At 35.3% G+C, this 72,089-nt stretch overlaps 1 pseudogene across 1 annotated transcript; it reads left to right on the forward strand.

Moving 5' to 3' along the window:
- Nucleotides 1–12,234: 12,234 nt before the first annotated feature.
- On the forward strand, nucleotides 12,235–49,655 carry Cpxcr1 (CPX chromosome region, candidate 1; annotated as a pseudogene; the record flags this gene model as incomplete). Its single annotated transcript, NR_176808.1, is given in 3 exon segments — nucleotides 12,235–12,412; nucleotides 45,175–45,279; nucleotides 48,336–49,655. The product of NR_176808.1 is annotated as a CPX chromosome region, candidate 1 (transcript).
- Nucleotides 49,656–72,089: the final 22,434 nt, after the last annotated feature.

A 72,089-nucleotide genomic window follows, 5' to 3' on the forward strand; every position in this document is an offset into this window, starting at 1 on the left:
GTGGTCTGCCACTGCTGCTGCTACTGCAGCTTGCAGCAGCTGGGGGGGGGGTCGGGGGAGGCGATGCATGGGGGGGGTTTGGGGGCATGGGGATTGGGGGGGGCGCTTAGTCACGGGGAATCAGAAGCCATATAGGAGCCACTAGTGTTGTTATTAAAATCTGGTTGTCATTAAGTATCAGCCCATGCCCATCCTGATAAAGCACACCAAACCAACACGGTTCCACGTGGAGAGATTTAATGGGAGAAGGAGACAAGTGGAAGGGAGCGAGAGAAAGAAGAGAAAAGAGTGAAGAGAAGAGAAGAGAAGAGAAGAGAAGAGAAGAGAAGAGAGAGAGAGAGAGAGAGAGAGAGAGAGAGAGAGAGAGAGAACTAGGGCAGAAGCTGCCTTTCATTTGGAATGTGACTTAACTACTCTCAGGTGGAGTTGGGAATTGAGTCATAAGGTCTTCAGGGAGTGTATTGCCATTGCCATGGCAACAGTGACCAAATGGTGTCACTGCTGAAGGCAATTCCTGATACCTACACAGACCATATGAAATCCAAAAAGAAAGAAGACCACACCAAAGTAAGGATGCTATAGTCCTACTCAGAAGGGACTACTGAGAAGAAAATAATCTCAGGAAGTAGAGGGAGAAAGGGATCTGAGAATGAGAAAGAAGGGGGAGAGAAAAGGGGGGCTGGTTCAGATACAGGAGGAGACTGAGAAGTACAGAGTGTTATGAATTTGAAAGGAGGTATACAGTAGTGGGGTAGGGGGAACTGAGTGTAGCCACTAGAAAGTCCCAGATGCCAGGTAGCCAAGAGGTTCCCAGGACCCAAAAGGAAGGACATTAGCTGAAATACTCAAAAAGGAGGAGATAGAATCTGTTGAGACCATATTCAGTGAACAGGCATGGCCCCCTGTTGAGGGATGGGGCTACCCACCCACCTCAAAAATATTAATCCAGAATTCCTACTGTCAAAAGGAAATTCGGGGACAAAGACTGGAGCAGAAACTGAAAAAAAGGGCATCCAGAGATTGTCCCACCTAGGGATCCATCCCATCTACAGACACCAAAGCCAGACACAATTGGTGATGCCAAAAAATGCTTGGTGACAGGAACCTGGTATAGCTGTCCCTTAAGAGTCTCTGTCAGCACCTGTCCCATATAGATGTGGATGCTCACATCAAACAACAGCCAGAGCATGGAGATGAAAATGGAGTAGTTAGGGCAAGGACTGAAGGAGCTTAAGTGGTTTGCAACCCCATAGAAAGAACAACAATATCAACCAACCAGATCCCCCAGAGCTTCCAGGAACTAAACCACCAACGGAAGAGTTCACATGGAGAGACCCATGGCTCCAGCTGCATATGTACCAGAGGATGGGTTTATTTAGCATCAATAGAATGGAAGCCCCTTGATCCTGTGGAAGCTCAATGACCCAGCAGAGGGGAATGCTAGGGGAGTGACGCAGGAGTGGGTGGGCAGGTGAGGGGGCAACCTCATCGAGGCAAGGGAAAGGGGAGGGCATAGAACACTTGTGGAGGGAAAACTTAGAAGGGGAATAACATTTGAACTGTAAATAAATAAAATAACCCATAAAACAAAAAATATCAAATATCTCACTAAATTCCTCACAGTCTATTAGCTGTGATGTACTTTGTTATAGAAAATTAATTACATTTTATTATTCCAATATGGATGAATCAGAGACAATCAACAATCACATTGAAATCAAAGCAACACTGAAAAAAATTTTTGGTGTTTGAGACATGGGACACACTCTAGTTTCTCTGAGCTCACAAACCCTTGTTAGATTCATCTCTCTTACTTTGAAATCCACAATTTATGGAGTTTGTCTCCTAGGTTCAATCTGGCTCCACCCCTCAGCTTGTACCTTCTTTGGCAATCATACTGTGGTACTGGCATCTCCAAAATGCTGGAATCTGCACTGAAATTAGACTAGTCTTTTACCAATAGCCTGGGATCTCTTCCCAGACTCTGATACTGCCACTTGGTGCCAAGCCACAGTTTTCTCTATTACTGCATCAATCCTGTGGCTTATTCTACAACTAAGGCTATACCTTTACAAATAACTGCTCCAAGACTTTTCAGGGACTCCAGCCCATCTTCACAGTGACAAGCTTTGGCATGCTCTCAATGACCCCTCATGCTAAAAAAAAAAAAAAAAAAACAAAACCGTGCCATCTCAATGATTCTTACATGCTACAAATTTCAACTGTCAACCTGAAATTCAGTCTTTGCCCACTCTGTATGCCATTTTCTGTGTCCACACCCTGAGAAAATACCCTCAAACTTATGATCCTTACTTAGTATGGATTCTTCTTATTCACTATCTCCACCTAAACAGTATCACATCAACTGTCTCAGGAAGCCAAGTTTTTTACTTCAGTGCTACTGGTCTCCTATTAATCATGCCTGGTTCTTCAATTCTAGCTTACCAGAACCACATATTCTTAATTCACTGAAACAGCCAACCTAGAGTATTATTTCCCTGTAAAAATTCACAAATTAGCCCTACATAGTTTTCATTGTTCTCAGCATTATCTTCAAAGTTTCCACAGTAACTCATTAAGCTCAGAACTCTCAACAACTTTTCCAATACAAAGTTTCAACTCCTTCCACAATCCTCCTCCAAATCTTCAACTGTATCCCTAGATCTTGGCACCAAATTCTGAGTTAAGGTTTCAAATGCTGTGATAAAATACCATGACAAAAAGTAGTTTGTAGAGTAAATGCTTTATTGTAAAGTGCAAGACTTAGATCATATTTCATCACTGAGAATAGCAAGAGCAGGAAAATGTAGGGTGAAAGTGAAGCAGAATCCATGGTGATATCTTGCTTACTGGCTTCCTTACTCATGGCCTGATATGCCTGATTTTCTACCTAGGACCACTTACTTGCCCAGGGGAAATACCATCCACAGTGAGATCAGGCTTCTCATATCAATCATTAATCAAGAAAATGCCCCCACAGACTTGTTCACAGTCCGATCTGAAAACAAAAGCTATTCTCCACATCAATAAGTGAAACTTCTCCTTAAAATGAGTTGATACCAATTTAGGCTTATGGATGTCAAAAATATTGAGAATAAGTAACAGCTAAGTGTTCAAACTTAAACAAGCAATAAATGCCACTTGCTCTATGGCTTAGGGAACATTGCTAGAGAGAGAGTGTAAGGAAGTATATATGAACCTGGAAACATGGTGAAGAGCTGTGAAATGCCATCCTCTAGATCAGAAAACGTTGCAAGCTATGGTTACCTGCATTGTCCCCACACAAGATCAGCTCTGGCAATGATTAGTGAGGGAAAGACAAGAGCTCTTGGGTGCTATTTTTATCATTGAACTATTGACTATTGATATACTCCGAAGAATCAATTTCTTTAGTTGTGCTCTAAATCTGATCTTACCAGGTCCAAACAGAACTTCTGGTCATACAGATGGCCCCAGTTAATGAAAGTGGATCACAAAATAGAATATATATATATATATATATATATATATATATATATGTAAAAGGTTTATCTGAAGACTGGAATGCATAATGACGGTAGGTAAATAGTTTGGTTTTGAGGGTGAGTGGTCAGTATACATAGTGTATGCATGATAAATTATCTAAGGAAAAAATAAGAAATTAGTAAACTAAATGTACAATTAGTGGTTGTGGAGAAATCATTAAATTCACAGTAGAAACAAATAAAATGCAGCCAAAGAGAACAACACAAAAGATTGGTGTAATAATAAACAAGACTATCATAAAGATACTGATAACTTTACCTATACAAAGAAGTGGAACGTGAGAGCTCAAATAAATTTACAACCCAGAAGTACTATGAAAGTTTATTAGTAATATCATTTTTTTAAAAAATTGTGACAACAAATTTAGTAATATGAAACAATGAAAAAATATCTTCTATAAATACACCAAAACAGAGACAAATAAGTCAATGACAACTAAAACTAAAAGATTTCCCTGAAGAAAAATCTCTGGGCCAGATGGCTCAACTAGTTAAAACCACTAGACATATACAAGACAAATAATTATTGTAAGTGATAGAAAAATTAGGGGAGGAAGAAATTAATAATGTAAGATCATTTTCTGAGACCAACATTCAACTGATACTAAATGCAGAGATGGAAACAACAATAACAACCTCAGAAATTAAGCCAATATTCTTCTTCTGTTTTAGTGTTTGCTGGCTGTGAAGAGAAACCATGACCATATCAAGTCTTAAGGAAAGCATTTAATTGAATCTTGCTTACAATTTGAAAGATTCACTTCATTGTCATGAACATACCTATAATAATTAAAACAGCATCATGTTGACATAAAAATAGAGGATCAAACCAATGCAACAGAATAGAAATTTAAAAAGTAGCATATGCATATGGCCAACTGAATTTCAACAAGAATGGTGAGACCAAAAATTGGAGAAAGGGAAGGTAGCTTTTATTAAAAGGAAAAAGAAAGAAAAGAAAAGAAAAACTAAGTAAAGAAAAGCTGGAAATTAAATGACAAAATGCAGAATGAAGTCTGATTCCTATATCTGATAAACTATAAAGATGGATTTATGATAAACTTCAGTGCAACAACTAAAACTATCAAGTTGCTATTAATAAAATATAGGAAAATATTTTAAGACATTTAAATGGGGACTCCAAAATAAGTGAACAAAAAGCTAAGTGATATTGTATATAATTTACAAGTATCTGCATAGGAAAGGAAGTTTTTAACTAACTACAAAGGGATTTATTAAAAATTATAAAATATTGTAATACATTCAAAGTTGATAAGTAGAATGGATAATAAATTCCATTAACACATTAGCAAAAGATGAATTAATCAAAATTAGCACTAGAACTCTAAAATTTCTCAAGAGGACATATGAAAAGAAAATATATTCTCTGATCAATAGGGACATCTGTGAAATTTCTACATATTTGGTTAACTCATTTCTGATTTCTGATTTATAGAATTCATAAATTTTAAAACTCTCTGAACAGAATTTAGAGAGTATTGCTGGCTTTAATTGTACATAGATGGTAACTCTATTGAATCTGTTTCTAAGATACTACTTCGATAACCTGAGGAATACTTGCTATGGTTGCACCTGTTAGCATTTTGTCTAAGATCTAACCACAATTACCAGGCAACAGCCAGGTGTGCCTGACTCACTATAAGGGGACTACTTGCCCCCTCCTCTCCCTTCCTCTTGCTTCCCTGCTCCTGCTCTGTCCTCTCATACCTTCATTCTCTCCCCTCATTCACTCCTCCCCCCGCCTCCGCCACATGCACATGGCCAGACTCTGCTTCTCTTCTACTTTTCTCTGCTCTTTCTCTCTTTTCCTTTCTCTGTTTCTACTACCCTCTCATTCAAAGACAAAAAAAAAGTTGATTGGTTTTAAAACCAGCTAAAAAAAGAAAAGAAAAGAGAAGAAAGAAAGAAAGAAAGGAAGGAAAATAGTTCTGGCCCCACCCCCTGCTAGGGACTCTGCCTGCTGAGATCCTTGCTTTCTTCTGCTCTGGACCATCCACCCTTTCATAAGCATGTACATGCCTGTGTTTGGGTTCTCTTTCTTACACAATCTCTGCTCCTGCACCCTGTCTGCCATGGTGCAGCCTTGCCTGCCTGACTGCTTCAGCTCTGTCACAGCTGCAGGGAAAGCAGTTTTCACCCTGCCCCTTTGTGCTTTCCAGGCCCTGTCTGGGACATGATGCTGTGATCCTCCCTCTGGCTTCCATGCTTCAGCCCTGTGCCAGAGCTGCTGATATTGTTGCCACTGCTCCACATCAGAGAAACAGCAAGACTGCTGTCTGCACTCTTATTTCTACTGTCTAGTGCCTTAGCTTCTTGGCTCTTCATTTAATTCCACCATACTGCAGAGCATCCTCTCACCCTGTGAATGGATTTGCTGGGATATGTGTGTGGCACACTACTCGAGGTGCTTCAGTTTCCCAGCCTACAGTGGACTCTGCCAGGTGGGTATTGCTTGCCCATAGCAGGAAGCACTGTCTTGGAACTTCTGGCTGCCAGAAAGAAGCCCTGCCCCACCTGTCTGCTTCCTAGCTGAGCTGTAGGAGCTGAGCTGTACCTACTATAGAACCACCCCTACCCCTTGACACCATCACCACTGCTGCTGCTTCCATTTAGTGGTGCTGTAGCTCTGTGCTCCCTGGGGAACACACACCATTTTTTTGGCTCCTCTCAATCTGTGCTCTTCAGGCTGGGCGTGCATCCCATGCCTTCCAACTTCCCCTAGTACATCAACCACACATGCACTTGCATCTCTGTCTCTTGCTCCATAGGCTGGCACGTTTCCACAACCTGCCTGCCCACTCAGTTCTTGTCACAGGTCTGAACATGCCCAGACATACACATTCTGACACCATGGTCACAAGCTATCACTGTCAGTTCTCTTATTTCTTTACATCCTGGTCCGTGCCCACTCTAAACCAAGCTTTTCTTTACTAATAAAAAATGTGTTTTTATACTGTACAATCAGTCAAAGTTACTTAATATTTTCTTTCCTACCCTGTCTTGAAAATGATTTTTGCTACTCCATTAAATTATAGTGTGCTATATTTACCATACACATTCCCAAGCAAGTGATTTAACAAACTCATTGTCTAACTCAGATATGACCAACTGATATAGTTCTCAATCTAGTCAGAATTCTGCTAATTATTAATATACTTAAGTTTATTACAGAGTCTTCCAAAACCTAACAGCTTACCCCCCAAGATCTCAGAAGATATAGACACAGCTACAATAGACTGCCTGTATTGTGGTATAAAAACCACTGAAAAGCACCATCATTGACCTAAACAGGTTTGGTTTACACTGTGTAAATGCTAGAGAGTCAAATGCCTCATACTGCCTAAGTTAAGGTAAGCCGTTTCTCATGTCACTTGTTATCTGATACACAGGGGATGGGGGGAAGGCTCTTTGTAAATGCCATCTGTCTACTGGGCTTGAAAACTAGACCGACTCTGCCCAAGTTGCTGTGAAGACAACATGGAACTGTTAGCTAGTGGACAATAGATGAATTCTGTCATTTTTAAATATATGACCATACATTATAATTTATTCTTCCCCAGATTTATGACTACACTGACAGCTAAGATTCAGATGTAAACTTTCACAGATGTAATATTTGCTTCCTTACCTAAACTCAGTTCTTATTAAATAAATATTTCATATTTCCTCTTCTTGCTATGGCATTGTACTAACATTATTCAAGTTCTTATAAATTTGCCTAACACTAATGAAACCTTTCTACTATACAATCAAACTGTATAATCAAAACTTCTAATTTTGAGTTTTCTTTGTCTTTTAACTAATTTAAAAGGGTTCCTTATTATGTATACTCTGGCTCCTGGACAAAAGGAAAAAGTGCTTATTCCTTCTGCTCCACAAAAGGCTCATCTCAAAGACTGTTTATGTTGTTAATTTGTGTTGTTATCTGTTTTGTAAACTTACAAGCTATAGGAAACCCACTTAGATCTACCTCTCATGGACCAAATAGATGCCACCCAAATCAGTACACCTGCTAATCAATAGCCTAAAGTTCCCACTTACTACCTATTCCAGAAGACTGGATTCCTCTGGATTCCAAATGTACATCTAAGAAAGAATTTCTTTCCCCCAAACTATATATATAATGTATATATGATATATGATATATGATATATGATATATGATATATGATGTATGATATATGATGTATGATATATGATGTATGATATATGATGTATGATATATGATGTATGATATATGATGTATGATATATGATGTATGATATATGATATATAATATATAATGTATAATAATAATATAATATATAATATAATATATAATATATAATATATAATATAATATATAATATATAATATAATATATAATATAATATAATATAATATATAATATATAATATAATATAATATAATATAATATAATATAATATATAATATATAATATATAATATATAATATATAATATATAATATATAATATTATATAATATAATATATAATATATAATATATAATATATAATATATAATATATAATATATAATATATAATATATAATATATAATTAATATATAATATAATACATAATATATAATATATAATATTTAATATTTAAAATATAATATATAATATAATATAATATAATATATAATAATATATAATATATAATATATAATATAATATATAATAATATATAATATATAATATATAATATATATAATTCCAATCTCCTTTACAGAAGGAGATGGTCCTACTGGATTTGCTCCTTCTGATCTAGCCACAGACAGTTCCAAAGATCCTGGACAGCAAGGAAACAGCCAACTCTAATAAGCCTGGAACAACAATCCAAAACCCATTCTTCTAGGTTTCCTAGAGATATGTTCCCCCAAAGTCATCAGGAAGTAGCTAAAGATCATGACGACCCTATTTCTACTTTACCATCTCCTCTTTCTAATTTTTTTCTTTTTTAATTAATCCAAAATGAAGGGATGTTAGCATTTTGTTTAAGCTCTCCCCACAGTTACCTGGCAACAGCTGGGTGTTCCTGGCTCAATATAAAAGGGACTGTTTGCTCCCTCTTTTCTCTTGCTCTTGCTTTCCTGCTCCTGTTCTGTCCTCTTGTCCCTTCTCCCTCTTCTCCCATTATCTTCCCACCTCTGTCTCCATATGCTTATGGCCAGGCCCTACTTCTCTACTCCTTTTCTCTCTCTTTGCCTTTCTCTGTCTCTATTACCCTCTCAACTCTCCTCACTATGCCCTAAATAACTCTATTCTGTACTCTAAAGTCATGTGGCTGGTTCCTCATGGGAAAGGGATGCCTCAGCATGGGTCCATGGAGGCACCCAATTTCCCCATACCTGATTACACCTCCACAAAACATATTTCTCCTCTTTATCTTTTTATAAACACAAAAGTACCCTTCAGAAAGAAACTTGCTGTTACAACATAAGAGATAAGAAAGAATTAAGAAATGTAGATTGGAAATAGCAAAGTGTGATGTGATATTTAACTTGAAAGTTGTTATTTAGAATGTAGGAAAAACCAAAACATGATTGCCGATGCTTCTTAAAGGAGGCCTCAACAGAATCACCATCTCCCTTTTACCCTGCTTTCAAATTTTACTTCTCTCTAGCTTTCTCCCAGCCATTTTAGTTTGTATTGGTTTATGGCTTTCACTCCGATTCATCATTGCAACATGAAAAGCAATTACTTTCAGTGAAAAGAATGACCTCAAAAATGATGCTGGGCTTTATGTGCTTTTCATTTCCAAGCATATCTAAGTCTAAAAATGCTATTCTCAAGCTTTTTCAGGCTCCATTTAGAATCCAGAGCAGTAATATTTTTAACAACTAAATTTGACTAACAAACCATCAATCCACATAATACTATGCTGTTACCTTTCTCTTAATTAACTATCAATGCATAGAAATCAATTTTGTTGCTCCTGCAAAGCCAATATATCGACTTTTACATTTGTAACATCATTTTGTTGATGATAGAATAATCTAAATTTTTATCTAAACATATTTTTTTCTTACTGTCTCTTTAAAATTTAGTTGTGTTTAAATCATATCATATTTGTTTGACATTAAATGCACATAGACCTTACTTACTATCCATTGTAATCTTCCTTAAAATTGAGGGGGAATTGAAGCTAAAGTAACCCAAACTTTAAAAGTTGAACAATATCTTTTATGTTTGCCTTATTTACCTTTAACTGTCAACTTGACCCATTCTAGAGCCATCTGAGAGGAAACCCTACAACATTGAAAAACTGTCTAGAATAGATAGGTTTGAGGGAGAATGTATTGGTTATTAATTCATGTAGGAGGGCCAAGTACATTGAGAAATATCATCCCTAGGCAGAGGGTCTTGGGCTATACAAGAAATCTAGATATGAGCAAGCTTAGTGAGCAAACCAGAGAGTGAGCCAATAAGCATTATTCCTCCATAGTTTCTATAGCCAAGTTCTTGCATTGAGTTATATTGTCTAACTTCCCTCAAAAGTGAGCTGTGGCCTGGAAGTATAAGCAAATAAATCCTACTCCAAGTTACTTTTGACCCAAACATTTTATCAGAGAAAAATAATGAAACTAGAATAATATGCAATATTAAATACTTGAAGAAATAAAAATTTTAAATATGTGTAGTTTCCCTTTACTCCAAAATCTACTAGCAGGCTTAGACTTTGTACTTGTCATCCACACACTTGGCATATAACCTGAATGCTTGTTGCTTACTAGGTGAAAATAAACCACTGTCAAGAAATTTTAATGGTAAACCATCAGTAAACTATATCACCTTTTCACATAAGAACTCATTGAGACTGAGGCAGTAGGCATAGGGGCTGCATGTGTCCCTGCAAGGTCTGATGTTTTTCCTTAAACTTGTCTCCTTACGTTTGTTTTGTCCAATTCTTATGTGTTAATTTTTTATTTTTATCATATTATATTTTATTTTATTTTGTTTTGTTGTTATCCCTTAAAAGTTTATCCCTCATTTTTTATCCAATGAGAGTCAGAAAAGGAGTGAACCTGGATAGGAGGAAAGCTAGGGAAGAAATCTGAAGAGTGGAGGAAGGGGAAACCATACTCATGATATATGACAGGAGGAAAAAATTCTATATTCAACAAAAAGAAAAAAATATACTGATTTTCTGTGTTTTTTATTGTAATGATAGTCTAGGTTTTTAATTTGGAATTTTGAAAAGTAATTGCACATTTATCATACAATAGCCAAATATTGATAACCACTAGAAAGTTGGAAATATTTATTCTTGTTAACGGAATTCTGGAGTTCTCCAAAGATGACTAAGTGCTAAAGTGACAAACAAAGATGGTGACAGGGAAAATACCATATCCCCAACATCATTGTGCCATATTCAGGTAATGTGTTAGTTGTGGAAGTGAATGAGGAGAAAGGTAGGATACAAGAAACTCGCTGTATGAAAAGAGATGAAAATATAATGTATATGTGTGTTCATATGTTTCTCTCTCTCTCTCTCTCTCTCTCTCTCTCTCTCTCTCTCTCTCTCTCTCTCTCTCTCTGTGTGTGTGTGTGTGTGTGTGTGTAGTGCACATGGATGCCAGAACTTAGTAGTAAATACGTAACTCAATCACTTTGTGCTTTACTTTTCTGGATATGATGGAGATTCAAGGCAGAACCAGCTTTGCTCTGCCTTCAGCATGGTTCCCAATATCCTCTGAATATTGCCAGTCTGTAGCTTTGTGTCCTGTTATTGTTGTAGATAGCTCTACTGCCATTGTTTCTAGATATTGCAGATATATATATATATAAATATAATTTTAGTTAAAATAGAACTATATCTCTTTCCAACTACTCTTTCCTGTCTTCAGTCCCTTCAATGAGTACCCCCTGTGAAATTGATAACCTCTTTTACTTTGATTATTATTGTTAGGTGTATATGTATACACACATATAAAAGCATTCTGGGTTTTTTTCTGTTGTCTTTGTATATATGGTTTCAGGGATAATCATTTTGTAATAGATAAACAATAAGTAAGCCCTTGTTTTAAAATTTTCATGGAAATAAACCAGGGGGAAAAGTATCAACAGATTGTTAGGTATAGCAATAATATCTTCTCTCATTCTCCTAGTTTTATGGTATCAAGGGATACCATCCATAGAATCACTAGCAGATGGGAACTTAAGGCATGGTAAAAAATTGCAAGAATAATCAAAGAATATAATAAGCTCTATATTAGTTTTTTATTAGATGGTAGGATATTTAAAGGAAATCTGTTAGGTATGAGAATGAAATGTTTCCAGCTATAATATCAGATGAAAGGCCAACAAAATAGAACAAGTAGAATTTGTAAATGAACATGATAATATAAAATAATTGTTTGTTGCTTTTGTGTAGAATTTCTAGATCCATTAAATACTTGAATCATAGACACAGTTAAATATTTGATTTCATATATATATGGCTCATGTTACCATGGTGAAAACATATTGTGATCATATTTGTTCTCTACCCTGAATGTTTTATTAATAAGGAATTCAAATGTTACTGGTCATTTTTATGTACTAAGTTTGTTTCACATTTTCCCAGTCTTCCAGAAAATTAAGATTTTTGTAGATTAAAAATGATAAGGTAACAGGATCTCTAAGCTTAAATTATTAACATACATCTAAAGAAGATTTCAGGTTACCATTTTAAGTGATGACACACTTCAGAGGCTTCTATTTTGTTGCTAGGTTTCGCACATGCAGTATCATTGTGATGCAAGCAATAGAATTTTTAAAAGGTACAAGTGTCAAAGTAAATGGAGGAATATCAGGAGAGCAGATCATGTGTCCTGAAGTCATCTTATAGAACAGGATTCTTACTAATGAGAATGGAGAGGAAGGGTGAGTTGATAGAGAAAAGTTGAAAAATATGAGTGTTTCTTAATATTGATATCATTATTTTTCAGTGTGTGAGAAATTATTTTGTAATCAGTTACAGAAGATTGTTCTTCCTTTTTTCCACAGAAGTGTTAGTCTAAGACTCATTGCTCTGGATCAGGAGCTAAATATGTTCACATTTGATACTATGACCTAAATATGTTCACATTTTATACTATGACCATAAGTCACATAGAGGTAATACTTGAATTTCTTATTAAACTTTTAAAATAATATCAAGGTAAACTAAAGTTAAATTTTGTACTATAAGATTTAAATTCCTCTAGGTGAAGGGACTGCAGTATGATGAAGGCAAGTTCCTTACTTATACATGTATTTGTTTATAAGAAGTGGGCTAGTTGATGCTGTTTCACCTAAAGGATCTAGGGGATATATACGAGAGATTTTATGAGGAGGACGAGAAGTAACTTTCATATAACCAATGTAGGACTGAGTTGGGGTATTTAATTTTTGTTCACTTGTATTAGATTTTTTATATAGAATATATATATGTATATGTGTATATGTGTATATGTGTATATGTGTATATATATATATATATATATATATATATATATATATATATATATTGTCCTAGAGCATATCAGCCTTGTGGATTACAAGACACTAAATAATTAATTAGAAATTTTTAAAAAGACAAACTGCTCTCAATCTGAATAATCCAAATTGATTTATGAAAGTTAAAAAAAAGTCTCTTTTGTATCTAAACTAAATATATTTTTGGTACTTTTCAAAAAGGATAAAAATTACACAATTTAATAGGATAATATTTCAATATATGTATACATTGTATAATTGTGCAATTTTCAAATTAGTATGGTATACCCTCACATATTCATTATTTATTACTCATTCATCATGAAAACTCTCAATGTCATTTCTTTGAGCTAGATATGTGAGAGAAATGTGAATGTTATTGTTTCCGAAATATGATAGAGCACAACCAAACTTTTACTTACTTGACTATAATTCAGTATTCATTGACCAACTCTTCATTATCTTGCACATTCTTCCTCATTTTTACTAGCTTCTGAAAACCACCATTCTATTCAATTTTTGATGCAATCAATAACTTTAGATTCCATATATACATGAGATTATGACATGCTTATCTTTCTGTCTCTATCTTATTTTAGTAAACATGATTAACCTCTCTCTCATTCATGTCATGAATAACAGGATTTCTTTTGTAGCCTAATAAAGTGTTCACATGTTTTTACAGTTTCTTCATGCATTCAGAAAGTTTCCATCATTCAGATTTTCTCAAATGTTGCAGTTGATAGGATAGTATTCACATTTCTTTAGCATTGTAATTTTATTTTCATTTTTCTAGCTAGAGTAGTTTATATCCTTATTTTTTTGAAGAATCTTTGTATTTCATTTCATATCAGTAATGTACATTTCCAACCACATTATTAAGGATTCTTATTTTCTACCATATCATCTAGCATTTCAGATTTAGTGATTTTGAATATACCTATTTTTGAGAATGGTGATGAACTCTTATCTTGTAGTATTTGCCTGAGTTTCTTTAAAGATTATCAATTTTGAGCAGTTTTTCATATACTTTGCTGGTATTCTTTCTTGCCAAAAAATATCTACTTAGTACTCAGTAATTTTTTTAGCTGTTTGGTTTTTAAATTTGGCCTCAACGTTGTTTCCCACAAATTATAGATATTATCCCTTGTTACATGCATAAATTGCAAATATTTCCCCCTGTGTTATTAGTGGCTTCTTCATTTTAGTTATTCTTTAGTGATAAATCTTTAGTTTGTTGTAATCCCCTTTTCTACTGCTTGCTTTTATTTTCTGTGTATAAGTATTATTGTCTAAAAAAGTCCTTATAAATATAAATATTTTTCTGTTTTCTTTTTTTTTATTTCAATTCCTTTTGGACTCTAGTCTTTGGTTTATGTGGTGAATTTATTTTAAGTTCATTTTAAAATTATCTTAACATGTTTTATTTATTTTGTGTATTAGAGTGTTACATGTATTATGGCTTGCAGATAGAAGTCAGGTCAAATTGTCACAGTTAATTCTTTTCTTCCACCATGAATGATCTCTGGGAATGAAACTCAAATAATCAGGTTTGGTATCAAGTATCTTTGCCCATTAAACAATCTTGGTATCTCTGATTTTATTTTTCTAGCACAGGAGGAAGGGTGCCTAGTTAATTACTCTACATGTGAGCATTAAATTTTCCAAATACTGTTTATTGAAAATAATATCTCTCTAACACACATTCTTAGTATTTTTTCATACATCATTGTTTTTATTTATGTACATTTACTTTTTAAAATTTAATAACCTATTGACTGTGCTGCTCATCTACTTCTTGATGTGAGGCCATCTACTAGAATATAAATGACCCACAAGGAAACAGTCTTATAGAAAAATAATGGATTGCCAAGTCCAGTCTCAATATGAGCGTTTTTTCCTTGACATATTGTATCTTGTTTTCTTGTGTTTAGCTTTTGTCTCTTAGAGACCTACTACTTTCTGAAGGGAAATTGGAGGGGTGTAGATATGGGTGACAGGAGAGGTGGCAGCAAGGGGAGATAGGAGGAATGGAGGAAGGGAATCGGTGGTCAGCATGTATTATTTGGAGATATCTGTGCTTTCGATTAAAAAAGGATGAAGAATGACTCATCCTCACCCAAAAAGTCACTTGATACCAGTATTACATTTTAATTATCCACTTATCAATTGATGGGCATCCAAGTTGTTACTGTGCCTTAGATAATGTAATTAGAGCAGTTGTGAACAGGAATAAGCATGTCACTTTGTAATAAGAAATACATTCCTTTGACTATCCAGAAGTGATAATTTTGGTCCATGTGGTTTATCTATTTCTATTTTTCTGAGAAATTGGTATACCTATTTTCACAATGACTACAGAAATATGTTCACCATCTAGAATGGCTTGAGTGTTTCTTGTTCGCCACATCCTTGACAATTTTGTTTTCTTTTGATTTCTTACATTTGCCATTCTGACTGGGATAAGCTGCAATTTTCATGGAGTTTTAATTTACAATTCTTTGTAACAGCTGAGCATAGCTAACATTTAGTTTTGAGATTATAATACAATTGCATCCTTTCTCACTCCCCTTTCCTCACTCCACACCCTCCAACGCACAATTTTTGGTCCCTTTTGAATTCATGGCCTCTCTTTTTTTATTAACTGTTGTTATATGCACCTAAATATGTCCTGCTCATCCATAAAATGTTACTTGTATGCATGTTTTCAGGGTTGATATTGGACACTGGATAACAGATAATGATGTATTTCCTAAATAGTTCTCCCTATTCTAGAAGTTTAAAGATTTCAGGCTTAGTTCTGAGACCCTTAGTCCATTAGGAATCCATTCGTTTGAAGAATGATAAGAAATGATACTTTCATTATTATTGAAAGATCATTTGATTATTCAAAATATGGAACTATCCAGTTTTCCAGTATCATTTGATAAAGTTGCTGTCTTCTCTCTAGTACAGATTTTAGAGTCTACACTAGATATTAGTGTCACAAATCAGGTGTCTATGGGTATATAAAATTATAGCCAGGACCTCAATTCTATTCCATTGACCAATGTGTCAACTTTTATGCCAGTACCAAGCTGTTTATATCCTTAAGTATTACAATGTAAATCACAATCTTTAATGGTGGTACATCAAGGTCTGTTTTAATTTTTATTTATTTTGATTTATTGTTTAGGATTGCTTTGGCTTTCCTGGGTGGGTGTTTTAATTTTCTTTTACTTCTTTCTTTTATTTTTCTTAATTTTTTTATTATTGGATATTTTTTGTGTACATTTTAAATGTTATCCACTTTCCCAGTTTCCTGACCATTAGCCTTCTATACAATCTGCCACCCCTACGTCTTTAAGGGTGTTCCCCCACCCCAACCATACCCCTTTCCCACCTCCCTGCCCTGTCATTATCCTATACTCAGAGGTCCAGCCTTGGCAGGACCAAGAGATTCTCCTCCCATTGGTGCCCAACAAGGCCATCCTCTGCTACATTTGCAGATGGAGCCATGGGTCTGTTCATGGGTTGTGATTTAGTCCCTGTGAGTTCTCGTTGGTTGTTGCTATTGTTGTTCTTATGGGGTTGAAAGTCCCTTCAGTTCCTTCCAATTTCTCCAATGGGGATCCCGTTCTTAAATGGTTTACAGCTAGCCTTCACCTCTGTATTTGTCACATTCTGGCTGAGGCCTTTCAGGAGACAGCTATATCAGGCTCTGGTCAGCATGCACTTCTTGGCTTCATCAATCTTGTCTAATTTTGGTGGAGATATATATATATATATATATATATATATATATATATATATATATATATATATACACATTAGATCCCAGGTAGAACAGGCTCTGATTGAACATTACTTCAGTCCCTGCTCCAAACTTTGTCTCCATATCCCCTCCTCCCCTCCTATGAATATTTTTCTTCTGCTTTTTAAGAAGGACTGAGGAATTTGATCTTTGGACGTCCTTCTTCTTGAGTTTGATGTGGTCTGTGGATTGTATCTTGGGTAATGTGAGCTTTCGGGCTAATATCCAGTTATCAGTGTGTGCATGCCATGTGCATTTTTGTGATTGGGTTACTTCACTCAGGATATTTTCTAGTTCTATCCATTTGCTTATGAATTTAATGATGCAATTGTTTTTTGATATCTGAGTAGTACCACATTTTCTGTATCCATTCCTCTATTGAAATGCAACTCAGTTCTTTCCAGCTTCTGGCTATTATAAATAAGGCTGCTATGAACATAGTGGAGCATGTGTCTTTGTTGTATGTTCGAGCATCATTTGGGTATATGCCCAGAAGTGTTATAGCGGGGTCCTCAGGTAGGGCAATGTACAATTTTATGAGGAACGTGAAGAGTGATTCCCAGAGTGGTTGTACCAGCTTACAATTCTACCAACAATGGAAGAGTGTTCCACTTTCTCCTCATCCTTGCCAGAATCACTTGTCACCCAAATTTTTGGTCTTAGCCATTCTGACTGGTGTGAGGTAGAACCTCAGGGTTGTTTCAATTTGCACTTCCCTCACGACTAGGAATGCTGACCATTTCTTTAGGTACATTTCAACCATTCCATATTTCTCAGCGGAGAATTCTGTTTAACTCTGTACTCCATTTTTAATAGGTTTATTCAGCTCATTAGAGTCCTACTTCTTGGCTTCTTTGTATATTTTGGATATTAGCCCTCTATTGGGTGTAAGATTAGTAAGCATCTCTGCAAAATCTGTTGGTTGCTCTTTTTTCCTAATGACAGTGCCCTTTGCCTCTCAAAAGCTTTGCCATTTTATGAGGTCCCATTTGTTGATTCTTGATCTAAGAGAGCATAAGCCATTGGTGTTTAGTTCAGGAAATTTTCCCCAGGGCCTATGTTTCCGAGGTGCTTCCCCACTTTTTCTTCTATTAGTTTGAGTGTAGCTTGTTTTTAGTGGAGGTCTTGTTCCACTTGGACTTAAGTAATAAGACAGGGCAATAAGAATGTGTCGATCTGCATTCTATTACTTGCTGACTTCCAGTTGCATCAGCACCATTTTTGAAAATGCTATCGTTTTTTTTTCCCTTGGATGATTTTAGCTCCTTTGTCAACAATCTAGTGACCATAGGTGTGTGGATTTATTTCTGGGTCTTCAATTCTATTCCTCTGATCTACCTGCCTGACTCTGTATCAATAGCATACAGTTTTTATCATTATTGCTCTGTAATACTGCTTGAGGTCAGGGATGTCGATTCCCCCAGAAGTTCTTTCATTGTGGAGTATAGTTTTCACTATCCTCTTTTTTTTTGTTATTACAAATGAATTTGCAAATTGCTCTTTCTTTTTTTTTATTATTAACTTGAGTATTTCTTATATACATTTCGAGTGTTATTTCCTTTCCCAGTTTCCGGGCAAACATCCCCCTCCCCCTCCCCTTTCTTATCGGTGTTCCCCTCCCCACCCTCCCCCCATTGTCCCCCTCCCCCCAACAGTCTAGCATATACAGCCATCCAATTAGACAAGATGGATGAAGCAAAGAAGTGCAGACCGACAGGAGCCGGATGTAGATCGCTCCTGAGAGACACAGCCAGAATACAGCAAATACAGAGGCGAATACCAGCAGCAAACCACTGAACTGAGAATAGGACCCCCGTTGAAGGAATCAGACAAATTGCTCTTTCTAACTCTATGAAGAATTGAGTTGGAAATTTGATCGGGATTACATTGAATGTGTAGATTGCTTTTGGAAAACTGGCCATTTTTATTACATTAATCCTGTCAATCCATGAGCATGGGAAGTCTTTCTATCTTCTGAGTACTTCTTCAGTTTCTTTCTTCAGACACTTGAAGTTCTTGTCATACAAATTTTTCACTTGCTTGGTTAGAGTCACACTGAGGTATTTTAGGTTATTGGTGAGTATTGTGAAGGGTGGCATTTCCCTAATTCCTTTCTCAACTTGTTTAGCCTTTGAGTAGAGGAAAGCTACTTATTTGTTTGAGTTTATTTTATACCCAGTCACTTTGCTGAAGTTGTTTATCGGACTTAGTAGTTTTCTGGTGCAACTTTTGGGGCCACTTAAGTATAGTATCATATCATCCTCAAATAGTAATATTTTGACTTCCCCCTTTCCAATTTGTATCCCTTTGACCTCCTTTTGTTGTCTGATTCCTCTGGCTAAGACTTTGAGAACTATATTGAATAAGTAGGGAGAGAATGGGCACCCTTGTCTATTCCCTGATTTTAGTGGGATTTCTTCAAGTTTCTCTCCATTTAGTTTGATGTTAGCTATTTGTTTGCTGTATATTGCTTTTACTATGTTTAGGTATGGAACTTGAATTCTTGATTTTTCCATTACCTTTAACATGAAGGGGTGTTGAATATTGTCAAATGCTCTCTCAGCATCTAATGAGATGATCATGTGTTTTTTTTTCTTTGAGTTTGTTTACATAGTGGATTACATTGATGGATTTCTACATATTCAACCATCTGTGCATCCCTGGAATGAGGCCTACTTGATCATAATGGATGATAGTTTTGATGTGTTCTTGGATTCTGTTTGCAAGAATTTTATTGACTATTTTTGTGTCGATATTCATAAGGGAAACTGATCTGAAGTTCTCGTTCTCTGTTGCCTCTTTTTGTGCTTTAGGTATAAGAGTAATTGTGGCTCCATAGAAGGAATTGGGTAGTGATCATTCTGTTTCTATTCTTGGAATAGCTTGGACAGTATTGATATTAAGTCTTCTATGAATGTCTGATTGAATTGTGCACTAAACCCAGCTGGACCTGGGCTCTTTTTGGTTGGGAGACTTTTAAAAACTGCTTATTTCTTTAGGAAGTTACAGGATTGTTTAGCTGGTTTATCTGATCTAATTTAACTTTAGTACCTAATATCTGACTAGAAAATTGTCCATTTCATCCAGATTTTCCAGTTCTGTTGAACATCTGCTTTTGTAGTAGGATCTGATGATATTTTTTTTTAAATTTCCTCAGATTCTGTTGTTATGCCTCCCTTTTCATGTCTGATTTTGTTAATTTGGATACACTCTCTGTGCCTGCTGGTTAGTGTGGCTAAGGGTTTATGTATCTTGTTGATTTTCTCAAAGAACCAGCTCCTGGTTTTGTTGATTCTTTGTATAGTCCCTTATGTTTATACTTGGTTTTCATCCTTGAGTTTGATTATTTCCTGCCTTCGACTCCACTTAGTATACTTGCTTCTTTTTTGTTCTAGAGCTTTTAAGTGTGCTGTGAAGCTGCTATTGTATGCTTTTTTAATTCCTTAATCTTTTTTCTTTTTACAGTCCAGTCTCATTTCCCCTCTTGGTCTGCCCTATGGTCTACATTCCACACCTCTACCCCCCACCCCGTCTCCAAAAGTATATTCTTACCCCCAACCTTCCAATCTCACTCCACCAGAACTATATGAAATTTAATAGTTTTTTTATTTTTGTGAAGATTAACCTTGACAATTTCATAAGGATGGCATTGAATCTGTAGATTACATTAAGTAGCATGAGATTTTCTTCTTTATAAACTATACCAATCCAGGAGCATGGGCATATGTGTATGTGAGTGTCTTTCCATTTTGTTGTTTTATTTTATTTTTTCAAATTTATTAGTATAGTATCTTCATTTTTTTTGTACCAGACTTTCAGTTCTTTGGTTAAATTTATTTCAAAAATGCTTCTTTTAATTGGAGGGTATTGCATACTTGTTTTCTTTACTACTTCTTTCTTGGTATGTTTGACACTAGTATAAGGAATGTTTACTGACATTTATGCGTTATTTTTTTATCAAACGACTTTGTTTAGTAAGACTAACTTATACGATTTCTGGTGGATTCTTTACAGTCTTTTAGAGAGAGTGTGTAAAATCATCCTATACAAATAAAGGCACTTTGGTATCATCTTTTACTACTTGTATCTCCTTTAGCCCTTTCTCTTGTCCAATTGCTCTAGCTAAGTCTTCAAGTAATATGTTGAATGAGAGGGAGACAACCGAGCATCTTACTATTGTTCTGTATCATGGTAAGTGGATGATCTGTATCATGTTATCTTGAATTTGGTTTGTAAGGCAAATTATATTTGCCTGTAGGTTCATCAGGAGATTGGTTCGTAATTCTCTTTTTTATTTGGTTCTTTCTCTTGTTTGAGCAATGTAAGAATACTGGCTTCATAAAAAGAAGTTGGATAGAATCGACAAATGGGATCTCATAAAACTGCAAAGCTTCTGTAAGGCAAAGGACACTGTGGTTAGGACAAAACTGCAACCAACAGATTGGGAAAAGATCTTTACCAATCCTACAACAGATAGAGGCATAATATCCAAAATATACAAAGAACTCAAGAAGTTAGACCGCAGGGAGACAAATAACCCTATTAAAAAATGGGGTTCAGAGCTAAACAAAGAATTCACAGCTGAGGAATGCCGAATGGCTGAGAAACACCTAAAGAAATGTTCAACATCTTTAGTCATAAGGGAAATGCAAATCAAAACAACCCTGAGTTTCACTTCACACCAGTGAGAATGGCTAAGATCAAAAACTCAGGTGACAGCAGATGCTGGCGAGGATGTGGAGAAAGAGGAATACTCCTCCATTGTTGCTGGGATTTCAGACTGGTACAACCATTCTGGAAATCAGTCTGGAGGTTCCTCAGAAAATTGGACATTGAACTACCTGAGGATCCAGCTATACCTCTCTTGGGCATATACCCAAAAGATGCCCCAACATATAAAAAAGACACGTGCTCCACGATGTTCATAGCAGCCTTATTTATAACAGCCAGAAGCTGGAAAGAACCCAGATGCCCTTCAACAGAGGAATGGATACAGAAAATGTGGTACATCTACACAATGGAATATTACTCAGCTATCAAAAACAATGACTTTGTGAAATTCGTGGGCAAATGGTTGGAACTGGAAAATATCATCCTGAGTGAGCTAACCCAATCACAGAAAAACACACATGGTATGCACTCATTGATAAGTGGCTATTAGCCCAAATGCTTGAATTACCCTAGATGCCTAGAACAAATGAAACTCAAGACGGATGATCAAAATGTGAATGCTTCACTCCTTCTTTAAAAGGGGAACAAGAATACCCTTGGCAGGGAATAGAGAGGCAAAGATTAAAACAGACACAGAAGGAAGACCCATTCAGAGCCTGCCCCACATGTGGCCCATACATATACAGCCATCCAATTAGACAAGATGGATGAAACAAAGAAGTGCAGGCTGACAGGAGCCGGATGTAGATCGCTCCTGAGAGACACAGCCAGAATACAGCAAACACAGAGGCGAATGCCAGCAGCAAACCACTGAACTGAGAATAGGACCCCTGTTGAAGGAATCAGAGAAAGAACTGGAAGAGCTTGAAGGGGCTCAAGACCCCTTATGTACAACAATGCCAAGCAACCAGAGCTTCCAGGGACTAAGCCACTACCTAAAGACTATACATGGACTGACCCTGGACTCTGACCTCATAGGTAGCAATGAATATCCTAGTAAGAGCACCAGTGGAAGGGGAAGCCCTGGGTCCTGCTAAGACTGAACCCCCAGTGAACTAGGTTGTTGGGGGGAGGGCGGCAATGGGGGGAGGATGGGGAGGGGAACACTGATAAGAAAGGGGAGGGGGAGGGGGATGTTTGCCCGGAAACCGGGAAAGGGAATAACACTCGAAATGTATATAAGAAATACTCAAGTTAATAAAAAAAAAAAGAAGTTGGATGAGATGTCTTTTTATTTTATAGAACAATATAAAGTGTGTTGATGTTACTGTTCATGACCATTTGATAGTATTCTGTACTGAATTAATCTGGGCCTAGGCTTTTATTTTTTTAATCAGTAAAATTGAGATCACATCTATTTGATTTCTATAGGTGTCTATTAATTATATATTTCACCTTGATTAATATTGTAGGTCACATCCATATTGAAATATGTCCATTTATTTTGGAACTTCAGTTGATTTTAATATTAAATGGTTTTGTTTTGTTTTTACTTTATTCTTTGCATAGATTGCATCCTGACTACAGTTTTACCTCTATACCTCCTCTCTCCCCAAATCCACTCATTTCCATTTCCCTACAGAAAAGAGTAAGGCAGCAGAAATATCAGCTGAATACTACATAACAAGCTACAATAAGACTATACACAAACCTTCATATCAAGACTGGATAAGGAAACCCAAAAGGGGTAAAAGGGTTTACAGAGCAGGCAAACAGGTCAGAAACACGCCTAACTTCTACTGTTAGGAGTTTCACAAGAACAGTACCCTACATATAGGCACAAGACTTAACTCAGAACCATACAGGATCTGTGATTGTTGCTTCAACCTCTTTGAGCTTCTGTGAGTCCTGCTTCTTTGATTCTAAGGCTATGTTCTTATGATGTCCTCATCCAGTCTGACTTCTACTGTCCTTCCTTCACTCTTCCATTGAGGTCCACCTGATATTTAGCTGTGGATCTCTGTATCTGTTCCCTTTAGTTACTGAATAAAGCCTTTCTGATGATAATTAAGCTAGGCACAGATCTATGAGTAGAACAGAATATCATTAGTCATCATCTCGTTGACTTTCTTTTTCTTTCTCTGTTCCTTCCTTCTTTTCCTTCTTTTTTTCTTTTTCTACTAGTTGTGTTTGGTTCTATGCTAGGTCTGTTGACTAATCAGCTTCTGGTTCCTAACCATCCAGGAAGTGTCAGTCATGAGCACCCTCTCAGGGAATGGGCCTCAAATAGGACCAAAAATTCATTGGCCACTTTCACAAGTTCTGTGTCACCATTACCCTATGACATATTGAAGGCAGGACAAATGGTATGTCAGAGATTTTGGAGCTGAATTCATGTCTTAGTCAATCTCACCTCTGGACTTCTTGAATTGTTATAGATGATAGCCAGTTTAGTATCTTTATTCCCCATTAGTGGGAGTCTTTGCTATTGTTGCCATTACTAGATACCATGGAGTTTGCCCTGCAGTTTGTTTCCAAATTGCCCCCAAATGCTCAATTTCAATGGTTTCTCCCAGTACTCTTTCTCCAACCCCAATCTGATCCACAATGTTTTCGTCTCCACCAGCTCCCAAGTCCATCCACAAAATATATCTATTCTATATCTGAATCCCAGGGAGGTCCATACACTGCTTCCCTACTCTCACCACCAGCCCCAAACCATGAACATTCCTTGTTATTGGCCTCTCTGGTCTGTGGATTTGGACATGATTATCCTTTAGTTAAGGGCTAATATATTCTTATAATTGAGTACATACCATATTTTCTTTTTGGGCCTGGGTTACCTCACTCAGGATTCTTTTCTAGTTCCATACATTTGCTAGCAAATTCATGATGCTATTGTTTTAAAGAACAGAGTGATATTTTGTTGTGCAAATATTCCACTTTTACATCCATTCTTCTGCTGATTGACATCTTGGCGATTACAGGTTTCTGGTTATTATGAATAAAGCCTCAGTGAACATAGTTCAGCAAGTGTCCTTTTGTTAGGATGGAGCATCCTTTGATTATATACCTAAGATTAGTATAGCTGGGTGTTGAGGTAAAAGACACCCAATTTTCTGAGAAACTGCAATGCTGATTTCTAAAGCAGCTGTAAAAGTTTGTCATCCAACCAGTAATGGAAGAGAGGTCCCCTTGTTCCACATCCTCACCAGCATGAGCTGCTACTTGTGTTTTTTTCTTAGCCATTCCAAGAAGTGTGAGGTGGAATCTGAAAGTCATTTTGATTCGCATTTCTCTGATGGCTAATGACGTTGAACATGTCAAGTGTTTCTCAGCCATTTGCGATTCATCTATTGAAAATACACTGTTGAGATATGTACCAAGCTTTTTATTTTTTCCTCCATCTTTATTAAATTGGGTATTTCTTATTTACATTTCAATTGTTATTCCCTTTCCTGGTTTCCAGGCCAACATTCCCTAACCCCTCTCCCTCCCCTTCTATATGGGTGTTCCCTTCCCCATCCACCCCCACTACTGCTCTCCCCCCAACAATCACGTTCACTGGGGGTTCAGTCTTGGCAGGAACAAGGGCTTTCCCTTCCAGTGGTGCTCTTACTAGGTTATTCATTGCTACCTATGCAGTTGGAGCCCAGGTCAGTCCATGTATAGTCTTTGGGTAATGGCTTAGTCCTGGAAGCTCTGGTTGGTTGACATTGTTGTTCATATGGGGTCTCCAGCCCCTTCAAGCTCTTTCAGTCCTTTCTCTAAATCCTTCAACAGGGATCCCGTTCTCAGTTCAGTAGTTTGCTGCTGTCATTCACCTATGTATTTGCCGTATTCTGGCTGTGTCTCTCAGGAGCGATCTACATCTGGTTCCTGTCAGCCTGTACTTCTTTGCTTCATCCATCTTATCTAGTTTGGTGGCTGTATATGTATGGGCCACATGTGGGGCAGGCTCTGAATGTACCAAGTTTTTAGTTAAATTGTTTTGTTTGTTGTTTTCTAGTTTCTAGAAGTCTGTATATATTTTAGATATCAGACCTCTGTCAGATACTAAGTTGATGAAAATCTTTTCTCATTATGCAGGCTGCAGTTTTGTTCTATTATTGAAGTCTTTTACATTACAGAAGCCTTTCAGTTTCATGAGGTCATATTAATTAATTGATTTAGTACTTGCAATTGGTGCTCTCTTCAAGACTTTGTCTCCCATGCCAATTTATTGAAGGCTTTCTATTCCTCATTTTCTCTTCTATCTGTATTAGTAAATCTGGTTTTATGTTCAAGACTTTGATACACTTGAACTGAATTTTGTGTAGGGCAAGATATGGATCTATTTGAATTATTCTACTTGCAATCATCCAGTTAGACTAGCACCAATTGTTGAAGATGCATTTTTATCATTGTTTATTTCTGCCTTCTTTATCAAAAATAAAGTATCCATAGGTTTGTGGATTTATTTCTACATCTTCAAATTGATTGCATTGATCAACAAGTCTGCTTTTGTGCCAGTAACATGTGGTTTTTCCTATTACATATAGTGGCCTAGTACAGCTTGAAATCAAAGACAGTAATAACTCCAGAAGTTCTTTTACTGTACAGGATTGCTTTAGCTATCCTGGTTTTGTTGTTCTTGTTGTTGTCATTGATGTTGTTGTTGTTATTATTTTTCAGTAAGTCATTGAATATTTGCATTTCAATATATGTAAATAATTTTTCTGGAGATTGTCTTGAATTTGTGGATTGTTTTTGTTTAAATGGGCATATTTACTATGTTAATCATACTGATGTTTGAGTTTGGGAGATATTTTTAAAATTTTTTTAAATATTCTTCAATTTCTTTTTTCAAAGACTTCAAGTTTTTGTGACATAAGTCTTCTACTTGTTTGGTTGAAGTTACTCCAATATATTTCATATTATTTGTGGATATTGTGACATACTTTGTTTTTTTTTTAATTTATTTCTTGGCCCACTGTCATTCATATATAGGAAGATTACTGATTTTTTTTCCTTTTCAGGTAAACGCCTATCCATATATTTTATTGAAGATTTGTATCAGCTGTATGAGTTCCCAGTAGATTTTTTGAGTCATATAAGTATACTATCATATCTGCAAGTATTAGTACTTTGACTTATCTCTTCACAATTTTGCTCCCCTTGATCCTCTTCATTTATTTTATTAGTCTATTTAGAACTTCAACTATTATTTTGAATAGATGTGGAGAAAGTGGACATCCTTTCCTTGTTCCCAATTTTAATGCAATTGCTTTGAGTTTCTCTCCATATAATTTGATATTGTCTGTTATGTTGCTGTCAAATTGCCTTTATTATGTTTATCTATTTCCCTTGTAATCCAATTTTGTCCAAGACTTTAATCATGAGGGAGTGTTGGTATTTTCAAAGACTTTTTCTGTATCTAAGGAAATGATCATGTGTGGATTCTTTTTCTTACAGTTTGATTATATAGTGTATTACATTGATAGATTTTCACATTTTGAACCATCCCTCCATCTCTGAGATGAAGCCTATTTGATCATAGTGGATGAACTTTTGATGTGTTCTTGGATTTGGTATGTGAGTTTTTCATTGGGTATTTTTGCATATATGTTCATGAGGAAAATCAGTTTGCAATTTTCTTTCTTTGTTGAAATGTTTGGGGGTTTGTGTATTGGGGTGATTCTGGTCAAATAAATGAATTAGATAATCTTTTTGTTTCTATTTTGTGAAATAATTTGAGGAGTATTGGGATTACTACATCTTTGAAAATTTGGGAAAATTTTGCTCAGAAACTTCCTCTCCCTGAATTGTTGCTTTTGTTGTTGTTGTTGTTGTTGTTTTTTATTGTTGTTGGAAGACTTTAAATGATTGCTTTTTTTTCTTAGGCATTATATGTCTATTTAAATTGTTTATCTAAACTTGATTTAAATTATATAAGGAAGTTATCCATTTCTGTAGATTTTGTGGCGTACATACTTTCAATGTATAAACTAATGAGCCTTTGGATTTCCTCTGTGTCTGTTGATATATCCTTTATACTTCTGATTTTGTTAACTTGGATATTGTTTCTATTTTTTTAGTTAGCTTTAATAAAGTTGTGTCTATTTTACTGATTTTCTTTAAAAAACAACTCTTTGTTTCATTGATTGTATTGGTCTTTTTGTTTCTATTTTCTTGATTTCAGCCTGTTGTATGTCTTTGCTTCTTTTTCTTTTGGAGCTCTTGAGTGTGCTGTTATATTCATCCTATGAGATCTCTCCAATTTCTTTATGTAGGCACTTAGTGCTTTGAACTGCCCTTTGAGCACTGCTTTCACTGTGTCTCATAAGATTTGGCATGCTGTGCATTTGTTTTCACTGATTTCTTGGAAGTCTTTAATTTCTTTTTTTATTCCTCTAGCAAGTAGTGACTCAGAGACGTTTTCAGTTTCTGTGAGTTTTTAGGCTTTCTGTTGTATCTTTTCTTGTTGAAAAGAAGCTTTAATTTACTGTGGTGTGCTGGAATACAAGGAATTATTTCACTTGTATCTAGTGAACTTTGCTTTTTGAACAAGTATGGGTTCAATTTTGAAAAAAGTTCTGTGAGATGCCGAGAAGGTATGTTCTTTTGTGTTTGGGTGAAATGTACTACAGATATCTGTTAAGTTCATTTCTTTCAGATCATCTGTTTGCTACATTTCTCTGCTTAGTTTTTGTCTGGATAACTTGTCCATTGTTGAGAGTGGAGTATTGAACTTTCCCATTATCAGTATATGAGGGTCTATGTTTCATTTTACTTTTGGCAATGTTTCTTTTATAAAAGTGGGTACCCATGAATTGGGTGCTTAGATGTTAAAAATTGAAAGATCATCTTGGGTTTTTCCTTTTATGAGTATCAAGTATCCTTATCTGTCTCTTTTGATTAATTTTGGTTTGAAGCCTATTTTGTTAGGTATTAGAATGACTACACCAGTTTGATTCTTTGGGTCATTCACTTGGAATTTTTTCCTACTCTTTACTCTAAGGCAATACCTATCTTTGATGTTGTGGTATATGTGTTGTATGAAGCAGAAAGATAGATACTGTTGCTCCATCTGTTCAGCAAATGTGTGTCTTTTTATTAGGGAATTGTATTCATTGATATTGAGAGATATCAAAGAACAATTATCACTAATTCTATTATTTTATTGTTGGTGGTGGTTTTGAGTGTATGTGTGTGCATGTGTTTGTGTTTATGCACATATTTTTTTTTGTTTTTGATGGGGCAAGATTATTTATATCCTGTGGTTTCATGGATATGATTAACTTCACAGGGTTGGGTTTCATTTCTAGAACCTTCTATAACAATGGGATTGTAGATAGATATTGTTTGAATTTGACTCTATCATGGAATATCTTGTTTTCTCCATTTATGATGATTGAAAGTTCTCTATCTTCAGGACATCTGCCCAGGCCCTTTTGACTGTTAGAGTCTACATTGAGAAAACAGGTGTAATTGTAATAGTCCTACCTTTATATGTTATTGGCTTGGTTTTATGTTGCAGGTTTAATATTCTTTATTCTGCATGTTTATTGTTTTCATTATTATGTGCTTAGGGAATATTCTTCTCTGTTCAAATCTACTTGGTATTCTATTTGCTTCTCCTATCTTTATAGATATCTTCTTAAGTTAGAAAAATCTTCAATCTTGTTGAATATATTTTAAGGGCTTTTGAGGTGGCATTCTTTTTTTAAAAAATTTTTTTTATTTATTTTTACACTCCAGATTTCATTCCACTCCCAGTCCAGCCCCCGGCCGTTTCACATCCCATACCTCCCTCCCACCCTGTGTTTCCAAATGGATGTCCCCACCCCACCCACCCTAACAGACCTCTTGTCTCCAGTCTCTTGAGGTATAGGTACCTCTTCTCTGAACCCAGACCCGGGGGGTCCTCTGCTGTATATGGATTGGAGGCCTCATCTCAGCTGGTGTATGTTGCCTGTTGGTGATCTAGTTCCTAAGAGATATCAAAGATCCAGGTTAATTGAAAGAGCTGGTCCTCTTACAGGGTTGCCATCCTTCTCAGCTTCCATCAGTTTTTCCCTAATTCAACCAAAGTTTCAGCTGCTTGTATTCACTGGTAGGGTGCACTTATCTGCATCTGACTCTTTCAGCTACTTTTTGGATCTTTTGGAGGTCAGTCATGATAGGTCCATTTATGTGAACTCCCCATAGCTTCAGTAATGGTGTCAGGTCTTGTGGTCTCCCCTTCAACGATCCCACTTTGGCCCTGTCTCTGAACCTTCTTTTCCTCAGGCTCTTCTCCATTTCCATCCCTGCATTTATCACAGATGGAAGAATTATGGGTCAGAGCTTTGACTGGGGGATAGCAACCCCATCTTTCACTTGATGCCCTGTATTTCTGCTGGAGGTGGGTTCAGTAAGTTCCCTCTCCCCACTGTAGGACATTTCATTTAGTGTCTCATCCTTTGAGTCCTGAGATTCATTCACTTCCCTGGTCTCTGGTACATTCTAGAGGGTCCTCCCAACCTCATTTCTCCCGAGGTCACCCGTTTCCATTGTTTCTGCTGGCCCTCAGGGAGTCAGTCCTTTTACAACCCAATAACAGATCATGTTTCCCTCTTTTCCTACCCCCATCCCATCGGTTTCCCTATGTGCAGCTACACTCCAGGAAAGCTTTCAGTCTTTTGGGTCAGTTGTCCTGCCTGCCACAGAGCCTCTGAGAGGTCTTTAGACTGTGGTGTCAATTGCCCAGTTGCCCTGTGTACAAAGGAACTCCTGGGATGCCTTCAGCTGTGCTGTCCTGGGTGCAGTAGATCTCCTGGGATGTATCCAGTTGTGGTGTCAGATGACTTGGGTGCAGCATATCTCCTGGGATGCCTCAGAATGTGGTATCAAATATTTTGAGTGCAGTGGTTCTTCTGGTATGCTTCCGGATATGATGTCAAATGTTTTGTGTGCAACAGATCCTTTAGTAAGCCTCAGAATATAGAGTCTTCTGGTCCAGCAGAAAGGACCAGGCAGAAGGAGACTGGTATTTGGTTGAAGGGGAGGGGGATTGGGGAGATGGTGGGTCCCTGAGTCCACTCATTCCTAGCAGTTGCTGTGGGACTTGGGGTGAGGGGTTCTTACCAAATGCTGAGTGGATACTCTGGCATGTCTCAGAATATAACCTCTTCCAGGGAGCAGACTAGCTAGGAGTTTATACCAGCAGACAGGACCAGGAGGAAAAGGGCATTCTTCTTTTATTCTTATAATTCTTAGTTTTGGTATTCTCATAGTGTTTAGATTCCCTGAATATTTTCTATCAGGAATTATGTGTAGAATATATACATATTCTTTTTTCATACCTTTAATACTTGTGATTATCTGTTCCATCTATTATATTCTGTTAATAATGTGATGTTTGCATCTGTAGTTGTTTGTGAACAAAGGATTTTCATTTCTAGAATTCCATCAGTTTGTATTTGCTTTATTGCTTCTATTTTTCATTTCTGTTTCTTGAATCATTTAACTCATTTCCTTCAAATGCTCATTGTCTTAGTTTTATTTAAGAGATTTATTCATTTCCTCAATTTTTTGTTTGTCTTTTCTTGAAGAGATTTGTTCTTTTATTATTTAAGCATCTCTATCTTCTTCATAAAGTTGGTTTCAAGGACTTTTTCTTGTACTTCATCTGTTTTTGGAATATTTAAGACTTATTGTAGTAAGGTAGCTGAGCATATTTTTGACATATTTCCCTGACTGATATTTATTATATTCTTACACTGGTGTCTAGGTACAGGGGTTTGGGTGATTATAAGTGTAGGTACTGATTTTTAAGTTCATCTTTGTTGGATGGGTATTTTGTTTTTTCGATTCTTTTTATTCTCCAGTCCTCTGGCTTATGTAGTCTGTGTTTGTGCTTGGGTTCTCTGCCCAAGTTAGAGGATGACCTTCTGGAGATCAGTGTGGTCCCTTGTTGAGAAGAAGATCACTACTCATCTTGGAGTCTGGGACAGGATATAGAGGAGGGGAGGGAGGAATGGGGATGGTGTATGTGGTGGTTACTAAGAAAGACAGTGAGGGAGGTCCACAGTTATGTGCCCCACCAAGAGTTCTGGCAGCTGGCATGGCCTCTGATCCAGAGAAGAGTCTTGTCCTCAGTTAGAAGATGGAACAAGGTGATAAGGCAGGTAGGAAGACTGGGTATGAGGGGCTATGAGAGAGTGGAAGTGGTCTATGAACTGGAGGCCTATCTGGAGTTCTGGTAGCCAGCATGGCCTCTGGTTCAACAGGGAGTTTTCTCCTGAATTTAACTACCAGTACTACTGGCTCATGTGGCCTGCACTTGAGCAGGAGATATCCACCTGAGTTGGGGTTTGGGGCATGGTAATAGAAGTAGGCAGTAGAGAAAATGTAGAAAATTATATCTGTGGGAACCTAGGCACTGGAAAAGTTTTGACACACAGTGGTCTACCTGTTGTTCTTGAAGGTATGTCCTACACCTGAGCAGGGGATTTCTGCCTCAGTTGGGGGTAGGAACATGAGTGGTAGGTAGGGGGGAAAAGGAGTTGCATCTTTGGGAATCAACCAAAGGTACCAGAAATATTCTGCAGATGGGAGGCCTCCCTGTTCTTCCAGCTGGTTAGGCCTGTACCTGAGCAAAAGAATCAAGAGATAAGATTAAGTAAACATAACTTTATGCTTCTCTGAAGTTCCTTAATATTTGATATACTTTGTTCTATTTTCATCACTAGTCTTATTTATTTAGGACTTTCTCTTTGTTTTGGTTTATTGACTAGACACTTGTTAATAACTTCAAAGGATCAAGTATCTGTTCCAGTGAATCCTTATGTTCTTCATTTACTTCTGAGTTATTAATTTTGTCCCTGATTTTTATTAACTCTTCCATTGTATTTGATTGTATTATTTGTTATATTTTTAAGTCCTTCAAATGTATCAGTAAGGTTTATTTTACATCTCTCAATTGTTTTTCATTTAGGCATTTACTCCTTTAAACTTTCCTCTTACTAATGGCTTCATTGTGTCCAACTGAGAGGTTATGCTATATTTTTGTTTTCATATTTAATTAATTCTTTTAAATTTCTTTCTTGATTTCTGTATTGACCCAGTTATTATTCAATTGTTTTGTTTTTATTAATTTGTAGTTATCCTGGAAGTTTCAGGTTCTTTTCTGGAGTAAAAGGGGATAAAGTTAGCAGGAAAACTGAAATAATGTTGATTCTTCCTCAAGGGAACCTGGACTCACCTTTCTTCAAAGGATTATTGTTTTCTACATGAGCACACATTAAGAAGTTGGTTAAAAATCCATGAATTTCTGTTGGGATGAATCAAATTAGGCTTCGATTTATTTGTTCTGTAATGTTTCTATTTAGAAAAATCAAGCAAGGACTTAGGATTCCTATTTAATCCACATCTGGGACATGATCATTAATAGCTTTTGTCATCTGGACTATTTTCGTCATTTCTTGTCCTATATTGTCTATTAACAATGTGAAAACTTCCCTTGCCTTTGGCAACTCAGTCCTGCCACTTGGCTCTTGCTACTCCAGAATCCAATTAAGTCTATGGAATTGGTTACCAATGAGGATACGGAGCTTTCACTTTAAGATCTTGCCTGCAGAAAAGGGTGATTACAGAGCTCTTTTTTTATATATATATTTATTAACTTGAGTATTTCTTATTTACATTTCGATTGTTCTTCCCTTTCCCAGCTTCTGGGCCAGCATACCCCTAACCCCTCCCCTCCCCTTCTGTTTGGCTGTTCCCCTCCCCATCCTCCCCCAACTACCGCCCTCCCCCCAACAATCACATTCACTGGGGGTTCAGCATTGGCAGGACCAAGGGCTTCCCCTTCCACTGGTGCTCTTACTAGGCTATTCATTGCTACCTATGAGGTTGGAGCCCAGGGTCAGTCCATGACCCTGTCTTTGGGTAGTGGCTTAGTCCGTGAAAGCTCTGGTTGCTTGACATTGTTGTTCACGTGGGGTCTCCAGCCCCTTCAAGCTCTTCCAGTCCTTTCTCTGATTCCTTCAACTGGGGTCCCGTTCTCAGATTAGTGGTTTACTGGTGGCATTCGCCTATGTATTTGCTGTATTCTGGCTGTGTCTCTCAGAAAAGATCTACATCCGGTTCCTGTCTGCCTGCAATTCTTTGCTTCATCCATCTTATCTAATTGGGTGGCTGTATGTGTATGGGCCACATGTGGGGCAAGCTCTGAATGGGTGTTCCTTCTGCCTCTGTTTTAAACTTTGCCTCCCTATTCCCGGCCAAGGGTATTCTTGTTCCCCTTTTAAAGAAGGAGTGAAGCATTCTCATTTTGGTCATCCTTCTTGAGTTTCATGTATTCTGTGCATATAGGATAATTTGAGCATTTGGGCTAATATCCACTTATCAATGAGTATGCACCATGTACATTTTTCTGTGATTGTCTTACCTCACTCAGGATATTTTCCAGTTCCATCCATTTGCCTATGAATTTCATAAAGTCATTTTTTGATAGCTGAGTAATATTCCATTGTGTAGATGTACCACATTTTCTGTATCCATTCCTCTGTTGAAGGGCATCTGGGTTCTTTCCAGCTTCTGGCTATTATAAATAAGGCTGCTATGAACATAGTGGAGCATGTGTCTTTGTTATATGTTGGGGCATCTTTTGGGTATATGCCCAAGAGAGGTATAGCTGGGTCCTCAGGTAGTTCAATGTCCAATTTTCTGAGGAACCTCCAGACTGATTTCCAGAATGGTTGTACCAGTCTGCAATCCCACCAACAATGAAGGAGTGTTCCTCTTTCTCCACATCCTCGCCAGCATTTGCTGTCACCTGAGTTTTTGATCTTAGCCATTCTGACTGGTGTGAGGTGAAATCTCAGAGTTGTTTTGATTTGCATTTCCCTTATGACTAAAGATGTTGAACATTTCTTTAGCTGTTTCTCAGCCATTCGGTATTCCTCAGCTGTGAATTCTTTGTTTAGCTCTGAACTCCATTTTTTTAATAGGGTTTTTTGTCTCCCTGCGGTCTAACTTCTTGAGTTCTTTGTATATTTTGGATATAAGCCCTCTATCTGTTGTAGGATTGGTAAAGATCTTTTCCCAATCTGTTGGTTGTCGTTTGGTGACAGCTCTTAAATATACTTCTTCCCCTCTTAGAAATTGATTTCTATAATAGTGAAGGACACACCCATCACCTAGATCCCTATTTTAGTGAATTTGTTTAACATGATGAGTCCACTCTAGTATTTCATTTCCTCTGAGCAAAAAATCCATGAATCAACAATAAGTCATCTCAAGATCATGCATAATGCAAAAAGGTTTGACCCGTGGCTTATCCAACTAATCTAATAAACAATGGCAGCATTTTTTTTGGTTTTTATTTATTTTGTATATTTTTTCTTTTATTAGATATTTTTTATTGATATTTCAAATGTTTCCCGGACATAAGCCCCCTATCCCGTCCCTCTCTCTTCTCCTCTAAGGGCATTCCACACCTTATCTACTCCCCCCGCCCTGGCATTCCCCTACACTGGGAGGTCCAACCTTGGCAGGATCAAGGACTTCTCCTTCCATTGGTGTCCCACAAGGCCATCCTCTACTACATATGTAGGTGGAACCATGGGTCAGCCAAGTATAGTTTTGAGTAGTGGTTTAGTCCCTGAGAGATCTAGTTGGTTGGCATTATTTTTCTTATGGGGTTGCAAGCCCCTTCAGCTCTTTCAATCCTTTTTTTTAAGTACTCCAACTGGAATTCTATTCTCAGTTTAATGGTTTGCTGCTAACATTCGCCTGTGTTAGCGTGCTCTGGCTGTGTATCTCAGGAGACATCTATATCCAGCTTTTGTTAACGTGGACTTCTTAGCTTTATGAATCTTATCTAGTTTTGTTGGCTGTAGATATATGGACCCCATGGGAAGCATGCTCTGAATGGCCTTTCCTTCAGTCTCTACTCCAAATGTTGCTTCCATATCCCCTCCTATGATTATATTTGTTCCACCTTTTAAGAAGGAGTAGAAGCATCCATACTTTGGTGGTCCTTTTTCTTGAGCTTCATGTCCTCTGTGGATTATATATTGGGTAAATTGAGCTTTTGGGCTAACATCCACTTACCAGTGAGTATATACCATGTGTGTTTTTCTGTGGTTAGGTTAACTCACTCAGGACCGTATTTTCTAGTTCAATACATTTGAATATGAATTTCACGAAGTCATTGTTTTTGATAGCTGAGTAGTACACCAATATGTAGATGTACCACATTTATTGTATCCATTCCTCTGTTGAAGGGCATCTGGGTTATTTCAGCTTTGGCTATTATAAATAAGGCTGCTATGAACAACATATAGTGGAGCACGTGTCTTTGTTATATGTCGGGGCATCTTTAGGGTATATGCCCAAGAGAGGTATAGCTTGGTCCTCAGGTAGTTCATCGTCCAATTTTCTGAGAAACCTCCAGACTGATTTCCAGAATGGTTGTACCAGTCTGTAATCCAAAAAATGGAGGAGTGTTCCTCTTTCTCCACATCCTCGCCAGCATCTGTTGTCACCTGAGCTTTTTTTTTCTCCACCTTTCTTAAATTGGGTATTTCTTATTTGGATTTCAATTGTTATTCCCTTTCCTGGTATCTAGGTCAATATCTCCCTAGCCCCTCCCACTCCCCTTCTATATGAGTGATCCCCTCACCATCCTTCCCCCATTACCGCCCTCCCCCCAAGAATCCCATTCAATGGCGTTTGGGTCTTGGCAGGACCAAGGGCTTCCCCTTCAACTGGTGCTCTTACTAGGCTATTCATTGCTACCTATGCAGTTGGAGCCCAGGTCAGTCCATGTATAGTCTTTGGGTAGTGGCTTAGTCCCTGGAAGCTCTGGTTGCTTGGCATTGTTGTACTTTTGGGGTCTCGAGCCCCGTCAAGCTCTTTCAGTCCTTTCTCTGATTCCTTCAATGGGGGACCTATTCTCAGTTCAGTGGTTTGCTGCTGGCATTCGCCTCTGTGTTTGCTGTATTCTGGCTGTGTCTCTCAGGAAAGATCTACATCCGGTTCTTGTCTGTCTGCACTTCTTTGCTTCATCCATCTTATCTAGTTTGGTGGCTGTATGTGTATGGGCCACATATGGAGCAGGCACTGAATGGGCATTCCTTCAACCTCTGTTCTAAACTTTGCCTCTCTATTCCCTGCCAAGGGTATTCTTGGTCCCCTTTTAAAGAAAGAATGAAGCATTCACATTTTGATCCTCCTTCTTGAGTTTCATGTGTTCTGTGCATTTAGGGTAATTTGAGCTTTTGGGCTAATATCCACTTATCAATGAATGCATACCATGTGTGTTTTTCTGTTATTAGGTTACCTCACTCAGGATGATATTTTGCAGTTCCATCCATTTGCCTATGAATTTCATAAAGTTATTGTTTTTGATAGCTGAGTAATATTCCATTGTGTAGATGTACCACATTTTCTGTATCCATTCCTCTGTTGAAGGACATCTGAGTTCTTTCTACCTTCTGGCTATTATAAATAAGGCTCCGATGAACATAGAGGAGCACGTGTCTTTTTTATATGTTGGGGCATCTTTTGGGTATATGCCCAAGAGTGGTATAGCTGGATCCTCAGGCAGTTCAATGTCCAGTTTTCTGAGGAACCTCCAGACTGATTTCCAGAATGGTTGTACCAGTCTGCAATCCCACCAAAAATGGAGGAGTGTTCCTCTTTCTCCACATCCTCGCCAGCATTTGCTCTTGCAGGAGTTTTTGATCTTAGTCATTCTGACTGGTGTGAGGTGGAATCTCAGGGTTGTTTTTATTTGCATTTCCCTTATGACTAAAGATGTTGAATATTTCTTTAGGTTCTTCTCAGCCATTCGGCATTCCTCAGCTGTGAATTCTTTGTTTAGCTCTGAACCCCATTTTTTAAATAGGGTTATTTGTCTCCCTGAAGTCTAGCTTCATGAGTTCTTTGCATATTTTGGATAGAAGTCTTCTATCAGTTACAGGGTTGGTAAAGATCTTTTCCCAATCTGTTGGTTGCTGCTTTGTCCTAACAACAGTGTCCTTTGCCTTACAGAAACTTTGTAGTTTTATGAGATCCCATTTGTCGATTCTTGTTCTTAGAGCATAAGCCATTGGCGTTTTGTTCAGGAAATTTTCTGCAGTGCCCATGTGATCAAGACTCTTCCCTACTTTTTCTTCTATTAGTTTGAGTCTATCTGGTTTTATGTGGAGGTCCTTGATCTACTTGGAATTAAGCTTTGTAGAGGGCAATAAGAATGGATCAATTTGCATTCTTCTACAAAGTGACTTCCAGGTGCACTGGCAACAGTTTTTGAAAATGCTTATTTTTTCCTCTGGATGGTTTTAGCTTCTTAGTCAAAGATCTAGTGACCAGAGGTGTGTTGGTTCATTCTCGGTCCTCAATTCTATTCCAATCATCTACCTGCCTCTCTCTTTACGAATACCAAACACTTTTTGTAACTATTGCTCTGTAATACTGCTTGAGGTTAGGGTTTGTGTTTCCCCAGATGTTCTTTTATTGTTGAGGATAGTTTTTGCTATCATGGGCTTTTGTTTTTATTCCAAATGAATTCATAAATTGTTCTTTCTAACTGTATGAAGAATTGAGTTGGAATTTTGATGGGTTTTGCATTGAATGTGTAGATTTTTTTTGGCAAATGGCCATCTTTACTATATTAATCCTGCCAATCGCATGGGAGATCTTTCAATCTTCTGAGATCTTCTTCAATTTCTTTCTTCAGAGACTTGAAGTTCTTCTCATACAGATCTTTCACTTGCTTGGTTAGTATCATAGATATAATGTGCAATTTGAGCTTAAATAAGGTTTCTTTTATGAATATAAGTGCCCTTGCTTATAAAGCATACATATTTAGGATTGAGAGCTTATATTCATAGATTTCCTTTGATGATTATGAAGTGTCCTTCCTTATATTGTTTGATAACTTTTGGTTGAAAGTAGATTTTATTTGCTACTAGAATGTCTACTTTAGCTTGTTTCATCGGACCATTTGCTTGAAAATATGTTTTGCAGCCTTTTTACTCTGAGGTAGTGTATGTCTTTGTCTACGAGGTATGTTTACTGTATGCAGCAAAATGATGAGTCATCTTTATGTACCCAGTTTGTTAGTTTATGTCTTTTTATTGGGGAATTGAGTCCATTAATGTTAAGAGATAGTAAGGAATCATAACTGTTGCTTCCTGTTACTTTTGTTGTTAGGGTAGAATTATGTTTGTGTGTCTGTCCTCTTTTGGTTTCCTTGCAAAGAGATTACTTTCTTGCTTTTCCTAGGGTGTAGTTTCCCTCCTTGAATTCGAGTTTTCCATCTATTATCATTCGTAATACTGAATTTGTAGAAAGATATTGGGTAAATTAGGTTTTGTCATAGAATATCTTGGTATCTACATCTCTGTTAATTTAGAGTTTTGCTGGACCTAGTAGCCTGGGTTGGCAATTGTGTTCTCTTAAGGTCTATAGGACATCTACCCAGGATCATCTGGCTTTTGTAGTCTCTGATGAGAAGTCGGGTATAATTCTGATAGGTCTGCCTTTATATGTTGCTTGACCTTTTTCCCTTACTGCTTTTAATTTTCTTTCTTTGTTTTGTGCATTTGGTATTTTGACTATAATGTGATGGGAGCAATTTCTTTTCTGGTCCAATCTATTTACAGTTCTGTAGGCTTCTTGTATATTTATAGGCCTCTCTTTCTTTAGGTTAGGAAAGCTTTCTTCTATAATTTTGCTGAAGATATTTACTGACCCTTTAATTTGGGAATCTTCACTCTCTTCTATAACTATTAGACTTTGGTTTGACCTTTACATTGTGTCCTGAATTTCCTGGATGTTTTAGGATAGGAACTTTTTGCCTTTTACATTATCTTTGATTGTTGTGTCGATGTTTTTTATGGTATCTTCTGCACCTGAGATTCTCTCTTCTTTTTCTTGTATTCTGTTGGTGAGGCTTGCCTGTATGACTCTTGATCTCTTCCCTAGCTTTTCTATCTCCAGGTTTGTCTCCCTTTTTGCTTTCTTTATTTTTTCTATTTCCATTTTTAAATCCTGGACAGTTTTGTTCAATTCCTTCACCTATTTGGCTGTGCTTTCCTGTAATCCTCTAAGAAATATTTATGTTTCTGATTTAAGAGCTTCTATTTGTTTACCTGTGTTGTTCTGTATTTCTTTAAGGGAATTAGTTACGTCCATCTTAAAATCTTGCATCCTCATCTTAAAATGTGATTTTAAATCCAAGTCTTGCTTTTCAGGTGTGTTTGGATATCTAGTATTTGCTTCATTGAGATTACTGGGCTCTGTTGATGCCAAGTAGTCTGTTTCTGTTGCTTAGATTCCTGAACTTGCCTTCTGCCATCAGGCTGCCTCTGGAGTTAGCTTGTATTTTTGTCTGTGACAATGACTTGACTGTCCTGTAGGCCTGTATGTCAGCACTCCTGTAGACATGTTTTCTTTCTGCCTGATCTGGAACAGAGAGCTGCTCATGGGTTTGTGTGATCTGAAGCCTCCAGGTGGGTTGCTTGGTGCAGAAGAATAGGTCTTACTTCTGCACTCAGGTGTGTAGGCGTTCCTGGCTACTGGCTTTCAACTCTTGGCCCAGGCAGAATCCCACAGGTTTCTGTCCCTGATTGCTCCTATGTCTCTTTGCCCAGAGGGAGCAGATGGCACTAAGCAATTTTTCTCTTGGGTCAGGAATGTGCACAGAAAATAGTTGTCTCCTCTGAGTTCTCAGGATTGTCTGCACTTCTGACAGTTCAGCTCTCTCCCCCACCAGATTTGGGTGCAGAGAGGTGTGGGACTGGTTCAGTTCTGTTCTGTGCCTAGGCAGAAACCAGCAGGTTTCTGCTGTTTATGGCTCCTATTTTCCTGTATCCTGAGGCAGTTTCCTCTGGGGCCAGGAATATGAACAGAAGTGGGCAGAAGTAGCCGACTCTCCTGGGGTCTCGGGATTGTCTGCACTTTTGGGAGCTCAGCTCTTTCCCCATGGGATTTTGGTGCAGGGCATCATTTTTTCTTTAATTCCAAGTGCAACATTAAATCTAGAATCTTGTCTTAATATGTCAAGTGTTAGAGTGCTGGAGGCACTGTTACACATTCTTGTCCTGCAGCCTGAAATGGTACTTTTCCCAATACATACATACATATATACATACATACATACACACACACACACACACACACACACACACACACACACACAAACTGAATTCTTTTTCAGAATAACCAGTTTAAGACAGAGTACAAATTTAGCATGATATTGCAGTATAGATTTTAAGATAGGAAAATGACATGCTAGAAAAAAACTAAGATATATTCAAGTTTGAATATGGGCTTCTCAAAAGAGACATTCTCTGTGGTATATTAATACATATAAAATTTGGATAGCTTTCAAGTTACATTTTTAAAGGTTGCTAGGAAGCCCTGAAAAAAATTTGCTCAAAGAGTATAGTCTACAAAAAGTTAAAATACCTGTTTTCTTTAATAGACAAAGTTTGAAGATGCAGTATAAATTGCGGGGTGGGAAAATAGTTTCAAAATTACAGTTAGTGTTATTTTGGGCCTAGATAGTCAGAGATAACTTTAGAAATCTGAGAAAATGTTAAAATTTGAGGTTACATGTTACTTCGTGGCCCTAAGTAAGCCAAAATAGCTTTAAGAGGATGCACATTATTTCTGTAGACAATTTTCCCTATTAGTTGTGTTTGAAGTCTCCTGGCTCTAAGGCTCTTATCAGCAGGGAAGTCAAGTAAAATTCCAGGCAAAAGGCTTCTGTTTGCTTCCCATGTCCTCTTAATTTTCTGTCTTTTTATCTTGCTTCAAATAGACCTATTTAAAAAATTCAGCTTATTCTAGCTTTATCTTTCTTCCAATTATCCCATATTCTTAAAATCATTTTCCTCACATTTTCTTAGAGATTTTACGTGCAAAAATTACTAAATTCAAGAATTTCCTGGGTAGTATAGCACAGCTCCTCATAGTCCACATTTTGAACCTCATCTCTTAGAGCCCTACTGAGACATGGCATGCATCTGATTAGAGTCTATCAGAAAAGTTGGGTATTGAAAATATTCCTTGAAGGGTAGTGACATAGATATATCATATTTAACATCTTTAGGAGTAGGCACTGTAATTTCCACAGATAGTGCAAGATTATTTCCATCTCGCTACATCTAAAAGGACAGTAATGAATAGATTAGGGACAGTGGTACATTTATCCTGGAAGTTTGACGACTACTTCAGTGAAAAGGAATCCATTGGCATGTGAAAGGTTAGTGCTTCCAGCTATATCCAGGTTTATCTATGGATATATTTAGAGGATGGGGTTTATAATGGTTAGCTTTTTCAACTGCAAACAAGATATCACCTATAAGATATTTCAATGCTGGATTGTTTTATTGGGTTTTCCTGTGTAAATGTATATGGTAGATGAATTAATTGATGTGGGGAGAATGAGCCTTTTGTGGAAGGAATCATTCCCAAAGCAGAAGCTTGTAATTGTGTAAAAGAAGATCAATTACCTACACAAAAGCACTAAAATTAGCATAAATGCATTCATATCTGCATGTTTGTTGCTGGGCATATAATGTGATTGACTATTACAGTTTCTGTATAGACATCCCTAAAATTAACCTGAGCACTGAAATAGAACCCTTTCTCCCTCAAGTTTCTTTTTCAGGGAGTTTTAACCATTCCATAGTAATTTTTTTAGTAAGATTTTTATGTCTAGATCTCCTAAGTCAATTATTCCTCACAGAAAGCAAATCACGAAAATCAAATTAATTGGATTGTATAGTTCTTTAAGTGGTCCACATTATGGTTTATTAGTGTTCCATATATTATCAGAAAAGATCTTTTAATTGAATTATTTATAATTTACTTCATATATCAGAGTACACTATAAATGTCTTTAGAGAAACTAGAAGAAAACAACAGATCCCAGTATAGCTGGTTGTGAGCTACTATGTGATTGCTGAGATTGAAGTTAGGACCTCTGGAAGGGCAGTCAGTAGTCTTCTCTGCTGAGCCATCTCTCCTGCTCACCAGGAAACATTTTTGTTCTGGTCTTGTATACCACGTTACAGTCTCTGTGTAGTCATATGCAATCCTACTCATATATGCGGTAGAAAGACTTTCTATCTTATGATGTCTTTTTCAATTTCTTTCTTTGATGCTTAAAGAATGTACTCTACAAGTCTTCTATTTGCTTGATTTGAATTATTCTGAGTTTTTTTTTCCATTCAAGGCTATTGTCAAAGGTATTGCTGACCTGATTTCTTCCTTATTGCCATTTTTGTTTGGGAAGATTACTGTATTTTATGTGTTAATTTTGTATTTTGCCGCATTTCTTGAAAATATCTGTCACATTTAGAAGTTTCCTGTTGGAGTCTTTAGGATCATTTTTGTATTAAATCATATTATCTGCAAATAAAGTGACTCTGAGTCCTTTTCTTCTTGAACTCCTTCAGCTGTCTTATTGTTTGTAGACTTCAAGTACCATTTTGAATAGGTATGAAGAAACTGAACATCTTTGTCTCATACCTGATTCCAGTGAAAATGGTTTGAGCTTCTCTCATTTAGAGTGAGATTGACTGCATTTTACTATAAATTGCATTTGTTAAGTTATATATCTCATATTCATAGTTTCTCTAGGGTTTTCATCATGAAGTGATATCGATGTTGGATTTTTGTCAAAAGCCTTTTCTGTATCTAATTAGATAGTCATGTGTTTTCTGTCTTTTCATCTTTTTATGTAGTAGATTGTATTTATTGATATTTGTATGAATCATTGAAACAGTTTGGGGATGAAAGCAACTTGATCATGGTGGATAATCTTTTTGGTGATCTTTTTGCTGTATACTTGAATTTGTGTTGCAAATATTTTATGAGAATTTTTGCATCTATATTCATAATGGATATTGGTCTATAATTTTCTTTCTTTCTTTTTTGTTGGCCCCATGTGGTTAGCAGATCACAGTAATAATGACTTCATTAAAAATTGAAAATTTACTTAAGTTTTTATTTTATACAATAATTTTAGGAACATTGTAATTTGATCTTCACTGAAGTTTCATGATAAATCATTCTGACAAGCCCTGTTGATGTTGTTGTTGTCATTGTTGTTGTTTGGTTCAGTTTTTGATTGGTTTGGATTAGTTGTTGTTGGTTTTTGTTGAGAGAATTTAAATTACTTCCTTTACTCCACTAGGAGTATGGGTCTATTTAATTTGTTTTATCTTGATTAAACTTTTGGTGTATCATTCTTTCCTCCATTTCTCTTAGCCATTTCAGTTTGGAAGAGTACTGATTTTTAATGCTATAACCTTATGATTTTCTCAGTTACCTTAAGTATCTGTTCTTAAGTTTTCCATTTCATCTCTAACTTTTATTAATGCAGATTTTATCTCCTCATATGTGGCTTAATTTTTCCAATGATTTGTTAGTCTTTATTTTTTTCAAAGAGGCAGTTCTTTCTTCCACTTATTTTTTATTCTGACCATGTCAATAATTTTAAGTCAGTTTAGTTATTTCTTCCCGTCTATAGTTTTTCAGGTATTATTTCTTATTTTTCTAAAGTTTTAATTACATCATTATTAATTGGAGATATCTGCTAATTTTTAATGGTTCATATAGTTTATGCTATGAATTCTCTCATCTTTCAACTACCTTCTCTCTGACCTATACATTTTGGAGTGTTGCGATTTCATTTTCATTCTGTTTTTTAAAAAGTTAAATTTCAACTTACCTTCTTTCTTTACATAGTTTTCATCCCGTTTTATATTGTTTAGCTTCCATGAATGTGTGTACTTCCTGCTATTTCTATAACTACTGATATTCTACTTTAATTTATGGTGGTAAGATAGATTATTAGATCCTATTAAAAGTACTGTCTCTATTCATCCCTCTTTGCCTTAATATATCATCAATTTTGAAGAAAGTTCCATGGCCTGTTGAAAAGAATGTGTGTTCCTTATTGTTTTAGTGGAATGTTCTGCATATGTGTGTTAAGTCAATTTGATTTATAATATCATTTAATTCCAGGAGAGTTTAATTTGTAGTGTATGTTGTTGCCTGTCAAGTGTGATATCTATGCGATTCCTGGAAGAGAATCTGAAATCAGTGAGACGTCAGAGAAAGATGAAGAAAGGGGAAATATGGAGACTGTGTATCAATATTATGTGTGGTAGTGAACTCCAAGAGGATGATTGTAGGCTGGGAAGATGGGATTATGTAGACAGCAGTGGTGGGGTATAGTAATATCCTAGGAAGAATTCGATGGAGAAGATGGAAAGTACATGCAGTAACTTGCCTGGAATCCTGTCAAGTGTGATAGCTGTAGGAATTCTGTAAAACAGTGGGTCTTCAGCTTGTGGAATAACAAAAGAATAGAACTAACTGGTGAGGAATGACAGAAGACAAAAGTAGAAGAAGAGCTAGAGTACCCTCAAGATACTTCTTTTTTTAATAGTAGTATATCCTTAGTACATGGTGTTTAATGTGAATTCTTTCCATAAGTCAGTCTCTTTAAATAACATGTCCTTCCTTGATAAGTTTTATTACAGTAGAGTAGTGTAAATACTTGTGATGTAATTCCAAATATGAAAAATTATCACCTATATTCTTATGGAAATGTCACTTCAAAGCTAAAAAGTAACAATGAATCTAAAATCTATGACTGAATAAAAGAAAACAAACAAACCAATTAATGCAAGCACCATTGTAGGGGAAGAAGTTGTAGAAATTGACATTTTTTCTTTTTTATGAAGATATTTTTATTTGCTTTAAGGATCTATTCAACAAGATCTATAGAAACCCAAGAAAGTGCAGTTTTTACCCAGTTGCTGAATCTCATCCTCACTAAAACCCATCCAGTCCTATTGTGATCAAACTGGTGAGTTTAATTATTTCAAACTTTTCCTAAAATATGAAATCTATTTATTGCTTTATCTTACTTATAATTGTAATTGTTAATGCCAAGGGACTTTAAAAAAGATTTTTGTCCATAAAAGCTAAATATGAAATTATTAAAACACAAAAAAGTTTATCAGTTGCACCATATATATGCCTGTGGAACTCAGAAAGAGTTTGGAAACTTTAAACAAGAGATTTTTAAAGTAGATTAGCGAATTAAAGTAGACTCGCTGAATGCTTGAGTAGGAAGAAAAAAGACAACAATGAAATTAAGATACTCAGTCAGCAAAATGACGCAGTAGGTAAAGGTGCTCAAACGTTCATATTAATCAATAAATAAGAAAGACAAAAAATTAGGATGAAAAAGTAGAATCATAAACTATTTCACTGAACAGAAATAGATATGGAGATTGCTTAAATATTGTAGAAAGTGAATAGATATATATGTAGCAGAGGATTGCCTTATATGGCATCAATGAGAGGGAGGTCCTTGGTCCTGTATAGGGTCAATTCCCCAGTGTAGGGGAATGCTAGGGCAGTGAGGCAGGAGTGGGGGAGTGCAGCAGAATCACCCTCATAGAAGTAGGGGGAAACGGAGATGGGGTAGGGGATTTGCAGAAGGGAGACCACTGGGAAGTGAGATAACATTTGAAATGGAAATAAAGAAAATAAGCAATAAATTTTTTAAAAATCTATTTTACATGTCCTTAAAATAACACTATGTAGTGAAGAATATAGAATTAAATATCATTCCACTTATTGATTTTAAAATACTGTCAAATGCTCCTGCTAGGAAAAAATCATTCTTGCTTTAATATCAAAACATACAAAATATTTTTAATTATGGCTTAATTTGAAGAAAAGATGAGCATGAAATACAAACTCAAATCTATTAGTGCATATAACACCCGTTTGAATGGTTTGGGAAGGTATCATTTATCAGTGGAGATGAAGTCTAGCTAGAGAAGTCCCTCTGAACTTCTTTATCTTTTATTAGCAATGACTCATAAAATATTGCTGACCTATGCATAGATTTTATCTAGGGTAATTCATTAAAAATAAACATGAAAAGAAATGTAAGCCAAGGTAATTTCATAAATCTCTGCAGTACTGGTATCAGACTACTTATATTTTTTTCTTTACCCATTGCTATTTTTATATTAAAAAGCAAATCTAAAGCTCTCAGCTGGAGGAAGGGCCTCTAAATGAGTTGAAACTGACTGGTTGATCTTGTCCAGGTTTGTATAACTAGTCACAGATGTGATGAGCTCATGATTGCAAAGGACAGAGGACACTTTTTCAGAGAATTCCTCCACAAATTCTGACTCTTGCTATCTTTGCACCACTTCAACAATGGTTACTGATCTTAGTAGGAAGATATTTCATGTGGATGAGTAGTATATGGTCACTTATTTTCTATACTGTAGTTGTGAGTCTCTATTTTAACCACTGTCTACTGGAAATAGAACTGCTCTAATCCATGGATACTTTTAAAAATAATTAATTTTTGCTATGTCTGGTTAGCAAAAATTAGTAGAAAATTCTCTCTAGAATGTGTGATCTACCCAGATATGAGTTGCTCTCCAGATCTATAATATTGGGTATTAGTTACAATCAGAAAGCTATTGATTAATTCCATAACAATCATACCAGCATTGTATCAATGGAAATATATTGCCACACTAGTTGTTCTTTTTTGCTTACTGTGTTAACAGCAGAGTAGGACTGATGATAATTTTTCATCCCTAGCAGTTTATAATGCCTTTTGGTACTATAAATGTTGTGCTCTTCTGATGGGAGAGAAACTCAATTTCCTTCAGTGGTTAGGCCTCTCATAGGTTGATCACACATAAGTGGTCATGAATCTCATATACCCATATGCATAGAGGTAGCACAAATTGGGCTAACATGGCTATTAAAAATGAAAACAGGATAGAAATATGGGGTAGAGACTTGGGAGTGCCTGGGAGAAGTTAGAGGAAAAGTAGAGTGGTGTAAATTATCTAAATACATTGTACATGTGTGTGAAGTTCTCAAAAAAATAAGCAAATACATTTTTAAATAAATAAAGAGGTAGCATTTTTATCTTTCTTCCTGCTCTGAAGAAATGACCAAACTGAGATTATCCGTAGTCAATTCAGATAGGAGAGTTGGATACACAGTAATCAGAAATTTACGACATGCTGAAAATAGTTCAGCAGGTAAACACAGGTAAAAACATCAGACAGGACAAGAGAAGGGAAGGTACATTGGTAAGTAGACAGTTTAATTTGATATTATCAGCCATTATTTGGCCTGCAGTAAATATAATATTGATTAACAACAAGGCAATGTAATTGCTAAGTGAGTGGTGGAAGTTATTCTAATTAATTAACTACAAATCTGTGTTTAAATCCTTTCAACCCTCTTTCTTTCACTGCCTTTCCTTTTCTTTTCTTTTCTTCTTAACAATCATCAGTTGTCTCTTTCTGTATGTATGTAATTTAAAAAGAACAGACTAAAATCAAAGGAAAGAAGAAAGGAAGGAAGGAAGGAAAGAAAATTCCACAAAAAAATGTAGCTAAAATATTCAATCATAAAATATGCTGAATTTTCTTCCAAACATATATCTTCATGAAATGGCATTTTACATTGGACTCAATTCAGAGAACAAAATCAATAACTCAGACATATTTTATTCAGTGAAAACTCTATTAGACTTGACATCCAAAAAAGGAATATTTTTCCATAAAGGATTAGATGAACACTCACAAGTAGATCAAATTCATTAAATATCCAAGAAATAGGATGTACTACTTAAGATTTATATAAATTTTCTAACTAAACAATGAGAAGAGATACTTCATAAGAGATTACATTGGTCTTATGATTTAATATTTTGCTTATTTTATTTTCTGGGTTAAGAGTAATAAAATGTTTAGAGTTATAGAGAAGCACAGAAATTGCACATCTACATGCTTTCTGAAAGACTAAACTTGTTTGGAAGTGAAACATTCTTCAATTTAATAGAGCTTTATCTCTCTCCACTCCCCATAGCACCTAGAATGACTTCTACTAACTAAAGAAGTGAGCCAGCTGAAAACTCTCTCAAAAATGCTGAAAATGAACCACGAAATACCTGTGAGAATGAGTAAGAACATTCGCTTCCTGATACCAACATTTCTCAGGTGGAAACCAATGTATCAGGCAGAGAGCTGAGTTCATCAAGTTCTGAGGAGGATAAGGATACCCAGGAAGTAGAAAACAGTCACTCTGAACAGGAGAACACTCAAAATTATTCCCAAGATGAAGAATTAATAGAATACTCTTCAACTTCAGATACTCATTCCTAGACAGCTGACCATCCCTAGGTTTACATTATGTAGAAGTATCTGAGTATCCCACAACCACAACTTCATGAAAAGTCCTTATATCTATCCATCTAGTGAGGATGGAGATGAGAGTAAGTGATTACTTTCATAGCCCCATACATGGCATCATGCTACATCCATGTTGCCTTGTGTGGTGAGTCCCATTCTTTAATACTGATGAGATAAGCAGAAATTTCTCTCAGCCAGAATGTCTCCAACATAATGCATGGATAAAACAAAAAATCTGTAGAAGTTCTTGCTTACCAAAATGTCATCAATTTCCAAAGGAACATAGGCCTTTGAAAATATATTGGTACATCGCCTTTGTGAAAGACTGACTCAAAGAAAAACTAAGTTATATCAGAACGAGAATGGAAACCATCTTTCTGTGAGGCCACACAACAGTTCCGAACCTACTGTCCGTAGAAAAGTTTTGGAAAATAATTGGAGAACTCGTCATAAGCTGAGGCCAATAATCATAATGTACAACAATAACTGGAAATATCTGTATCCCATCTGTGGTTGTTGTTTTAACAACTATTATCATTTTAAACATCATTCTTGCAGCTTTTCTGAAAATTAAGTTAAAGCACTTAATTTAATTTTTCATTTTAAATTCTAAAACTATTCAGTGTTAGTAACTCATCTGAGAAAATATCTCATGATCAATCAATGTAGTATGATTACAATACACTGCAAAACTGAATGCAAGCTATGTATATACTTCAACAAGTACCATTTCAGAGAAGATATTTAACCTTCATATGGATTATTGAAAAATCAAGTTGTTTATGTACATTGAGTCATCAACTGAACCAAGATAATGTTTACAACTCCCCTCACATCAATTTCTGTTGATAAGAGTACTGTTTCTGGACAGCAACTAAACCAGATCCTGGTAAAGAAAACAGAGAGCTAGACAAAGGCACAATAGGCATTTCTAGAGATTCTGCTCAACAAAAATCTGAAGTTTCCTCCAAAATTCAATAAAATCATAGTAAAGGCATTGCAAATGTTAATGTAATTTTTTGGCACCAAGGAGCCAACACAGATGCCATCACACTAGAGTCTTTATTTACAAGCTCAGTCTCAGGCTCGCACTGCTGTCTCTGACTCAACAGAACTGGAGGGTGCAGCCTCCATTTTAATTTTAAGCAGGTATTTATAGAGACAAGAAGTAGGGATGTACCCTGCCACAAATCTGATTGGGGAGCCATTACAGAATTTTCTTTGTCCTTTAATATAATTGACTGGTGCTGGAAATCAAACCATAAACTTAACTTCTGCTTTTCTCCTGTTTGGTGGTTGTTACAAAGTGAAGTCCAAGGGGCAGACTTGTAACCTGGAGGTGCAGATTGGTTGGAGAGTAACCTGGAAAATGATGCTATGTGACAGTTTGTCACCTAACTTGAGTTCAACCTTTGGTCAGTTTCTCTGAGATAGAGTTTGAACCCAAAAGATTTGCTCTTTCAGTGGCAATCTTATAGATAAAGGAAACTTAACATATTACTAGTTAATTGAAATTAAATGGCTTGTGGTTTAAGTGAAAAATGTTAAGTACTAAACTTTTAACATATAAAACTATAAGCTGTTTTTGGTCTTGAATGTCTCTTTCACCTTTGTCTAAAACTGTCACGAAAACTTTTACTTGTAATGTTCCACTTGTTTAAGAGACTCCCTTATCTGGCTTTATGTAGCTCAATATCTGTGTCTCTTCTTTCCTTTATTCTAAATTTACAAGGATTAAATTATAAATATATTTATTTCTAAATATATTACCTATAATATATACTCACTAGAGTAATATAAGATATTCATATCAGGCTAAAACATATGTTATAAATATACAACATATTATATTTTATATTTATAATCCATAGTATGTTTTAGTATGTTATGATTAGATTAATAATTGTCAAAGTCCTTTTTTGAGTTTTAAATATATGAGTACCAAATAATGTTCAGTTATATACAGTAACTAGCATATACATATATATGTATACATTACATTAAATATGAAACCAAACAACAGATATACTAAGCACAAAATAACATACATTTACAAAAAAAATTAAGAGAATACTGAAGTTGGAAGCTTTTTGTTTGTAATAGTCTCAATTTTTTTTGAGTTTCAAGTCTTCACTTTGATTCAAAAGTGTATTTGATAATAACATTTCTATAAGCCTGATATTATTTTGTGCAATTATTATGTGCAATATGTATTTTGGTTAAAATTCTTTTAATATGTTTAAGATGTACTCAGTAAGAATAATTATAGGCCCATAAAGAAATCAGATTATGTCCTGATGAATAATTCCATTTGAATTTATTCAGCATATATTAAAATTCACTCGAACAAAGGACAGATTTTTACGGAATTTCTTAAAATCACATTGAAAATGAATAATGGAATTTTTCTTTTATTACTTTTAATTGACTCAGTTTATTTCTGATATGCTTATTTTAACAAAAAGAGCAATAAACAATTTATGTAGCTCTGTATAAATAAAGCAGTTGATAGTATAAGAAGTATCTCTAATGTTAGATTTTGGAATAGTTCTTCTATCTGTTTGGGAGAGGAAAGTACCCAAACCAGATTTGCATACTAGGAGCTGAGTATTATGTCTATACAGTAACTTAACTTATTCTAGACTATGCTTAAATATATTTCTCAATGTATAAAAATAATATATTCTATAGTACTCTATATTAATGTTAACTATAAAATTTTAATTAACTAGTTAATTCTATATATTGAAAGGACTACATATTTTGTAGAAGCCTTTATTTATAAAACGTTTTACATCTATACACTCTTGCTGTCTAGAAAATATTTCTTTTATGCTTCAATGTGCGAATGTAGTTTGACTAAATCTTAATTTTTTCATATACATGTATTAGATATATGTATAAACATTCACTTGTTGACAGTCATAAAATAAAAATAATGTCAAAAGGACAAAAAAGATTGATAGCAAGCAAAATCTATCTTCTAGTCATTTCTTAAAACTTTGTTATACTCAATTTAGTATTTCTAGCTGGAATTTTCTACCAAGTCATTTGATTCAAGAATATAGTGGGAAATATTACCAATTGCAAAACAAAGTATATAACTGGCAAACTTGGTAAACAGGTGGAGAAAATATTGAATGACATTTAATATTTTTAAATATGAGGTGAAATAAAAAATATAGAGCCCAAAGCAGACATCATTTCTGGTTTATGATTACCAAGAATAAAACTACACAATAGTAAATAGACTAGTTCACTAGAAGAATAAAAGATAACATTTTTACATAATTTGTATTACAAAGCTTGAATGGTGTGCAACCACAGGAGAATCTGAGAAACTTATTGCCCAGCTAGATTAGCCAAATTGATAAGCTTCAGAGAAAAAAAATTTAAAGGTGTGGGAGAATTCGTGTCTGAAAATAATAAAAAGAAATGAAGAAAAAAGGAACAATATTGACTCTGGCCTTTTTGCATAAAAATACACAAACAAATGTTCACCCTCCACCCCACACAAATGCACACACACACACACACACACACACACACACACACACACACACAAATACATACACAGTAATTTGAAATCAAAACAAGACAACGAAACATTTCATAGTGCAAGGACCAGGAAAAAGAAATTATATTGTTTAACTGAGGGTACTTAAACTACATTTTGATAAACCTAAGAAGAAAATCAGTAGTCATAAACTCACACATGATACCTCAAATCGTTCAATATGCTTGTATGATATTTTCCACTGTTAATTAATCATTTCTTTATGTGTCTTTTCAGAAAATGATACATCCATTTTCATGATGTTTTGCTCTTACGTTTTTTAGTAATCATACAACTTTAAGATATTGTAAAATAACAGTATATACAATGTTTGAAAATATGAAATAAAATGTATAAGGTGCAATTATATAAATACCTTATCATTTCTCTTGAAAAGAATTATATCCACAATTTTTGTGGAGTAATAGCAAATGCTTATTTTTAGTATAATCCATAGAGGTGCTGTAGTCTTCTTGAATTATCCATGTTACATAATATTTATTAGAGGTTTACACTTTCCCATAAAAATACACTAAAATGTATTCCCACCACCTAGCCTGTGAACATTATGTAATTTACTGTAATATATATGCTAAAGAAAACATACAATTAAGAATACATATTTTCTTTGTTTCAGTCTCTGTTAATTCTGACTATATTAAAGAGAGTACAAAGGAAATTTCCAAAATTAATCTGGAAGAGAAAAATCACAAAACATGGTATAAAACATAAAGAATGCTTTGATGGGTTCCTCAAATATTTCTCTTGCCCATGGATGATCACTCATAAGAGAATGTTTCCTTGTCAGTTTCCTTCAATTAAGAGATATTGTAAATCACAAAGTTACCTCTCTTCCCAGAGACAACATATCTTCAATTACTCAATGATTAGAACATCAAATGCATGGCCTTTTCCCACATTTTATGTTCTCTCTTAAGTGCCTTCCCACGTACAGGGATTCCACTTACAGGGATTTAATAGCTACTTATCTATTTTGTATTCAAACTGTTCCTCTAAGAAATTATTGCTACTTTCTCTTTATTTCACAGGTGGCATTTTCAATGATATCTTCCTTTTTCTTATACCATCTTGGTCACAAATCTGAGAACTTGATCTAAGACAATTCTTAACAATAAATGGAGGCACACACATTGCATAGAAACTAAAAGAGACAATGCGGCCTAAAGTCAAAGTCATTAGCCAAAATGTGATTCTGGGACACTGACAGGTGTTTTAATAAGATTAAACCATCTGGAAAATCTATGTTGCATGAAACAGAAATGGAGAATGGATAAGCCTGGTTTTGAAAGTCAATGTATAAAGTAAAATGTTTGCTACTAAGTTGGTTTGATTTCAAGGATATAGCAGGCCAGTCTTGACACCCTAAGGGCTATTACAGATTGAGTATCTTGTTTTTAATGTGTGTACTTAATAGCACTTCTTTCAAGAAACATTTACAAGCACATGCATTACCTAACTTCTTAGAAATTTATGCAATAGCACAAGTATAATGTATTATAACTAAACTGATGTTAAATATTCATTATACTCACTTTTCCTAGATTGTACCAAAAATAACAAATCAGTGCTCCTTTGTTTAGTTTAAGAGCCAATTAACAAAACTTTACTCTCTTTGTAATTCAACTACTTTAGATTTAAATTTTCTAGTAAAATCTCCTGTAGCAATTCAAAATCCAAAATCAATTACAGTCTTCTTCTCTTCAATTATATTTGTTTCTTTTTTTATGCTTGTAACTCTTTTTCCCAGAAAGGAGATAGGAGTAAGAGAGCACTTAAAAATCATTCAATGTTTTTGATAGATGTAAGTTATACATTTAGGGTTTAGATTTTTCAATTGCATACATAGAATCCTAATACATTTAATTATTAAGATGATAAATTAAATTAAAGGCAAAATAAGTAGGTTTTTCATATTTCATGTTTAACACTCCAGAAATCTGATGAATACTATGTACTAAATATTGTAAAATTTATTATCCTTTCAAAAGTTGTGAAATTCAAATAATTCTTGTATTGCCAACATCATCCTTCTACTTAAATGTACTTATTTTCAATTTGTATTCATTTCCTATGTGAATGGATAAGAAAAGCCTGTCTTATATATGAAAGTCCATTAGCATAGTAGTCAAAGAAATGAAATGAAAAAAAAACTATGTACTATTGAAAAATAGTAAATAGCATTGGTTAGACTGAAAACTACAGGGGAAAAGGAAAATGCAGGTTGCAGGAAAATGTTTCTCATGGAGAGGTACAGAACTTGGCAAGGAAGAAATTAATAGCATCAACTCATTGAATTATTTAAGATTACCAATGAGAAAAGTTTCGGTTAGAACAAGGTTACATATAACCTTCTAGAGGACTAAAGAAAAGTATATATGTTAGATTTGAAGGATGAAAACTCTGCAATATGTATGAGGTCTAATATAAGGTTCATTTTAAGGAAGAATTTGGTCTGAGAGAGGGATATGATGTAGAAACTAGGCCTTTGACATGAGTATCATACCTAAATGAAGGAAAGCTGAGAACTTGGGGAGGATGTAGGATTATGTTTAACTTTTTGGAATGAAACTAAAGAAACAAAGAACACTGAAAGGGAAAAATGAAAGGTAGAATTGTTAATATATAAAAGGTGACGTTGATAGGGATTGAGATAGGATAAGAAGAATTAAATTGAGGTTTATACTGAAATGGGCAGTAGATAGGAAATTATAACAGGTAAAAATTTCACTTAGGAGCTTAAAGGCCTCCTTTATTTTGCTGCGTATATTTTCTTACTAAACTGAAATCCAAATGCTCTGGTATGGTAAACATTCAGTGATGAAAATTCATGTTCTTTTGAGCTGCCTAAGTAAGCTGGTATACCAAAAAATATATGGATTCCTCTTATAGAACAATGCCATGTATAAATTGATAAGAAATGGGCTGTGGATTCTAAGGATTTATAAGATAATTAGAAAGGTAAAGTGATATTTACAACAGAAAATATGTAAATGTGGAGGAATTATGTAAGTGTTGGATTTGAGAGATGAAAGCCTGTAACCAGAATGGTCATGTAGGATGATATAGGGATCATTTTAGGCTAGAGCTTTTGCTAAGTGAGAAATATAACATACAAACTTAGGCTTCGACATGAATGCTATATACATTAGCATAACGACCTTATGCATGCCTGTCTACAAAATTAAACCATCACATTTATGATGTTATTATATTTGTATATTAATTAAGTGAAGTGGTCAAAGGACAACTTTCTGAAGTCATTTCTCTGCTTCTAATACTTGGATCTCAGGGATCAAATTCTGGTTGTCAGGCTGAATAGCAAGTGTCTTTATGCACTAAGTCATCTCACCAGCCCTAAAAGAAGTCATTTAAATAAGTGGCTCTGGTTAAACTAAATGGATCATAAAGTAAAATCAAAGTTCGTGAAACTGGCAAAGGTAGCCGTAGGGATGAACAGGTGTTGATAAGGATAAGGGAAACATATGGAGGGAGAATAATCAGAATACATATGTGAAATTGTCAAATAGCAAAATCAATCCAGAATAATATAGAACATTTTAAAGTTCTCAATCTATTTACCAAATCTAAAATTTATAAAAGTAAATATAAGTTGTTAAAGTAAGAAAGTTGAGTATTTAATAACTCAAACATGCATACAAAAATGCAAATGGTGTACAATTTTATTTTAGAATATAAATAAAATGAAAAAATGGACAGGGACTTGCCACTATGTAGTTGGTTTCTTACTTGAAAAATGTTAGTGAATAAACAGATTAAAAAATAAATATTATAAAATAATATTAATATATAGATAGCAGAAAATGTTTGACATTGTTTACAAATATATGTGTGTGTATTTGTGTGTGCTTGTTTGTATGAGAGAGAAATCTTGTATATCTGTGTGCCTATGTGAGTATATTACATATTTTATAGAAAAAAATCTGTAAAATAAATCTTATGTGTTTTATAAGTGATTCTAATTACTGAAAATATATTTAAATTTTATTTGTAAAAACTCAGAGATGTAAGAAAGACATTTGTGTAAAATAATATTCAGTGAACTCTTTAATTTTAATTTTAAAATAAGGTATATATTTATTGACATAACTATGATAGAATATTAAAATTGTAATCCAGGTTTTTGATTCGTGAATTAAAAATAAATATTTATATAGAATGCTGAAGACAAAGTCACCTTTATGACTATATGTTGTAAACTATGTGTATATTCTAAATATATTTATGTACTTGAAATACATATATTAATATTGGACTAAAGTAAAATGGGACATATCAATGATACTATTTAACAGAACCTACATTTAATTATTGACATAATTTTTCAAATTTAAAATCTACAATGCATTTTTGAAAATACACAATGTATTGCCTTTAAACATGGCATTCAGAACTAATTCTGAAGACAAGAGTTAAAGTTTGGATTTTACTTAACACAAAATATATACAGTGAAGGAGATATGTTGCCCAAAATTTTAATGAATGTTCAATTCCATGATTAATTATTCATAACTGATATTCTACCTGTTCGGAAAAATAGCATCAATATGAAATATAAAATGTTTTTTAATCCCATATGAAATTTTTTATTTTAAAAAAAGGAATTAGTTTTTTATTTTATTACAGGCTTAAATTCTGTCAATCATTAGATGCCTATTCTATACTCTTAGGAAAATGAAAATTTAATAGCTTGGTAAATTTTTGCATATTACTCTATATGTAATGAAAATATTCTCTAGTACCTATGAAAAAGATTATTTATTTCATTGAATGTAAAGAAATTTACATATCATTAATGATTAGGGTAAAGTATAATCTGGGTAAATTGTTACGAATATTATATAGCATCAATACAAATGTATGTTTAGAGTAAAGCATTCTTTACTCTATTTTGTTGATATTTCTTTCATATATATATATATATGTTACTTTCAGAATAAATCATTGTAAAATAATACAAAAGTACCATTAAATTACTAAATGAGTGTGAAACATAGCATAAACCATGGCAATCAATATTAATAAGATCTGGCCAATATTTATAAGTTCAAATATACTTTTATTATTAATGGTCTTTACATTATATAGAATGAGAAAATGCATAAAGTTTAGATTAAGAAAATGGGTATTTAACACTTTGATTTACTGATATGGACAAGCAATAAAGGAACAGATATTGTTTGAGGAAATATATTTACTTTCAATATGCCATCATTTCTGTCTCAATGAATTATCAATGTACAGAAGGTCAGTAGGAAATCAGATTTATATTCTGTGCTTTGAAATCAGGAAAATCCATTTATTTTTGAAAAAACTGACCCTTCATGTACAGCACTACATAAAATTATAGGTTGAAAAATTGATCTTAGAAATATGTAATGAGTGAGAAAAAAGCCAGTAAAGATTAATAGTTAAGGAGCAGTTAAGACAGTAAATCCTTAAGAGAAAAGGTGAACAGGAGCTCTTTTAAGTTGGATAAAAAAGCAAAATATTCTCCAGAATTCATAGAATAAGAAGATTTTAACAAACACTGATAAAGCTATAGAAATTCTAATATAGGACTCAACATCTTGATTAACTCCATTCAGTTTGGGAAATACACAGTTGGAGAAGAATGATAATCAGTGTTCATTACTTATTTAAAGAAGATTATTGTTAAAGGAAGGTTTGTAGCAATAGTTTTAGGGGGGCCGAGGCTTGCATCAACAATCTTCTTATGACAGGTTTTATTTTGATGCTAAAAAAGCACCTGTTTGTGAAAAAGAAAAATACGTTTGAAAATACAAGAGATGGACAAAGCACTGATGAAAGAAAGATGAACAAGAAGGAACAAACTTGGTTCCTTTTCTGGGAGAAAACACCAACAACCAGATAAACAACTCTCAGATGCTATTGAAAGACAATAAAAAATATGAGTGGCACTTATGGAAACCCACACCTTTACAGGAAATGATACTAGGCAAAAAATATTTCGAAATGGTATTGAAAAATACAGGATAACATATTCTCTGCAAACATTTCATGGAAAATAGCAAATTCATTATTCTAATTACAGAAGATTATATCACAAGAAATTGTTTCAGTGAAGTTAATTAAAAGAGCAAGACACTTGCAAATATAATTTTAATATAATGAGACATTCCTTTACCATAAATAATGAAAGAATTTTTTCTAATGTTGAGAATAGTGATTTCTAACTGTTCAGCCTGAAGATGGAATTCACTTTTACCCTATGTGTATGCAATTGTTCATTTCAAACAACAAAAGGCATAGCTATAAAACTGAAAAGAGTAAAATGCTATGGATACTTTTAAATCACTGTTGGAAGAATTAATTGTGTGGGAAGTACAGGTGATTAGAAAGGGAAACAGCTAACTTTGGAATTAGTTAATATTTAAATCAGGGGATAGGACATTAAAGGAATTCCTTGGTTGATTCTACTTTCTATGAAAGTAGGAAGCCGCGTATCTGATGAATGAAAGGTTTAAGTTATGAACTTGAGGGAAGTAGATATAATAGTCACTGTGGGAAATGGAGCAAGGGGGATAATTAGCCGAATTTGGAGATAATTATAAAAATACCAACCCACATACTTGTAAGATATCCTGCACGAAAATGCCCAGAAGCTTGATGGAAGGACTGAAAAAACTGACAATTAGGTTCCTTGGATACTAACACTGCAAATTTGTTATATGGTATACTTTATTCTGCAGGACATATTGTGCATATACAATGTATCCATTCTTATTTTATTTCTAAAGAAGTACCCTGGCTGTGAAACCATAAGAAACAATCGAATTATTGAACCTATATTTAAATGCAAATAATTTTATGGTGGATGTGTTCATGTCTATGTGTGCCTGTGTATGGGTATCTGTGTATCTGTGTGTGCTTGTGTGTGTGTGTGTGTGTGTGTGTGTGTGTGTGTGTGTGTGTGTATGAAGCTAGCTAAGCAAATGTTCCTTATAAAGCTATCTACAAATGAAATAGAATCATTTAAATAACACTGTATTGTACAGTAATTGGTTTCTAAGATGCATAAATAATACATAAATATTTTCTTAAGTACTCAAATTATTTGATTTGAATGTTTTTATTTATTTATAATTGAGAGCATATTTCCAGTGTAATATCTCCTTTAATTCGTGCACTAAACCTACAAGGGTAGTACATTGACTTCATTGTACAGATAAAGAACAAGGGCTCTGAGAAATTATATGATGTTCCTATAATCATAGAGATAACACATGTACATACAATGTAATATTTTCAAACAGCATCCTTAACAAGGAAGAAAAAATAATTTTTAGTTCCGGTTAGGTTTTTTATCTCTTGCAAAGTCTTTTTCATTAATGTAATTTAATAAACCATTATGGTAAGTTTGAGAAATCATTTTTTTTCAATAATGAGTCAATTTTTCCTTATAAAATCCAATGAGACATGGGTTAATGTGGTTTTGTCACCCTCCTTAGACTATTCATATTCAAGCCGTAGTTTAGGTACTTTTTCTAGTATAAAGTACTAATTCACATTTTTTAAACTAATATGTAAGTATCAGTTTGCTGCATTATAAGTAATACTAAAATACATATAATATTTTCTGTAAATCAACACTTAATTCTTACTCATTTTATACATTTCATAACAATATCAGGATATTGGTTTTTCTTTGTAAACAATCACGTCATTGCACTCAATAAGTTGGTATGCAAATGTCCATCCATTAGATAAATTAGTTAATATGCAGTATGATAGAGAAGTGTACCTTAGAGTAGAATTATAGCTCTTTCCAAATGATGTCCAAATCCTGTTAATATGGTTTACTAACTTTGCAGTTTAAACCTAGCTAATGTGTGTATGTATGTGTCTGCAGCTGTATATGTGGCAGATGATTGCCTTGTCTGGCATCAATAAGAGGGGAAGTCCTGGGTCCTGTAAATGCTTTATGCCACAACTTAGGGGACTGATAGGGTGGTGGCATGGGAATGAGTGGATGGGGTGGGTGGGGGAGCAAAAGATGAGAAGTCTTCTATGTATTTGGTGTTCTTTGTGCTTTTTGTATCAGAATGGGTAACTTTTACCTTTACATTTGGGGAGCTTTCTTCATTTAATTTACTGATAGTGTTTTCAATATATTTTGGATAAAATTCTTCTCCCTATTCTATAGCTATAATTCATAAATTCCATATTTTCATGGCATTCAAATTTTAAAAGTTATTATTGATTTTTCCTAAATAATTGCTGTCTTCTAGCAAAAAAAAATACTGGTCTTCAAGTGCTGATATTCTGTTTCAATATATGTACTGAATTTATTTTTTTTTGTTTCCATAATCATTTCATTTTGGTTTTCATCAGTCTCTCTATCTCTGTATTCACTAAAACTTTTATAATGTTTACTGGTTTCCTTATTCATTTAAATGTTTCTTTTCTTTTGGAATTCATTTAAGAGTTTAATCATGTCTTCTTTGACTTGTTGAACATATCTTTTTAATCATTATTTTGATTTCAGGTTTAGAATTTTCTTTAAGCCTGTTTCTATGGAATATAAATTTTATTGTAATTTTGTTTTTATAAGACATTGTTGCAAAGGCACTGTAAAAGTTGCAAAGACTGCAAAATGAGATAGAAAATGAGTCACCTGAAAAGGATAGAGCTACAAATTGTAATTTTAAACGAATGCATGCTGAACTAGACTAAATACTTTAAGTATAGCACTGAAATATTTTTGTAGGTGAAGCTTTGGGGTAAGATTCTAACAAACATTATAGAAGAGGTCGAATTTATTCTTGACCTTGTGTAAGGTCAGAATACTGATAGATGAGGATAAAGGGAAGAACATATAATGACTGATTCATAGGAAATTTTATACATACACTGAAAAACTGACCACTGGTGAGTAGAACTTCCTAACAGAGTGAAAAGCATGAGGGGTCTAGGTGGGACCCAGACGTCTCAAGTTCCTATGTAGAGTTTTCAGTACCTATGATATTAGGAAGCACAGGGCAATGGGCTTGTTTGTAAATCTAGCAGCAGCAAGAGGTTTCATATTGTAATCAAGGACCCAATACTGGCTGTCTTAATACTAAATAGATTGTTCCATCTTTTTTGGTATGCAAAAAGTGCTTACCCTTGCCCACCTACTGTCTGAATGGTAATTTGTGCATGCATACATGCACATGTGAGTATAGGGGTGTGTGTGTGTATGTGTGTGTGTGTGTGTGTGTGTGTGTGTGTGTGTGTGTGTGTGTGTATGCTGGCTTACAGACAATTCCACTAGGCTCCACCCAGAAACCTAGCAACCAGGACCTAGCAACCAGGACCTAGCAACAAAGACCTAGCAACAGGGACCCAGAAACAGCTTACATCTTCACATGCCACCACATATGAGTCAACCAGGCATATGAGAGGGACTGCTTGGCTATCCCAGTTTGGTCCTGTGTTCCGGCTTCCTGTGTTCCAGGGTTCCCATTCAGCCTCTTCGTTTCTTCCTTTCTCTGACTGCTCTCTTTCTGTCCTCTGCCTGCCCCCTTTTCTGTCTCTACCCCTGTGCTTCCCTTCCTTTCTTCATCCAAAAATAAATCTTCTTTATACTATCCTGTCTCATGGAGCGACCATTCAGGGGGTCATCTCACCACGTTCCAGGCCCAGCCCAAGGTACTCCTCCTATCCCCCTACACCAACTACACTCCATTGGACCACATTATAGAACAACAGTGTATGGATGGGTGGGGACTATGAAGAACATATTTTTACCTTTTGTGGCACACAGATGTCCTTTAAAACATTATCAGGCTATGGGTTTCAAAAGTTCTGGAGGAGACATGTTAACAAGATTTTTCAAGTTATTTGTAGTTTTGCACTGGGATCTGTCCATCAGTAATTAAATTGTTGGTTTCTGTTTGTTCTTTCTATGTTTTATTTTGTTCTGTGCTTTTTTTTTCTTCTTGGTTTTTGTGTTTTGTTTTGCATCTTCTTTGCTGTTCAATTAAGGTCGCATCTTTGTATGTATATATGAAAGAATTTTCACTCGTCAGGAGAGACTAGAATATAGTAGGGTTGAGGTTATCATTTTCTCTTTTAGACTGATGTTCATCATATCGGCTCTATTTTCTAAATCCTTTTAAGAGTAAAATCAAAAAGTTAATCAACCATGGAACTTAAATAACCAAGCAGCCACTTCAGTAACAGTTGTTTTAGAAAGTGAGGGGGGAAGTAGTACTGAGTATAATATATTAGTTACTGTGGGTATGAGTGGAGAAAATAAGCAGAATAAACAAATCATTGTGATGAGATGAGCGATTGGGATTAGGTTGGTAGATAGGAATTAGAAAAGGAAAATGTGTATAAAAGGGAGAATGGAGGAGACAAAAGAAAGAAAAAGCACTACCAGGAAAAGGAAAGGACATGAAAATACATGTACTATGAAAGTAAAGGTTTGAAATACTGGGATGGGGCATAGAAAGTTATATGTGGGTTGATGGTAGAGATGATAAGGGAGATAAAGTAATGGAGGTGGAGATTAATAAAAAATGAACACAAAATAAAATGAAATAACACAAAAACTTTAAAAGTCAGGAAACAGTCTTCTTTTTCAATCCCCTGACAATGTAAACCCACTGGGGACATCTGAAAACTGTTGTTGGAGAAGTTGCTGTGAAAGTCTGGAAACTGGTGCTGATCTATTGTCCTTGCCTCAGGCCAGGAAGCAAGGCAGCTTCTGATACCTGGAATCACCTGAAATTATCCAGTTCTTGCAAACAGAGATTTAGGCCTAGTCTCCCTATCAGCCAATTTGAATTCTGTCATGGAATCATTCTCCCTTCTCACAAGTAGCTATATCGATGGATTGTGCATTCTTTAAAATGTTCATAATCATTAAATTCTGCACCTACTTTTATTTCTCAAATGCATCTGGGAGCTTAAATATTTTCAGAGCATGAATATATGAACTGATTTTTTTACAAGATAATGAAACTCACTCCACTAGATAGCATTCCTTAGTTCTTTAATTAAAACAAATAAGACTTAAGTGGCAGAGTTTCTGATGACATGTTAAAATATCATATGCAAATTAAAGCCAGAAATGTATGAATTTAACCCCACTGACACCTTGACTTCCTTAAGGACATTTAATTCTTCTTTAGTTAAACATTGAAAGACTCACAGAAGAAAAAATAAATCAAAAAATCCTGTGGGTATAGCCAAAGATTTACTATCTCCTAATAAGGGTATGAAAGCTCCTCTAGCCATGACACTCTTTGTCACCAGCCAGTAATGTGTGTACAATATATGTGTGTGCTCTTACACACAAAAATGTATTTCAAACATTTTGAAACATACCATCATTCTCTTTCAAACCCTCCTCCTTCCCATGTTTGCCTGTTTAGCCTGACAAGTCTCCTTACAATTTTTAGGTCTTTTTGTTGTTGTGTATGGTTAATTAAGATTCCCTACATGGGCATGCCTGGGGCTTATTTACTTATGGAAGAGCAACTTGCCTCTAGTGACTGAGGACTATGAATCCTCACTCCCTTATAATCACAAACAGCCTAATTATTTTGAGTAAAGTGGGAGAGTCTGGTGTGTCTCACTTTGATCCATGGCGGAATTTTGACAACACCAGTGTATACAGGTCTTGTGTAAGTAGGCATGGCTGCTGTCAGCACATAGACTCCTTTTCATTCCTGGCTCTTAAATTCTTACTATCTCTTCCTCAATGTCTGCTAGGCCATATAATCAACAGTCATTCTCTGTATGTGACCAGTAAAGAGACTTTGCATCAACTGATGTTTCTCTGAAAAAGACTACAAGCAAAATTAGTCAGTGGATATAAAGATCAACATTTAGGTTGTATTTTAACATCATGTCCATGTAAGAAAAAAGAGAAAATAAGTGGGAATGGGGAATTTCCCTCTGTGGCATATGACCTGCTTGGTCATCAATTTAAATCAGGTTTATAGACAAAAGCCGTTATTACATGTTGCCTGATAGGCTGGCATTGGATCTCAAACAGATACTACTTTGTACGATAGGTGAAGGAGTTGAACAAAACCAACCAGGATCTAAAAATGGAAATAGAAACTATACATAAATCACAAAGAGAGACAACCCTGAAAATAGGAAACCTACAAAAAAAGATAAGGAGTCATAGACACAAGCATCACCAACAGAATACAAGAAATTGAAGAGAGAATCTCAGAGGCAGAAGATACCAAAGAAATCATGACAAAAGAGTCAATGCAAAAACAAAAAGCTCCTAACCCAAAACATCCATGAAATCCAGGACATAATGAGAAGAACAAACCTAAGAATAATAGATATAGAAGAGAGCAAATACTCTCAACTGAAAGGGTCATTAAATATTGTCAACAAAATTATAGAAGAAAACATCCCTAACCTAAGGAAAAGGATGCCCATGAACATACAAGAAGCCTACAGAACTCCAGATTGGACCAAAAATAAATTTCTCCCATCACATAATAGTCAAAGAAACAAATACACTACATGAAGAAAGAATTTTAAAATCAGTAATGGACAAATGTCAAGTAACATACAAAGGCAAACCTATCAGAATTACACCAGACTTCTCAACAGAGACTATAAAAGCCAGGAGATCCTGAGGAAAGACACTAAAAAAACACAAATGCTAGCCCAGGCTGCTATACCCAGCAAAACTGTTAACATAGATGGGGAAACAAAATATTCCATGACAAATTCAACTTTACACAATAACTTTCCAAAAATCCAAGACTACAGGGATAAGACAGGGAAAACTCCACATGAGGAGGGAAAATACACCCTAAAAAAACCAAGAAATTAATCTTCTTGGAACAAACCCAAAAGAAGATAGAGACACAAACATAAATCCACTTCTAACAAAAAATAAATAAATAAATAAAATACAAAATCACTACACCTTCTAATTTTTAACCTCAATGGACACAATTTCCCAATATAAAGATATAGACTAAAATACTTAAAGAGGACCCATCATTTTGCTGCACACAGGAAACATACCTCTGTGACAAAGACAAACACTATCTAAGAGAAATAGCTGAGAAAAAATTTCCAAGATAATAGTCCCAAGGAACAAGCTGAAGTAGTGATTCTAATATCAAATAAAATCAACTTTCAACCAGGTGTTATCAAAAACATTAAGGAAGGATACTTAGTACTCATCAAAGGAAATATGTACCAATATGAACTCTCAATTATGAACATATATGATCCAAATGCAAGGGCACTCATATTCATAAATAAAAAAATTTACTAAGTCTCAAAGCATACATTGTACCACATACAATAATAGTGGGAGAATTCAACACACCACTCTTATCAAAGGACAGATCATGGAAACAGAAACAAAACAAAGACACATTGAAATTAACAGAGGTTATGAACAAAATGGACTTAATAGACATCTATAAAACAATTCATCCTAAAACAAAAGAGTATCCCTCCTTCACAGCACTTTGTGGCACCGTCTCCAAAATTGACCATATAATTTGTTACAAAAAAAAAAAAGACTCAATAGAGAGAGGAGATTTAAATAATCCCATGCATCTTATCATATCACCATGAACTAAGGCTGGTCTGCAATAACAATAAAATAATAATAAAAAATAAAAAATAAATAAAACAAAACAAAACAAAATACAACCAAAAGCCACATACACATGGAAGTTGAACAGCATACTACTCGATGACATCTTATAAAAAATAAATTAAAGAATTTTTAGAATTTAATGAAAATTAAGGAACAACACACCCAAATTTATGGGATACAATGAAAGCAGTACTAAGAGGAAATCTCATAGCTCTGAGTGCCTGCAAAAAGAAACAGGAGAGAGTATACATTAGCAACTTGATAGCCCACCTTAAAGCTCTAGAACAAAAAGAAGCAAATACACCCAAGAGTAGTAGATGGCAGGAAATAAACAAATTCAAGGCTGAATTCAACCAAGTAGAAACAAAACGAACTATACAAAGAATCAACAAAACCAGGATCTGGTTCTTCTATAAAATGAACAAGATAGATAAACCCTCAGCCAGACTAACCAGAGGACACAGAGAGAGTATCCAAACTAACAAAATCAGAAATGAGAAGGGAGACATAACAACAGAGTCTGAGGAAATTTAAAAAATCACCAGTCCCTACTACAAAAGCCTATACTAAAATAAACAGGAAATTTTGGATGAAATGGACAATTTTCTAGACAGATACCAGGTACCAAAGTTAAATCAGTATCAGATAAACCATCCAAACAGTCCCATAACCTATAAAGAAATAGAAACAGCCATTAAAAGTTTCCCAACCAGGGGTTGGGGATTTAGCTCAGTGGTAGAGCGCTTGCCTAGGAAGTGCAAGGCCCTGGGTTCGGTCCCCAGCTCCGAAAAAAAAAAAAAAAAACAAAAAACAAAAAAAAAAGTTTCCCAACCAAAAAAAAGCCCAGGACCAGGTGGGTTTAGTGCAGAACTTTATTACATCTTCAAAGAAGACCTAATACTAATACTCTTCAAACTATTCCACAAAACAGAGAAGGAAGACTATCCAATTCATTCTCTTTTTTTTCTTTTTTTTGGAGCTGGCAACTGAACCCAGGGCCTTGTGCTTGCTAGGCAAGTGCTCTACCACTGAGCTAAATCCCTGACCCCTACCCAATTCATTCTTTGAAGCCTTATACCTAACCCACACAAAGACACTATAAAGAAATCAAACCAAACCAATTCCCCTTATGAATATCAATGAAAAATACTCAATAAATTTCTTGCAAAATGAATCCAAGGACACAACAAAATGATTATCCATCATGATCAAGTAGGCTTCATCCCAGGGATGCAAGGGCGGTTCAATATATGGAAATCCGTCAATGTAATCCACTATATAAACAAACTGAAGGAAAAAAATGTGAACATTTCATTATATAATGAGCAAGCATTTGACAAAATTCAATAGCCCTTCATGATACAAGTCCTAGAACAATAAGGCATTTCAGGCCCATACATAGCAAAAAACATGTAGAGCAAACCAGTAGCCAACATAAAACTAAATGGAGAAAAACTTAAAACAATCTCACTAAAATCAGGGACCAGACAAGGCTGCTGACTTTCTCCCTAACTATTCAAAATAGGTCTTGGTCTTAGCCAGAGCAATTAGACAACAAAAGGAGATCAAAGTTATTCAAATTGGATTTAAAACGTCAAAATATCACTATTGGTATACTTAAATGACTCCAAAAATTCCACCAGAGAACTCATACAGCTGATAAACAACTTCAGCAAAATGGCTAGATATAAAATCAACTCCAACAAATCAGTAGCCTTCCTCTACTCACAGGATAAACAGTCTGAGAAAGAAATTATGGAAAGGACACCATTCACAATAGTCACAAACAATACAAGATACCTCAGTGTGACTCTAACCAAGCAAGTGAAAAATCTGTATGACATGAACTTTAAGTCTCTGAAGAAAGAAATTGAAGATTTCAGAAGATGGAAAGACCTCCAATGCTCATGGATTGGAAAGATTAACATTGTAAAAATGGCCATGTTGCCAAAAGCAATCTACAGATTCATTGCAATCCCCCATCAAAATTCCAACTCAATTCTCCATAGAGTTAGAAAGAGCAATTTTCAAATTCATTTGAAATAACATAAAACATAGGCTATATTAAACTATTCTCAACAGCAAAAGAACTTCTGGGGGAAACACCATCTCTGATCTCAAGGTGTATTACAAAGTAATAGTGACGAAACTGTGTGTGGTATTGGTTCAGAGACATGTAAATAGATCAAGGAAATAGAATTGTAGACCCAGATATGAACCCACACATCTATGGTCACTTGATCTTTGATAAAGGAATTAAAACTATCCAATGAGAAAAAAGAGCATTTTCAACAAATGGTGCTGTTTCAAATGGAGATCAGCATGTAGAAAAATACAAATTGACCCATTCCTATCTCCTTGTCCTCAGTACAAGTCCAAGAGGACCAAAGCCTTCCACATAAAAATGGACACATTGAAATGAATAGAAGAGAAAGTGGGGAAGAATCTCTAGTACATAGGCACAGGGGAAATTTTCCTGAACAGAACACCAATGGCTTATGTTCTAAGATCAAGAATCAAGAAATGGAACCTCATAAAATTGAAAATCTTCTGCAAGGTAAGCACACTGACAATAGGACAAAATGACCACCAACAGATTTGGAAAAGATCTTTACCAATCCTGCATCTGATAGAGGGCTAATATCTAATATATACAAAAAATTCAACATGTTAGACTCCAGAGAATCAAGTAACCCTATTAAAATATGGTGTACAGAGCTGTACAAAGAATTCTCAGCTGAGGAATATCTAATGGCTAAGAAGCACGTAAAGAAATGTTCCACAACCTTAGTCATCAGGGAAATGCAAATCTAAACAACTCTGAGATTCCACCTTACACCAGTCAGAATGTCTAACATCAAAATCTCAGGTGAAAACAGACACTGGTGAAGATGTAGAGAAAGAGGAACACCCCACCATTGTTGGTGGGATTGAAAGCTGGTACAACACTGGAAATCAATCCAGTGGTTCCTAAGAAAATTGGACATAGTACTACCTGAGGACCAGCTGTACCACTCCTGGACATACACCAAAATGATGTTCCAACATCATTGGCATATTAACCCAAAATCTTGGAATACCTAAGAAAAATTCACAGATCATGTGCAGCTCAAGAAGTAAGACCAAAATGTGGGTGCTTCATTCTTTCTTTGAAGGGAAAAGAAATTATCAAGGGAGGAATTACAGTAACAAAGATTGAAGTAGGCCCTGAAGAAAAGGTCATCCAGAGACTGCTCCACCTAGGGTTCCATCCCATGTTCATCCACCAAACCCAGTCACTATTGCTTGTGCTAAGAAGTGCTTGCTGACAGGAGCCAGATATATCTCCTTAGAGGTTCTTCTAGAGCCTTACTGATACAGATGAAGATGTTTGCATCTAACTACTGGACTGAACAAGGGTAACCCAATGGAGGAGTTAGAGAAAAGATTGAAGGAGCTGAAGCACTTTGCAACACCATAGGAAGAACAAGAATATCAACCAACCAGACGCCACCAGAGCTCCCAGGTACTAAACCATCAACCAATACATACACATGGAGGGACCCATGACTCCAGCCACAAATGTAATAGAGGATGGCATTGTCCAGCATTAATAGGAGGAAAAGCCCTTAGCCCTGTTAAGGCTCATTTCCCCAGTGTAGGTGAATGCTGAGGCATTGAGGTAGGAGTGGGTGTGTGTTTGTGGGAGCATCCTAATCATAGCAGAAAGAGGGAGAAGGGGGTACTGAAGCAAGGGCAAATGTGATACCATTTGAAATGTAAATATATAAAATATCCAAGAAAAATAAAATTAAAAAACAGAAACCCTCTGTTGTTTTTCATGGCTATGCTAGTATACATAGTGTTATAGAAAAGGGGTTAAGGATGCAAATTTATGCCAATGCTTCTTATGTTTTGCCTTAGGCTTGTCTTAATAACAGTCATTCTAACTGAAGTGAGAAGACATTTCACCATGCTTTAATTTGCATTTTCTATCCATTTCTATCTTCTTCTCAGGCTCATTTCTTATTTGTAAATGAATGTGGGTTGTTTACTCACTGTTGAGTTGTTTGAACCCTTTATATTCCTTGGATAATATAGTTTTGATTTGAAATGTGCCTGTGGTGGTTTGAATAAGAATGGCTCCCATAGACTCATAGACTTGAATGTCTAGTCCCCAGGGAGTGGAAATGTTGAAAAGGACTAGAAACATTAGGTGGTGCTTTAACCTTGCTGGAGGAAGTATGTCACTGAGTGTGGACTTAGAGTTTTCAAACTTCCATGCCAGGCCCAGCAGTAGCTTCCCTTCTTTCTGTGCCTGCTGCTTTCACATAAAAATGTCAAACTCTCAGGTAGTTCTCCCATACCCTATCTCCATATATACCATCATGATTATGATGGACTAAATCTCTGAAAATGTAAGTAAGGCCCAATGAAATGTTTTCTTCTATAAGAATTGCCTTGGTCATGGTATGTTTTCACAGGAAACTGCCTGACTGCCTGAGATAGTCTCATCAAGAAAATGCTAAGAAACTGATACCAAATTAGGTGTCATACCTCTAATTACTACTAATAATGTGGTTCAGAAAAAAATTCCAGTTGGTTGATTGGAAGGATGTGAAGAAAGGTCTAAAGGTCAAAGAAAGTATAACCCTGTAATGTTAAAAGTATAGCTAAGAGTAATTCTTACTGGATAGCAGAGGACATTATTGGGAGCAATATAGACAGAAAAGTATGTGTTTAAGGGATTTTACTTGGATTTAAGTATTTTATTTGTAATTTCAGTAGACAAAAAATGTGCTTTACACTATGACAAGAGATTTGTCTTCATTTTGTCCATTCTTTGAAGTTTATGGGGAGCTCAGGTGAAAAGTAATAGACTATTTGTCTAGTTTGCTGCTCAAATTTTTAGTCCAATATACTGTATTACTAACAAGAAGTAGGATGGGAAAGGGGAGAAAAAATTGTCATTTTCTCCAGAAAGGAGAACACATTTAAAACAGAAAGCAAGGGCATTGTGATTCCGGAAGAGATTCATACAGTTAAAATTAAGCCCAGTTAATATTCCTCAGGACAATGAGAAATAAGCATGGAGGGCATTTTAAGAACTGCCTTGATGACCTCCACCATAGGTTCAAGACTATTGGAGCAGAAACTCGTTTGAAAGTATAATCTTGTTTGACAGCAGAGCCTCAAATTGCCTGAGTTTCAAAGAATTATCTGGAGAGTTGTTTCACTAGGATTCCCTTCCTGAAAAACATCCACACAGACAAAAAGAGACCATTGTTGTTATGGTCTCCAGAGGCACAACTACTGCTACTGCTGGCAACTGACCTCAAAATTATCTGTATGGTATTGTTTTTGTAAACATATAGAATATCCGAGGTATACTGACTTTAAGACTTCCAACAGTATTTTAAAAAAAATCTAGGTTAGCTTGTGAATGGCTACTTGCAAGTCTCTGTAAATCTCTACTGAAAGTATTAGATATGAGTTGGTTGGAGTAAGGCTGAGTGACTTCAAAATTTAGTGATATTTAAAGTGAGTGTTCTGCAGAAAGAAGCAGCAGGAAGTGTGAGCAGAGCCAGCGCAAGTTATGTGTACCTTTACAGCATACATGCAGAGTTTGCAAGTCCCTATAATTCACAGCATAATCTAAATATTTGACATAGTTATTTGATTAAATTTCTGTCCTTCTAGTCATCATTCTCAATTTTTCTAAGTTTTTCTTGCTATTTATTTCCCTGTCATCTTAAAAAAAATGAGAAAATTAGGCTTGTGCCAACATACATTTTAAAGACATAACCTGTTTATGTTAACATTTAGAAACATCTTGAAGTAAACTTTTGTTCATGAAATTTTGAATAAAACATTCTTGTAAATCTTGCAAATGAACTTAATTCACTTTTTATGTGAGATGGACATAACCCTTTGTGACCCAGAGAAGGCACGCTATGTTATAGATCACAAATAATCACCCAAAGCTTATATGACTTGTTTTTCACCTGATGATATAATTGGAAGATTATAAAATCTTGTAGGATTTGGGACCTAACTAGAAGTAGGTTACTGAGGGCACAACCCAGAAAGTTTTGCTACCTTGGTCAATATCTTTGTTACTGTCTCTGTTTTGCTTTTTGGCTAACATAGTGTGATTAAACTTGCACTACTATGTACTTCCCAATGTGACATTTGATTTTGCCTTAGACCCAAGAGACAATGGCCAAGTGACATGGACTGAAACCATGAAG

This window comes from Rattus norvegicus, chromosome X (assembly GCF_021556685.1).
Source record: "Rattus norvegicus strain SHRSP/BbbUtx chromosome X, alternate assembly SHRSP_T2T, whole genome shotgun sequence".
Lineage (NCBI taxonomy): Eukaryota > Metazoa > Chordata > Mammalia > Rodentia > Muridae > Rattus > Rattus norvegicus.